Source organism: Ptychodera flava, chromosome 9 (assembly GCF_041260155.1).
Source record: "Ptychodera flava strain L36383 chromosome 9, AS_Pfla_20210202, whole genome shotgun sequence".
NCBI lineage: Eukaryota > Metazoa > Hemichordata > Enteropneusta > Ptychoderidae > Ptychodera > Ptychodera flava.
The window spans coordinates 35998665-36062544 of record NC_091936.1 but is presented as its reverse complement, the minus strand read 5'-3'; the positions used below and the strand labels follow the sequence as shown (position 1 = coordinate 36062544).

Below are 63880 nucleotides of genomic sequence, written 5' to 3'. Positions count from 1 at the left end.
GCTCATCATCATCGAAAAATCGCAGTTTTCGCTTTTAGACACGACCGATTGATGTGGGGCATGAATTCGAAATACACGACTATACTACAAACGTACAATGTTGAGGGCGCCCTTTGTGAACCCTCTCTGTACAGCTAGCAGCTGTGTGTACTGGGAAAGATATCAGTAGCTCTGTGCGTTCGTCATCACCAAGATGAACATGGCTGAATATGGGTGGTTTGCTCGTCGAATTGATGACTTGGATAAGAAGATTCCAATGTGTGCAGAAAACGGACCGTTTTCTGCTTGGGACCAGTATGCAAAGTTTTGGCCTATAAAACTTCTCGAACTACCCTCATGACCGGCTAGTCAAGTCCCGGAGTCAAGTGTCAGACGACAAGCATGACCCAATCAGAATATACGCCCGACATAAATAATGCATGAGTGGTAAGTTTCTGAGCGAAAAGATCAGAATCCAGGTTCAGCTTATATCGCAACATGTTGTGTACGCTGTCAGTGACCTGCCTTTGACAGCATGAAGCAGAAAACCGCCAAAGCTCTGGGAAGATTCAGGAGGGTGATTTACCGGAAGTTGGGCACTAATGTGCAAAATTTGAATAGTTGTTTGTGCATAGACATATTATACACAGTGCAGAACAATTAGTGTTAATTCTCCGCAAAGTGAGTCAAAATGACAGATCGGCACTTCAGAATTTTTAAATACTTTCAATTTGATACATGTAACCCTCGTCACAAAACGGGCTCCGCGACCTTGGCTTGGCATACTGATTTGATTACAATTTTAATACCGTGCACGGAACTCATCGGCCTTCATTTTATAGATTATAATGGTATGCTCATACTATGCAATGTCAATATTTTGAACAGCCTTGTTCATTATCGTGCAAAAGTGGTATTGAATTTTAAGTTTGATGCAATTTACTACCACGGTACTGCCCGAACGAAAAGTTAACTGAACAACTCGAAAAAGATGTATGATCAAAACACTGCATACTGACGATGGACACCTAAACAGCGCCCTCACACTTCACTCATTTCGGAAAGTACCAGTACGTGACTCCCACCATTTCAGTCAGAAGTCATATACCTGGATACAATATTATCAGTGACAGAAAAGCCTTGGCAATGCCAAACTTTTACACATTTTCTGTGTAAATATGGATAAAGGCGTATAGTCTACATCTGTGTGTACTGCAAATGTCTGCAATAAATGTATGCAGTGATTCACACCCTCAGGAAGTGGTTATAGGGATGTACAATATTTGAAGGATTTGTTTACTTTCATTTTATTTTGTTAGCAGCTCTTCTCTAGTTGTCTGTCTTTTTGTCAGGAGAATTGATATGCAATTAGGTAGGTCTGCATGATATGGCTAGAAGACACTTCCCTAGGTGTCAAAGTGATTTATCTGATAAACTATCAATGCATGCACAGAATCAAAGACTACAGTATGTCAAAGGTACAATACCAGTCACATTCTCATATAGAGTGACAACAAAACAATTGCTGACCGAAAACTTTGCCACCTCATTTCTTTGCAATTTTATTGAAAACTATTTTTTGTTTTCCATAACTTCAGAGAAAAATGGTCCAGAGGGGTGTAGGACAACATGTTTATATCATGCTGGAAATTGCCTTGATTTCTCAAGCTGAGAGACACAAGCCATTCACCCCATTTGCTAATGGAATGTTCTGTCTGGTAATATCGATCACATGAGACTTGGTATTTTTTCGGGGTGGGGGTGGGTGGGTGGGTGGGGGGGGGGGGGGTGTCAGTGTTAATGCTGCTGCTCCAGGCAATGCTAGTGTAGCCGTATCTAGGGTCTATGGTGTAGCTCACAACCCCTTTTGTATTTTGATTGAGGAGAATTAAGAGGATTAGAGTGCTGTGAGATCAACAGAAGATTTGCATACAGAACTTCTCTCCCGACACAGCCCAAGGAATTCATGCGATTATTGAAATATGTGAAAATACCACCATGTTATCTGGTGGTAGGCACTGTGCACATTCAATGAAATGCAAATGTAATCTGAAAAAAAACCATGAAAATACTTTGGCCTAAATGGCAGTGCGTCAATGATGCAATACAATGTTACAGGTCAATCCCCAAGAGGTTAAATTCAGTGAATAAGTGTACAAAATCAGGGCCCCTTTCCTAAAGTGTCATAATCGATGATGTTAACTTTAAAAATAATTTTAACATAAAAAAAATTTATAATTCAGCTGCATTTTTTCCCCTTGATTTCTGTTTCCAACTTAGATTTTCCAGGCAGCAGAAATCTGACCAATGCAAATCTGACCAATTGTGTGATCAGTGACCTGGAGAATTAGTGGTTGATGCAATGCCCGGAGGGGGAGAAGTGACCGGCTCTCAAAAGGCAACAGAAACTGATAGTGTTGCCATTATTATAACAGTGTGCATGGATCCGTAGATCAAAGGTACCTGCCTTGGTGAGTTGAATTACAGTCCACACTCACTACCTGGAGCATTGTGTTACACGCTATCAGATCATACAGCCATTGTCACAGTGAAAAAAACAAAACAAATCTGGCCATTGAGGTTTTTATCTTGGCAGAGATTAGAAAGTGCTCATTGAAGAGTAAACGCACACTTGGAGAAACAGCAGAATAATACGGCTGATTAAGCCGTATGAATAGGGGTCTTGAATTTCTTCCAGCCACAAGGAGCGCATTGGTGTCATACCTTGGCCAGGTTTGTGGGCAGTTTCTCTAAATTTTACAGCAGTTTACAGCAGTCAAGGGCCATTAATACACTTCTCACCACGGTCTATAGGCCATCTCTGAAGTAGTAATCAAACTACAGGAAAACAAACACGATCATGGGTTTGCATACAAAAAGGTTTGATTTGCTCCTTTGTGTGTATTGACACAGGAAGGCTACAGAACAATGAAAGTTTTGTGCTGTGTAAAGACTGGGTGAAAGGTGGCTATAGAAGTTACATAATAGGGCTGGTTTGGATTTAATGTATTCGGGGCAGGTGAGAATATCGATTGGTTGTGAGATTCCAGCTGGTCTGACTGGTATGTCTGTGAGCAGGATCCGTGAAGGGAGCCCACATGAGGCGCATGCAAATGAGGCAGGATCACCTTTGAGTTTGAAAGTCATGCATATTCACATGTGTCTTTTACATTCCCTTGCAGAGGCCGAGTGTGGGTATGCAGTTCCTGTACGTCACTGATTGACAGAGAAAAGGATCTATTCAATTTGTCTTTGATTCCTGCCGCTTATTGTCTCGACTTTTCCTGTTGACTTTTTGCCAGTATTTTTCCGCAGGATTGGTGAGTAAGTTCCTCTGATATTGGTGAACTTTTGTACCACTGGAGAAGGATTTTTATGGTTTCACTTAATCTATAATGGAAGCCGTGTGCACACCTTGAAATCTGTGAAGACTTTGGCACACATAAGTAGAAGTCAGCCTCTCAGATCTGGAAGTACCTCAAGATAGCTATTATGCAGTAAATGTTTGTATAATTTTCATGACACTGTTGCTTGCGATCATTTTCGATTGACGTGTTCTGAAAAGTCGAACGATTTAGATGCTAGGATCATGGATGTAAAACTACCTCCGTCTTCAGATTGTTTTGAAAAAATGACAGTTGACAATCCTAGTCAAAACACCGTGGGGATTAGCTCTTTAAAATACCTGACCCAGTACAAGTCAATAGCAAGGAATATTATGAATTCTTAAGACGCTATTATTGGATTGAGTGATCAGATACACTCCGGCCAATCAGAAGGTGCAGCATGGCATTATGATCAGAATGGAATCCATAGAGTATAGAAAAAAAAAACAACGACAAGAAATCCGGTTGGGAGAAATCCATGCAGGTGTACTGACTGATAATTTATCTTTCCTCTGCCGGTGTGCGTGTCTTTTTCATGGTGTGTGTGTCCGTTACGTGGACACCAAGCTTTTGAGTGAAAAAAAAGAAAGCCAACGGAACTTTTGAGAAGGAAATCAGAGATGTTGATTGCACTCTGAGGAAGACTTCTAAGGTTTCTTCACGAAGTGTCCATATCGGCAGCCACACAATCCATCCTTTGTTGATTCTGAATTTTGTTGGCGAGCAAGTGTGTTCCTTCTGGCTTCAGAATGCGACATGGACGTTTAGCGGTTTATTTCCCATTGTGTCGCTAGAAGTGCCCCTCAGGAAAGACATGTCCGTTCTTGCCCAAAATGTCCTGAAATCCATTATTTTGAAATCAGAAAACACACACAAAGGTGATTGCACCAACTGACTGGTAATAATTGCATTGCATGCATGGAGGAAAGTACAGTCTACTGCATGTAATGAGTGATAATTCATTGAATCATGATTAATTTCAATTATTCTGGATTACGTTTCCATAAATGGATGCAGGAAATATCCCAAACAATGTGCCTGCAGTGCATATTAGGTCACAAGTTAGCTTATAGGTTTCCTGTATAATGTAAAATACATTTTGGTGAGGTCCTCCCCCACACCACCACCACCACCATTTGCCAGCATACTGTAATTTCCTTTTTATGACTTAACCAACACAAGTCATACGCACAATGAATAGCTCAGATAGTTTTCATGTATATTTCATCGGCTTGTCATATTTAATTTCACTCTTCAAACATTTAAATCTCGGTGCTCCAAATTTGCATACTGAATTGCGTGCCCAGGAATGTTTGATCAAGTGGTCATGTGATCGTTAGCTTTAAACGGGTATTAAGCACAGATATTTCTACTTTCATACTGATGGAATTTTATCACAAAAAATATTTTGCATCGGTACTCATGTTTTCAGTAACATCTTGCATTGTGTGAATTTGTTGATTCTGGAAGAATATATGTTTCTCTTGAAATAGGATGTGGAATTTTCTCTTTGTTTGAAAAAAAGCAATATTTTCACGGGATGGAAATCGTATATGGTATACCTCCGTCCAAAATTTGGTGGAGGGACTGTGGGTTTACTGTAATTAGATGGAATGCAGAGAAGCAAACTACATTCGAAAAATTATATTTTGCAAGGGTAGTGTGCCTGTATTGTTTGGAAATGCTAAAGTTTATCTTCATTCCAGGAAAAGCCAATACCAGCATGTCAGTGCAATGGTTTTTGTTTCTGTGCTCTTTTCTTTTTCCAGTCCTATCTTTTTTCCTGGTAGTAGTGTAGCTCCTATTTATGCCACTGATGCATAAATAGCCACTGGCGTCGTCAATGAAGCAATGTTGGTGAAGTGTTGAATTTCAAGAAATTGAGTGTAATTTTCAAATTGAGCTGCTCTGTCCATCATTCCTGGGATCTCTACAATATCCAAAGACCTAAACTGTTATGAGAACTGTTGTGACGAAGAAACGAACAGTCTGGTTATCAAATTTGCAATTTAAGACTTCTTTGGAAAATAATTGCACTTGGAAATTATTCATATTTACCCATAAGTTACCTTTACAGTACAATGTCATCCTAATACCGACTGTACTTTCTGTCGGGTAAAATACATGAATGTTTGGTTTCGTGAATGGAAAATTTGAGCTTTACTTCAATTGTTGTAAAAAAAATCAATCAAAACTGTGAAAAAAATGCATTTTTGAGTGTGTGCATCCTTCCACATTGAAATCAAATACACTCTCACTTGCTTCATTTCAGTCAGATTTTGATAAAATCAATCACTTACTGAAAATTCTCAGTGTATAAGTGATATCATGCTTTCACTTTTAATGGTTCAGAGATAAAAGCTAGTCAAATCATAAATAGTGTTTAAGCTTTAGCAAACAATTCAAAAATTGTTGGCAAATATTGATACAAGATTGCAGCAGCAAGGGCAGAATATTTGATTTGATGAAAAATGATTAATTGATGTCATTGCCATAGTAACAGGTTGATCAATATTTTCAAATCATATCATGTGACACTCAAAATCTTTTTATCATTTTGACTTTTTAATTTGAAATTAGCCATTTACAGAGTTTGACTGTTATATGTTTATTACCTATGGTATGTCACTTCATGTTGTTTGTGTGGCATATAGAGGTACAGTTTACACTGAAATACAATAACGGTAAAACAGCAAGCAAACCCTCCTGGCGTGTCGATTTGAAAGAAAACAACACCGAATTTCCACAGCGTCATCTTTGTTGACCATACATGTCCAGTAACCCCAATAAATAAAAGCCTCTTCCACCCATTATCAGAGCTGCCGGTCACGCAATTGACAACGGAGTGACACGTCCTTTCTGTCTACCTTATTTTACAATCAACTTTTATTGGTGACCTCGGTGATAATAAAGCGCGCTTTGAATTGCAAAGCCGTGACCTTGTCATAAAAAAACACATCAATTGCATTCAGATTGTGAAAGTGCTTGTAAGAGTACAGTTATTCCTATGACAGCAATGCTGACAGAATTCCATAACGTGTTTGTTTTGTCAGGTTTCTAATCATGAGTGTGTCAGCCCTTAGACCCTCGAGAAAGGGGTCTATGGTCAGCCCAGCTTTCACTTGTGTTTACAGTCAATATGAAATCCTGACAGTGTCTTTTTAATTAAAGAAAACAGTTGTGCATGACTTGTGTTGTCAGAGCTGAAAAAAGCGTTTTTTATTTATTTATTTACAATGTATATTGTCTGGGAATAGAATCACTTGACTGTGCAGTTGCCATGTTTTCCGCTTTCATGGGCGAGCAGACACACCAAAATGTGGATTGCATTCTGTTCTATGATATGGGAGAGCAGTGCAGTGGGGACTGTGAAACTGTCCGCCTTTTGTTTGCGCTGAAATACATATGCATTGAAGCAAGGGCTGCCGGACTTGCGGGGTCAGTCTTTCCTTTACATGTTAATTCCTCATTGTGTTGATTCTTTTCAGTCTGGTCTCCGTGCATTATTCATCACTACCAACCCTGCATCCTGTGGTGAAAGTGATCCTGCATACCTTGAAACCTGTGAACTCCGTCTCTCTCTCTCTCTCTCTGCGCCGGGGAGAGAAAAATTCACCAAATATGTCATTACTGCTGTAGCACAGGTAAGGAAGCACGTCAGTGTTGTTTTGTTTTTACATGTATTTGACAAGAACCATTATCAGAGTGTCTTTGGTAGATATATAAAAAAAACCGAAAGGACAAAAGTGAGGGTCATTCTGATGTCACATGCAAAGCAGTATATTGAGAGAACAAAAGGCGGCTTTCAACAAAAGCATTAATCACCTCAATAATACTGGCAGGGCTTACTTGAATGCGTCATCTCAGGGCGTCTACCACCATGCAAATCTATTGCTGCTCTTCCTGCTATTAGCATGCAAATACCTGGCTGTGTTCAAAAAAAGCCACGTCTGCGCCATGATTGGCTGCTAAAAATATTCAACTGAGCGAATTTTTAAGGGCTTGGACTGGCTAGTTTTTCCAGGCCACATTCACTTTTAATCAGTACTAGGCTAGTGTCCAGTGTAACCTCATTTATTTTTGAGACTTTTAAGAGTGGTGACATCATTATTTGAGGACAAATTTGGCACCATGTTTGGGTACCACAACAGGTAACTGTTCAGCTGCTGTGTGTGTGTGTGTGTGGACAGAACATAAGCAGTGAAAGCGTTGCACATCAGGTAAGCGACATTGTCAATAACACTGACGGCCATTTTGGATTTACCATTTCTAGTGATAAAGTTGGAGAACCGTGCTAAGCAGACAGTGTTGTGAAGAAACAACTGAACTGAGGTGAACTCTCGGAGAGAAAAAAATCACCTCGGATCCTGTGGAAGATATTTATCTTTGACAAGAACTCATTCAGCGATTTGAAATCATGGCTTTGATTGCCATATTCACACTGACGTTAGTCAGTCTACAGCAACTTTCGACGGACGCCATGCCATTCTCACACTTGAAGATTCCGTGCCATATCATGCCTGGATCGGAAATCACCAGGCTCAATCACAAAGGACAGCAATACAGCTTACATGAGGAAAGCGATCCAGAGGTTGCCAGTTTGTTTGGCGTCACCGAAGACGGTATCATCAGATCCATGGAGGAACTGACGGACTATGCCAACAGAATGTTTTCAGTGGTCGTGGAACAGTTCCTTGATGACGACGCCTGGAAGGATTCCTTCAATATTTACATCACCAAAAGTGGTGACAACAGCGAACATTTGAAGTTTACGCAGGACAGATATGAGGGAAGTGTCTTGGAAAACAGCCCAGCGGGTACTGTAGTGTATGGATTTGAATCAATATCAGCCTGTAGTGAGTGTGATTTAGTCGAGTATTCACTGTTGGGCACGGGAGAAGAGAAATTCAGTTTAGAGAACAGGAATGGAATTGTCACAATACAAACAAATGAAGTTTTGGATCGCGAATCGCGAGCAAACTACAACCTTACACTCGTTGCTGCATCCGCATCTCTGGAGACGGAGACAACAGATTTACTCATCACAGTTGAAGATGTCAATGACAATGCACCTGAGTTTGACCCTGAAACGTACGAGGTCACTGTGCCAGAAATCTCTCCGGCAGACGCCATTATTGCATATGTACATGCTGTGGACCCAGATGCCGGCGAAAATGGCAAGGTCATGTACTATACAGACACAAACGACATGACATTTTCGGTTCACCCAGACACCGGAGGTGTAATCATAGGAGGACCTTTACAAGCAAAAGAATACACCTTGACTGTCTTTGCCCGTGACCGTGGTAAACCTTCGCTAGAGGCATCAACTCCGGGGAGAGTGATTATAACTGTCACCCCAGTGGACCAGAGCTTGAAATTTTCCAGCATCCTCGGGCCAGGTCCAGTCATCCTACAAGACGATGATGAAGAGCTACCAGAGATCAAGGTCAGTCTCATGGAAGATGCCCCAAAAGGATCCGTGGTCACCACTATCAAAGCACCTAGCAACGACAAATCATCACAGTACAGATTTTTGATGAATAATCCCATGAATCCAAGGTTCCATGTCCAATACTACACTGGGGACATAGTGTTGACCGGAAGACTTGACATTGATGCCCATCCAACCGAAGAAATCAATGTAGGCATCACAAAGGATTTCAATGACCCTCTGAGAGGTAGGTAATTTTGAACTGTTGCAACAACCTCAACGCAAATGGTAAAAGAAGTTCAATGCCTAACAAAAGTAACAATATGATGTGTTATAAGAAAATGATAATAAGCTTAAATTTTCTTATACATTTTTTAAAATTTATATATTAACTGAAGGTTATTCTCTTCATCTGTTGTCATGGTAACGCACACAGGTCATGTGTCCAATGTTCTTGAAGACTTTGTCTCCCACCTGTTGATCTTTAAGTGTTCTTATAAGGCAGTTGAAATGCTGCCGTTCATACTCCACTAGAAGACTGCTCAGGAAAATTTTTGTTAGGCATAGTATTCTGTAAAACCAGAGGAGTGAGTTGGTTCACGTTATAGAAGGGAATTTTTTTCTTCTAATAACTGATACTGGAGATTGACAAAAAAAAATATTTTGACATTTACTGTTACAAAAACAAAAACCATACATGTTTACAAATATTATTCCAATTTTACTTTTAGACTTTATCTACCATGAGTTGAAAGAAATAACATTTTGTGTATTAAGATGTACTATTGTTGCAAATGTTGAACTTTTATCTCGGGAAGCAAATTCAGAATAAGTCAGCATTTAAATTGTAGTGTTACTGTAAAATCCATTTAGTACCCCGATTTAAAAAGCAAAAACGTTGATGTGTTGTCTGCAAAACATGTCATGTACAGTGTCCAATTGTCTTTACTTAATCCAGCTATGATGACAAAGTTTAGCTAATCTTCTCCAATGATTGATATAAAAGCAGTGATACTATCACAGTTTTATTGTCAATCCTGTTCCATGTCAACGTTGATAACTTGTACGGCGTAAAAAAAGTGCTATGTCTAAAAATTCACAATTGTCTAAAAGCATGGCAGATCACTTCATGGAAGTGTCTGTTACAAATATGGTCAGGAGGCAAAATCATGATTGGAGATAAAAAAATTTTTGTGGTTGCAATTTGTTATTTGCTGAGATGAGATAAAGATGTAGAATGGAAAAGTGCACGCAAATGGAAATACTGTGAGTGGTTGTCCATGATGAGCATTTTCCCGGAATAGTAGTGATTCATAATTACAAATGTAAGTCTATTTTTGGTGAAGGAATGATGGGAAAAAATGGAGGCACACCTTAATGATGATGAACAATTAACTCAGTGACTCAGTGTGGCTAATTCATGTCATAGAAATGACGCCTAATTGTCTTGAAGACTGAGGTTCAAGGCAAAGTCAAGGGTGAGGAAGACATTCAAATGAAAAAAATTCTTCGTTCTTATCCGGCACCCAGGCAGAGGCATGCTCAATGCCAGTTTTTGAACAATGCTAGCAGTATCCTGTCCTCCATTGCAAATGTTGATGTATTCTCATTTTAAGATCTTAAGAACAATTACTGATACTTCAATTCATTTATTTACATTCTTCAAAGTTTAATTTAGCCACATCCTGTATCCCAGTGGATCACACAATTAAAAGTGTTGCATTATTTAGTTAGGGCATAATACCTAAATTTTACCAAGAAACCGAATGTAGAAGTGAAAATGTGAATACAATTCATCTGTAAAAGAAGTGATGGTAACAAAAAATCACCAGTTTCATACCATTTAAAGACCGACATCTTCTACACTGTGTGTGTGGGTGTAATTTGCATCTTTGCTTTCTTTACTAAAGCGACATTTTACGACATTTCCGCCGTTGTTTTTCTGTGAGCTGCCTCAATGTCCTCACTGCCAAAGTATGCAGCAGAAGGCGGACACTCCGGGGACAAACAACAAGCTGTGCCTAATCCCAATGGCACAAATGCGCAGCCTGTACGTGACGGGCATGGAAAACGAGAGTGTGACAAAAGATCGGTATTTCTGTGTTGACGCACGAAAGTCGGGTCGTTGACACAATTGTTGATGGCAGACTCATCATAATGGCTTTTTAGTGGCACAGAAAAAACCTTTCCTTTGCCAACGCATGGAAAAATTTAGGAGAGAGACCAAGTGTAGGCCAGCTGAAAGTTTGATGTACGTAATCTTGGAATATTTTACCGTCAATCAGATCTTAATCAAAAGATGTTACTGTATTTGACATTACTGACATGAAAACATAACATGAAAACAGCAAAAATTCGAAATTCTCATATGTACTTGTCACAAATATCAAAATCCATTGTACTTAGTTTTACGATGTTCAGTAAACATATCTCCCAACATACCTTTTCATTATCATCAAATTGCTCATGCTAAAAATGTGAAAAACAAACAGAAAAGATAACTTTTTGCTTTATATACATGTAGCATACACAGATAATTTTCATGGGTGCATGTACATCTGCTGCTTTTTAATAGTCGCCGTGTGAGGTAATTGCAACGAAGTGGTCTTTGTAATGCAGTAATTGTGATGGGAAATGTACAATGACAGTGATTAATAGATATTCATCTAGCGATGCATCGTTGTAATTTGATTCTAATGATTGATATGGAACTGATGTACATGGTTCTTGTGTTCGTTTTCTCCATTTCATTAGCGTTCTGACATTTCCCCTTCATGATAAATTCCATAATTAATTTGTCAAAGGGCATTGCAATGTGGCGTGTTTTGTATCATGTAGGTTACCGTGCATTTAAATGAAGATTGTGAGTTGTCTCCTGATTTTGCTGGCCTCTTTCCTGGCGTATTGCTGTATCGCATTTTCCATTTCACCTGGTATCATAGCTGATATCCAGGCCATCCAATTAAAGTAAGTTAGCAGACAAGCTGACTTCATGTTATCTACATAAACTGAACAAACTTGCTATCTTCATCATTGCAAGTTGAACAGTGTTTATTTTGTTGATAACATCAAGATAATGAGCTAATTCACCTTGGTTGGCTTCTGTTCAGAATACTTGATCTCTAAAACATGTCCTTGGGATGTCCGTATTTTTGTGTGTGCCTGTCTCGGACAGAAGAAGGGGAAAATTTACAGTGTGTTTGACTGACTTGAAAAGTATTTCACTTGATATAAATTTTATGTACTGTAGTCCCAGAATTGATTCTTGAGTACTCTATGTTAAAGTTTATAAATCACACACGTGTGAATACTGTGCATAGCAAGCTAGCTGGAAGCACCCTTAGCAACAGATCCTAATCTGTACCCAGCGACCTCCATAGTGCTGAAGTTCAACAAGGTCACTATCTTTGGAGACAGAGAACTTGAGAACATGTTGAGCAATTCGGGTGTACTTGAAGAACAAGTGCTTGAGTTCCTGTTGTCAAGAAACTCGTATTTCTACAGTGTCTGCTCATATCTCAGGGCTGAACTATAGTTTCTCCAGTTGACAACTTTACAACCATTTTGGTAAAAGATACGGTTCATAGATTTTTTTCAACGTACATGTACACTGTACATGTGCTTGAGAATTGAATCAGTAAAGAAATGTATGGTACATATAAATTGAGGAAATTAAAAATTTAATCTTTAATGTTAGGAAAGAGTCCGGATATCCGTTTTCTTTCAGCTCAGACAAGCTTCACTTCAAAATACGATAGTGTTTCTGTAGTTGTAATCATTACTTTAACTGAGGGATGAATGCACGCAGTGGTGAAATCAGTGGTAGATTGATTGCGGAATCTACAATTACTGTGTCTGTATTGCATTGGAGTCCATCTGGAAAGTCTTGTATTACCCTGCTAAAAGCTTTTTCCTTCTCTGTGTTACTGTTAATGCCAATTTTTGCGGTTGCCATTCAGATGAAATGCAGAGACCTGTAGCAAATCTTTGCCACTTGGTAAAAAAAAGAGGAAAATCCATGTTATTTTTTATCACTGATCTTGTGAATGAAATAGAAAAGAAAATCTCAGAAGTGATTTCATGTTTTTTGCCTGTATTCTGTATGTGATACTAAATCAATGTACTATTGGTACTGAATGCTACATACGTTGTATATGTTCATAAAAGCTACATATTTATCTGTCATTGTGAATTTGAAGCATATATGATATCATACAAAAAGCCGTACACCTGTATGTTTTGAAATAAAGCTGAAAAGGGCCAAAACATTAATTGCATTAGTCTTGGTAGGTTAGCATAGCCAAGGTATTTTCTCTGTATTTGTCAAAATATAAATCTAATGGCCTCGCACCTCGCACCGTTTTATGATATTTGCAGGTTTCAGAGATACCCTTATTCTCCATAAAATGAGGCTTTTCATATTACCCATACATAAATTGCAACATGTTCGTATTATTACGATGCCATCCTTATATATTTATGGTGCGGGATAACTAAGAACTACTTTGTTGGGACTATTTTAGACAAAATGTATCACGCAGCTGTGTTACGTAGTTGATAGACCTGCAAGGCATTCCACAGTGCTAAATTGTTTCTCTCTATGCAGACAGTTTTTATGTCATTTTAATGTTTTTGGTGTTTTGCCAAACCACTTCAAAAGTGCACTTGACTTTTGTGTTGACAGGGGGAATGGGGATCGTAAATTTAACAATTGCAGTAAATTTTATGCCTTATTGGAGAGTCTTTGCTCCAAATGCCCTAGTGGCGAGTCTTTGCTGTCCGTTTTTTTTTTTGATCACATGAAATTTTGATGGGCACATTTCTGCTTTGCCAAATTTTGGTCAGTGTTCTAGTATAACATCCTTACAGATGATACGTGTATTTTGTGTTCACCTTTTTCCTATACAATTAATGTCTGTGATCAGAAAACGTTTTCATGCACAGACTATCCCGAAGGGGGTAGATGTTCTACTATGATATATATTTCCATTATTTGCAATCGAAAGCTGAAACGAGAACCTTACCAATGGCAGCATATTTTAGCAATAAGAAAAGAGACAATTATATGTGAAATAATTTATTAAATGTTATTGTTTCATGAAATTGTTCTCCTTACTCGATGCCCAGTATGAGCACACTTGGCCAGTTTTTCTTGTGGGTTTGGATTCATATACCTGTCAGCACTGACTACGCATAAAATCTTACCAACCATTGTTAAAGTTTACCGTTTACAAGTGTATCCAGGCGTTTTTATGCAAAAAATTGAAAAGAGAAACGACCATAATGACTGAAAAAGACAACCAGATTTAACATGTCTACATTTTGAGCATTTTGCATGAATTATAGATAGAGCTGCATATCCTTCACGGAAACTGATCTTTTTGATAAGTTCTCCCAAGTCCATGCTTACTCTGAAGCTCATACTCTTAAAACCAAAAATCTTCTTTGAAACTGAAGTCATATTTATCTGTATTCTCACCGTTTTACTCTGAATTTATTTTTTTGTGGTAAAAACATGTAGAATGCCTCAGTATATTTATATAATTTAATTATACACTACATGTATTAAAAATATGAAAAGGGGGACTTCTGCAAATTTATGAGAATATATTGACATTGATTAATACTTGCCTATAGCTGTATATATATACATGTACCTTCAATATTTCCATTTAATGGTATGGATGAGTAGACGGGTAAATGTTTATGTGCAAATCAAAAAGACAAACTAAAATAGAGTTGTGTGTACTATACATGTATGCTGTATGTATGGCAGCTGTCAAAAATAGGAATGCACATCGTCTACATAACAACTGCCTTGAGGATAAAATGACTGACTCTCCAACTGTTTAAAAATTTTAAAGCATGTTTGGAACAGATTCATATCTCATAAAATTGCAGCTCAAAATTGAGATTCAGATCATTGGAAAACTGTAGAATGTATTCTTTACAAAAATTCGAAACGACAGAGTTCCAACACAAAACCATGTTTGTGTTCAACAGACTCCGCTGTCAGACTTTTTGACAGATGAGATAGTGCTATGCTGATAGCTTAGTTTCAGTCATCACATGATTAAATGTCGTTCATACTCAAAATTTTTCCAACAATTATTTTTTCTTGATTTTATTGAAAACAACAATAATTCAAAATTTCTGAAGGGAAAGTGTGCATGAACTCATTACTTTGAGACTGATGTAAGTTCAGATTTGATGTTTTTTGATCGTTTCAATTTTTTTTATAGATCACCATACTCAATGTGTAACACTAACAAACAGTGTGATTGGACAGAAATGTTAAACTGTCGTAGTTCTGAATTCCTATCATGCTCGCTATGGGAGAAAATGTGCCCTTGTAAATCGAGAGTAATGGGGGGAATTAAATTGAAAGAAAACAATGTAATTTGCTTCGATGGAATGCAGGTGATTTCTTACATGATGGAATTCAACATCCGCCCAGTCATCAGGTGAGATTTACGTGGTACTTGACATGAATAATAAACAAAACCAAGATGTGTGTACGCGTTCAGGATTATGTGAAGTAATGGAAAGCAATGCCCGAAACGTAAACACATTTATGAGGAACCGAGCAAAAAGCTGCACACCTATGTAAAGCAATGTGTGTGGCACATTTTACGGTCTGAACACTTAGTTGCATCATAATTCAAACATCTGGCAGGTGTATTTTAAAAACCACCAACTTTCTCTTTTGTCCTGGCCGACCAAGGTGTGTGCTAAGCTCGCCTCCTCAGATGGAAAAAAAAATTGCGAGGGATGACTGGTAAAAGAGGAAGGGCGTATCATGTGATACCATTTTAAATAAAAGTGTGAAAGCGTCACCAATTTGTCTTTCCCCACGATCAAAAAAATGTGTGTAACAGTTTGTTGCAGTCTAAAAATATGTTCTGTGACCTGGCTGTAGAGTTGTTTCAGTAGAATTAGAGCTTAAATTGGGTGTTTGTGCAAGGGTCAAGGACACTAAATTAATGTGGTATGTTCATTTCGCGGATTGTTCCTCAACTTCTCTGAAGTTAGTCCAAATACACTCTTACAACACGTCCACCTGTATCTGACATCTTGTCAATAGTGTGCATGGTATTCCTGTAATGGGGATTTTTATGGTCCCTCTTATGATGTTGACTTTTTGATAAACACATTACTGTGTTTGATATGTGGGTGCAGGTCAATATGCTGTTTGGTTGGCTTGAGGACAGGCTTGTTGAAGAAATGCCTAAGTTTCTACGAAAATAAGTTAAAAGCTTTCATTTTGTCAAGGAAAGACCTCCTCTTAATGACATGCAGTCTCTGCAAGACTTGTCTCAAATTCTGTGCCAATTGTAACGTGTGCAGTGTCAGAAAATGTGTTCTTGACCACCTTCAATAATGTTCAACCAGTGTCGTAAAGCTAGTACGATGATGTTGATATCTCGTAAATTTTTCAAAATTATATAAACTGAATCCAGTTTCCTTGTATTTCATTTGGCCGGTCAGTATTATTGATTTGTTTTTCTGTTATCATACATGTATAATCCCCTAGCAATCTTCGTAAAAATTGAAATTCGACACCAGTACAGAGTCATTTGTCTGTGAAATGCTAACAAAGAATATTAATGATCATAGCAACAAATGACATATCCACATGACTGTAGAATGCGTTCCTGCGTATCTTTTTGCTGATGGAAAAGATAAAAGCTTGAATCAAATTCTTTTCAAATTGAGATGTTTTTGCGGGGTTAATTGGCGTGCATGGTCGTCTTTGGTTGATGAAATGCAACGATAAGTGTTTAATGCGGCGAGCTCTCACAAACTGTTGAGCTCAGGTGTTGATCTGCACACCACTGGGAACTGGTCAGACATGCTCTGAATAGAACTATGCTTGTAACTAGGTTTTAGTTATCCGAAGTGTTTTTTCCAAAACCTCTCTGAGTACAAGCACAGCATCATTATGTTAGCACTAGAACATCCATCATGGCTCATATGCCCCTCAGGGAAGCAAGCTGCCCATACCCATGCGCAGTTGGTACGTGCCGTCAATTGTTGTTCATGGATGATGTCATTTGTTTGAAGATGAGCCATATTAGGTGTGTGGAAGGCCATATAAGGAAACTGCATCATAGAATGGCACACCTTGTTCAGGAATCCCATTTTTGGACAGGTTGGTCGCATTATTGATTTGTGTAGGTGTTTCGGTGGAATATTTGTCCTGATGGTTGTCTGCTTTGACTAACATATCAACTATTTGTTTTATTCATTTGTACTCTAGGCAATAAATCCATAAAAAATCGAGCGAAAAAAATTAATCTTGTGAATCAATTAATCAAGGATCATTCTCTCAGAAATGCAATACAGTAAAGTAATAGAAAAATAAAAGCAACTTGTTGAAGGTAATGTGTTTGTCAGCCAAATTGCTTGGCCACGTATAGATGTTGCATGAAAAAAGCTTAAAAAATGTCATTATTATGTTCAACCTCTTGACTTCCCGTGATCTTTTTTCTACCTTGTGTGGGGCTGTTTACCCTTGAGTGACCTTGGCCGCTTGGATCTATGAATAGCAGAATTAGAAAGAAAAACAGCCTGTGTTGTTTTGGCATCATCCCTACTAGAGCTACCTGTTTGAATTTTGTCAGTGTGACTTACGAGACTGTTATCCGGATTGAATTATGAAACAGAACTCAAAGACAAACACTTCAGGTTTATTGTTTTCACTATACAGGAAATACTCAGACGTTGACAAACACACAGAGCTGAGCTTAATTGTTCTGATGTGTGGCCTTCATGTACGTGCATTGATTGGCCTTGCGGACATTCCTCCGATTCAAACCCGGTGAAAGAACCGTTTATCTGCTTTCACCTTGTTTACCTTTCGCCAAACCTGAAAATTTGATCCTGGCCCCCACCAGCCATTTTAAAAGGTTTTCATAACAAAAACAAGGCAGAACTCCGGTCTCTAGGGTGTGTGTGTGTGAGCAACGGTGGTTGTCAGTATAAAAAGGGACTGTTTTTGACGAGAGTTTGTGAATGGTGTGCCCAGGCTGTGCCCGGGTGTTTTCTGTACGAAGTCCAATAGAAAGTTGAGTATTCAGGCAAACAAACACTCATCCACATTTTTGTGAGGCCCTTGAAAGGGGTTGCGCAGCAAGCCAGCATGTGCTTGCATACCTTTGCTCTGAATCGTCCAATATTTTCAGTCCATTGTGAAAGAAACAATTGTTTTTTCGAGACGGTCTGCCAGAAGCAGAATTCTTTTCTTGTTGTCTGTCATTGAATTGTTGCAGGAAGTGTCTTTGTCCAAGAGAGGGAGAACAAAGTAGAGGAGTATTTGTGTGGGCAGTTTACTGTCAACCAAGAAATCGAGAAACTCATTATTGCTGTCGTGAAAGTTTAAGTGTCTGTGCCACTCAAGAGGTGACTAATGTGCACCATAGATTTAAATTATTCATTTCAGAATGATCATTTTTTTTTAAATGTTTCTCGCAATATAAACGTGATAAGATTTTGGAAAAGTGGTTGTGTTTGGGTCAAAGCAAAATTTTTTTGAATGGCCACAAGTATACATGCATGCCCCAGGTTGCATGCATGCCCCAGGTTGAACATTCTGGATTATATGGTGTGTTGTCTGCAAATGCAGAATTTAGCCATTGTTTGTGACAATACCTCTTTAAAAGAGTCTGTGTTTATGACATTTTTAAAGAGCACAACACTGTTGCTCATTGTGTGGAGGAACAACAAAGAAAACCAAACACTGGCTGCCATATTACTTCTCCCTCCCTCCCTCCTGTTCCTTCCTCAAATTATTGATTTCATCAAGTCTGTCTTACACAGCTACATGTACGGATATTTACAAATTTCAACTCCTGTTTTGCTCTCTGACGATTCACACTTTGTTTGTAGAGTAACTCACCAAACACAAGAACACATGGGGGAAATACAAATCTTAAAAGCTTGTAAACTGCTATTTTGTTGGCTCTGGCATCCTGGCTCTTACAAAAGTATAAAGCAGGAAAATAATTGTGAGTGTCACACACAGGATGTGAGGGAAGAATTAGCTATGGATAATGATGCTTGTACAGTACTTGTGTATAGATCTACCTGTTAGAAAGATCCCATCACTTCAAAAATAAAGATAGTTCACAACACATGATAATACGTTGAAATTCAAACCACTCCCAGCAAACACTTGTATATTTCATAACATCAGTTTGACATTCAGTGATTGACCACCCATTTTTATACCATTCAAATTAAATTTTTTTTTTTGGTAATGTGAACACTGTTATTAACAAGTTACTGAATTTAGACTTCTTGCGACTGATTACAACAGCAGCCCAACTCTCGCACTCACTTTTGGCTAATATGGTTGTCTTGCAGAGGCTCCGAAAGAGCAAAAGGTCATCATCACGATAATTCCATCTGAAACTGATAAACCGGCGCCACCAAACCAAGTTGTAAAGCCACGTATTCGCCGTGCATCAAAGCCATCATTTGATCAACCCAGCTATGAAGGAACAGTTGAAGAAGTGGACGGCCTTGCATCACCTGTACCAGCCTTTGTTCCTCGGGAAATATTAACAGTAAGTAGCCATGTGTACAATTCGTCATATGTCACACACAGTGTATGGTGTTGTAAAAATATCTCATCCTGATAAGTGTCACTTTGATGTTCATTTCTTGCGTAAATGTAAGTGATGTGAAATACTATCCTTTGGAAATTGTTCTTTTGAGGCAATGATTCAACTTACTGGAAAAATTTGACTTAATTTGAACAGAAAAAAATGGTCATGATTTGAAATTGCCAGACCAACAAATATGCAGTATGCAATAATCATATAGCTGAATCACATAGAGGGTATATTCCAGACTTTATAATAATAGGACAAGTATTAGTGCGTGAATGAATGTAATTTTGCCACTGATAATTGGGAAGGTGTACTGTTGTACATTTTTGAAAGAAAAACAGCAGCACAAAGTTGGCAGAGTTGGACACTGAGGGCGCTAACTACCAAATACATTATTTTGTGAATACTCATACATGAATATTATTGTTTTGATGCAAGTCTGGCTATATCCCACTACAATTCATAAACATTACCTTTGTCGAAGTCTTTTTTTGATTTTGTTTAAACATCCAATTTGTATTAATATATCCATTTAAAAAGTACAATTTCAGACTTTTATATTTTTATTGTATTCCGTTTTTATGACAAGGCAGTTTAGTTGATTTGTAAGTGTTTCATGATTTCTTTGTAGGTTCGTGCCAATGGTGATCCATCGAATATACAGTACAGAATCCAACAAGCTGAGTTCAGAGAGGACTTTGCAATTGGTCTGACAAGTGGCATCATATCCAGTAGAAAGCATTTAGACCGTGAAGACAACAAAGGTCAAGTGCGTGAATTCACTGTAACAGCATCCAACTCTGCCGGCACCACATCGGTGGAGGTGCTTATCAAAATCAAAGACGTCAATGACAATGCCCCTCAGTTTCCATATCCCCCGTACATCGGATCCTTCCCTGAAAATGGCGCACCTGGTAAGTATCATCTTTGCCCGTGTCAGCTAGATTTTGTTTCATATTTTAAGGCACTGCATCCAAAATACAGAAGCAATTGACACCTTATGTGGTGATAAAAACCAAAAAATATGGGCTGCAACAAGCATATGAAATAAGTTTGTACATTTGCAACGCATGGAACTAAATGAGCAATCACTTCAAGCAGAAAGTTTTGCATGGATTTTCATTCATGCCAAGATATGATGGAATATTTTCATATCCTATATTATGATATATGGATGTACAGCCTCAATTTCAAAGATAACAATGTACTTGCATCAAATTTCATATAATTATACTCTGTTACACCTCTGTGATACTGTGTATTTTAAAAAAAGTATTTTTTGCATGCTTCAATCTTTACCTTTTTTCACACTTACAGTTTACATTCTTCTTTGCCGCCTTTCTGTGTATTTTTTAATATCGCTTCGAGCTGGGAATACTTACACTTTTTACACTTTTTTGTAAACTTCCCTACATAGTACCCTTTCATGAAGTTTTTCCATTTTATGGAATGCCGTTCTGTGTTTCACATACATTGTACCAAGCATTCCATAAAATGCCATGGTGAGACAACCCACATAAGAAAATCCTCAACTCCAAAGAACATTAGCATGGTGTCGATGGCCTTTCAGCTTCTTTTGTACGTCAAAAGAAATATTGTATTCTTTGAAAGAGGGTCTGGTATTCTTATGTTGGTTATGACTAAAAATCTGTGGTACGCAGATCACAAATAAAACCATTAGACAGTATCACACCCTGATATAAAATTTATCAAATGTAAAAAGGAAATAAAGTGACTTTTTTTAAAAAAATAAACTTCTTTCCACCCAGACGGTAGAAATACGGCAGGTAATCTCCCATTTTTTTAAAAACGTTACAGCTTTTTTTATTACATTATTATCCCTTTGACCACTTTTTCAACTTTTATAATACCCTCACAGCAGAATGAAGCAATTTTTTTTGAAGACGCCAATTTCATTATTTAAAATTGTGCTTTGCGGACCATTACATCATCTCATCTAGTACCATCTTTGGATTTTTTAAAATATTTTTTCATTCATTGCAAATGTGCTATTTTTGGAAAAAAAGATAGAGCATTGCTGTACTCTTTAATTTTCTGCAATGCTCCCATCTCCCCCCCCTCCACCACCACCCCCAAGAAAATTAATATCATCACATTTCATCTCTAACGCTTTTGGGCCTGACAGTCTGGTAATATATATCTAAATTACTGCCATATATGACTTCAGGCCTGAAAGGGTTAATCCTGCTATGCTTCACCCAGTCATCTAGCCAAAGCATTGCCAAAAACCAACATGAGTGCAATTTTGCAACCACCTGTGTTTCCTCTGATGTCAAGTTAGTCTCAGGGAATGATACTGAATATATCAGAGAAAATTTTTGATATCAAGAGCCCATCCTTTCCATTAATATGCTTTTCGAGATCATTCAAAATTAGTATGTCATCGGACGGTGGTTTCAAAGGTTTTACTTTTTCCGGTTACCCAGAGGAAACACAGTATCCAAAAACTAATACGCATGCCAACCGATGACTCTCCTCTCCATATTGTAGTTACAATTGACTTCTTTCTTCAACAAACACCACAGACTTTTCACTAAACCAACTTCTGGCATGACTGACACGACATAACTCTTTCACCTTCAAATTCCACGTGTATGGCTGGCACCATGCGATTGAAAAGTAAATACGGCAATGTTCGTACCTGAACTTGCAGTTGTGAAAGAGTTACAAGAATGTCTTTCTTGTTCTCACATGCATGCTATGCATAGTAGTTTAGTCAGTAGATACTTCTAGCCATTTTCTACTCTGATTCCTTCAAAGATGTGAACACTTTTTAGACTGTCTCTATCAAGTTACAAATATTCTATGCATCCGTATTCTGTGTTGTCATGGTCCTGTTGCTTGTAATCCCAGTCTTACTGATCCCAGTCACTCCTATAATGAACATGCTGCCCATATACCTGGATGACCCTTTCATTGTGAAATGTGTGTTTCTGGCACTATTCAGGGAATGAGTGGATTACATGTATCTGTTGATTTACTGGTTGTTCAGTTGGTCTTGTGTGTGACAGTATCACTTACAATAGCTTCAACTGATTTTGCTGCTCAAAATGGAAGCTGCAGATGAAAATTTTTCATGCCTTTTCAAGGTTTCAAAGTTTCTTACATTGATTATGACTCCAACCATCCAAAGTAGATCTCCCCATTGAAATCAAGGAACAATTGGATAACCAAAATGATTTTCTTTGATCTTGTGTGAATCAGGAATTGGATACAAGCACATGTATGCTCTACATTTTCAGAAATTGATTTTTGTGGCTGTTGGTTCCCTCCATCTCAAAAAATATCAGAACACTGAAATGATTTTAAATCATTTACTGTTTATAGGTGTCACGGTGATGACCATCCAGGCAGAAGATCTAGACGATCCCAATGAAGGTGGCAATGCCCTCGTTCGCTACTCCATCCTGCGAAACGCGCAGAACAGCGTTGGCCAGGCCATCTTTGCGATTGACTCTGAAAGTGCCGTGATCACAACCCAGGTTGGAAACTTGGATAGAGAAGAGATTCCATCCTACGATATTGTTGTCAAGGCTGTTGATGGGGGTGCACACACCGGTGAGTTTTCACAAAGCCATCAAGCGATTGTAATTCAATTCAACAGCTACATTATGAAGTTCAGGCAGTGTGCACACTAGCAGGTACTCTTGCATCACGCAAGATTTTAGACAAGAATTTACTGATTGCATAAATTGCATGTACCTTATCCAACCTGATGATCATGTTGATAAGTCCATTGGCTGTTGTATTTTTGAATACAGATGTTGGCAAAATTTCTAAAATTTTAAATTTGTCTCCCCTTTGACAGAGCTTCATCACAAGGGCAATTGAAAGTATCTCATCTCAAAGTGTTCATTTCATTACACTCAAAGTGAGTTTTTCCATGTCAACTTTTTCACTAGAGCTCCTCTACATATGCTGTTAACTTTGTTTTCAGCTATGCTTTGTCAACTTCAGGCTGTCAGAATATTTAAAAATGCACTTTGAATGTCTGGTGACGGAACGTCTTTTCTCTGTATCTATAGGAACTGTGACTGCCACTATCTATGTCAGTGACGAAAACGACAACCCTCCAGAGTTTCCGCAGGCCAAGAGTTTTGTGGAGATCTCTGAAAACGTGCCGGTCGACTCTTCTGTGTTTAAAGTGATAGCCATTGACAGGGATGTTGGAATTAACTCCTACAGCATCATCAGTGGTAATGTCGGTGAAAAATTCCGGATCGAAACTGATCCAGACAGCGGCTATGCCATTGTCAAAGTAGCAAAGGTATGCTTGTGCATTTTATGACCTGGTACAATTTGTTGTTATTTGATAATTGCGCTATGCATTTTTTACACATGCACAGTGAAAGACTGAATCAACATGGTTGCAGTCAAGGAAAGCTTTGTTTTTAGTGAACGAGTATTAAATACTCAGTAGATTTGATCATTTCAAATCTCCTTCAGTCTATAATGCCAATGAATACAGACTTAGTTCTGAAAAGAATTAATGATGGCCACCATGTGAAACTCTATCATGTACACATTCTTGGTGAAGCTTTACTCTCCATGGTAGTAAAGCATACCAGAATCGTGTTTCTGTTTTCTTCTCAGGAAAAGTTACCATTGTTCCATCCATGTTACGAGCACAATGGTCCCCTGTGCCGTTGTGTTTCAACCCCACCTTTTGCATCATAAATGTACAGAACTTTTTTCTCACCTGAAGGGTGATTTTTGTCAAGATTTTAAGCATGACATTTTTCTGTCTCTGCCAACCCCAGAAAATTGACTTTGAACTGAATGAAAGTAAGTTTGTCCTGACCATCGAAGTTGACGATTCTAAGAACACTGCCACAACTGAACTTGACATCAGAGTAATGGACGCCAACGATGAAGTTCCCAGCTTTAGTCAGCCGCGGTATTTGGCCGAACATCCCGAGGATTTTGCAAAGTGGACGACAATAGGGACTGTCGCTGCAACTGACCGAGACAAGTCTGAAAAATTTAGTGAAATAGAGTGAGTATGAACCTGAAAAATTTTTTGGAAGATAAATACTATCGATGTATCTTTTCAACTCCAAATCTATTTTTATCCAATGATGATATTTCTTCAGCGTTTGTCAATAACGCTCCTGCAGCATTTCAACTACTGTTTTGTTGCCATTATCTCATACGACTTGACTATGTCAAGAGTTTTTTATGTTTCCCCTGCCAATTATCTAGAGATATTTTACTAGTTATGGGTGGTGATGAAATTTTATTCTGATAATATCTAAAGTTAAATTCTGTATGGATTGCAGGTTCGAAGTCGTACGAGTGCCAGAGTTTCCAGACAGCAGCTTCTTCACTGTGGGCAGTGCCAATGGGTCTGTCATGGCCATCAAAGACCTGGACAGGGAACCATATGAAGACCCGGACCAGATACGTGAAAATTACATATTTACGGTGACTGCCACAGACAATGTACGAGGTATGGGAAGACGTCACCTGGTTTCTTCGCAAACTGTGAAATACATTTGATTTTATACTCTGCACAATTGCATAGGGGCTGTTAGGTTTTTGAACTGGCTCATGATTCTGTGCAAATATTTCTAATTATAATGTGCTGAATCTGCATCTTTCAAAGAATGGATTTCTGACAGCTTTTCTCCTACAGCGCCCTCTATTGAATTTCCTCAATTCTTTGACCTATTCGCTCACAATAAAATTACAATGAACTTTTGCGATTGATTTATTTCATTATATAAACACACACTGTGAATAGAAGCTGCTTTGTGTATTTTTTAAGTTGCTTTGTGTAATACTGTAGAGAACTTGTTGAGTGCCGCCATAGGTAGGGGCTGTTGTTTCCTTTGTTTTTATATCCAAGATGACCTCATTTTAAGCATTTCCTCTCACTTTTCCACCCAAATACATGTTAAGTTTGTTTTCTCTTCCACTCAGTGTGTTATATACCTTCTTTCTCTGTATGTAGGGCAAAGTGGTGAACGTCGTAACACTGCCACCGTGACATTCACTGTCAGCATCACTGATGTCAATGACAATGCTCCCGAGTTCCTGCCTGGCTACACTCTCTTGGTCCCGGAGAACACTCCAGCAGGATACGAAGCCGGAGTGGTTGAAATCATCGATCGGGATGATGATAGCAACGGCCCACCATTCACACACAGAGTCATCGATGATGATGGTATTCTCTCATTTTTTGATGTCAGCAGTCCCATCGGAGTGGAAGACCGTAAGTGACACCTTTGTCAGTTGTGCCTCTGACATACCATTTGATAATCTTGAAATTTTTTTACACTTTTGAGGATCAGGCGGGGTTCTGACAGGTTTCTTACATTTTCCAAGTGATATTATCATGTGATCATAGAAATCTGATTCCAGGGGAATCTTATGAAATCATTAGACTTCTGAATTTGTGAAAAAGTAATGATCCAGTCGGCTGTAAACACCAGGAAAAAAACGCAATCCACAAAAATATAGTTCAAACCACTCCAATGAAAATGATGGGAATTTACAAGCATCACAGTGAAATGGTTGAAGTATTGGGATTGGTCGTTTTTGAGATGAAATATGTCAGATGATATGTCATGTCACATTCTCTACTGCCCTCAGTGTTTCGGTCACGAGTTCAGACGAAACAAGATCAACTTTTAGCCTCATCTGAAATCAAATTGACTAGGATTTTTGCAGTTAACGGCTTCAGAAATATAAGCATTATGTTTCTCATGTGTGTGATCTCTCAACATTGAACTTTGACTTTGAAAACAGCATCTTACTGAATTCCCAAGAAATGTAGATCCATGACATCTGATGCAAATGATTCTTCGCCTCTGCAGTCATTAAGTAAAATCATTGTGATGGATAGATTTCATGAATTCTGATCTTTTCCCCTGCAGAGCTCAGAGTTGTTTCCTTGGAGGAGTTCGACAGAGAGGCCACGCCGTTCTACTATATCCCTGTTGTGCTGTCAGACAAGCACGGCGTCTCGGCCACGCAGACGCTCACAGTCACCATAGGCGATGTGAATGACAACCCTCCGTCTCCAGCCACCAAAACCATACTGGTGTACAGTTACAAAGGTGAGTTGTCGGCCTGTACCCTTGCATTGAATCACACTCCAGTTGTGTCAGTCTACATCCCAATCTATGGGAATTACAGTGTACAACAGTGATGAGGCTGTTTTGATCTGTTTACCCAGTCTATCAGGGCTTGACAATTTTTTTTCCAGTTCACTTGTCCGTCGGACAAGTGGATTTTCAATTTCACTTGTCCTCACAAAAATTTTACTTGTCCTCCATTTGTAATAATCAGAACCAAAATACTTGCGACGAATTGCGTAGCGGCTTTCAGGGCTTTCTTATTTTGGTAATTTTGGCCGATGTTGACGCCGAATTTTCTCAAAAGCTCACATTGAAGTAGCCCTGCGTACGGTCTGTGTGTTCCCGGCGTTATACGGCCTCCACCACAAGACGCCGTATAACGCCGGGAACACACAGGCCAGTACACAGGGCTAACATTGAAGGTATCATACATCGGCTTTCCGTATTTGGCAAGCATAAATGCCGTCGTAAAAAGATTGGTCAGTTTCTGTCGCTAGTCGTTGTCATTCGGTTTACGCATTGCGAATGCATGAGATCGGGGTGTTGGCAAGTGAAACCGTATCGGGTTCAGCAGGACCCACAAAATTTCCACAATTTTTGTCCCCGTCACGATCTCATCTGTGATGCGCCAAACAGTCCGAATGCAGTTGACTAAACTCGTGAGACCTTATTGATTCAACGCGAAACATTTCGCATCCGTCAAAAAAAGCATTCTGCTTGGTTTGGCAATGTCGGGGTATTTGAGACACGTCGTACAGAACATTTTGGAACCGTCATATTTCAACCAAGGCCACTGTGCTTTTCATTTCGGGAGATAACATCTACGGCGTTTTTCCTCATCATAATGCTTATGTTTAGATCTTTTGTCAGAAACATCGTTCTAATCATCACATCGAGTTGTTGATTCTCAGACGATCCTATTCATGCTGGCCCTCGTGGCGCACAACGTCGTTTCTCAGAGTTACACAATGCCCATCGTCGTAAACTACGCACCTCTTTACGGCAAAAGCTTTGCTTGATTTTTGCGTAGCGTAGGTCTGCAGAGCAGTAATTACGCTCTGGCTCCCGAAAATGCACAATGCCTTGTATGTGTTAGTGGAAATATTACCGTAAAATACTCATATTTACAGCGATCACTCCACAAACTATCTGCCAACAATGTTCGTCTACCTCGCGAGGCCGCATAAATGATTTTGAAGTACAGCACGGTCGATCGCCGATAAGCAATATGATTGGGTTTTGCAATTTTTTACCTATTTTGTTGGGGCGGAGCAGTCGGCATACAACAGAGAACTGCTGTTGACGCCAAATTTTAAGCGACTTTTTTAATTGGATGATGAAACAATTTCTTGTCGATCATCGAAAAATTGCAACATTGTGTGAGTCGGCAAGTGAATCTCAGAAGAACGTCACAATTGTATCTAAAAAAAGTCAGTGATTGACATTTATTTTGTGTGAACGACAACGCAAATCGGGCGACACGTGCACAAACCGCAACTTAGGTTTGCGTTGATTGCGCCAGACAACTTGTCCGGCGGGCGACCAGATTTTATTTTTGACTTGCCCGAACGTAAATTTCACTTGTCCCGGGCGTCGGGCGATAGGAATTGTCAAGCCCTGTCTATGAATGCCTTGCCATCAAAGTTTGAACCGGCAGCTTATGAGAAATTCAACTCAATCTTTTCAAGTCATTAAATTCTAAACTTCAACAAGGTATTTTGTATCACCTACATTAGTATCAGTGTAACTGATTTTGTACATTCATCTGTAAATATGATTGTATTGTATTAAAAAGTGCATTGAGATTATTTTAATACAAAGCGCTGTATAAGAAAGAAAGTATATAATTTTTGATCATATGAAAGCTTGATAGTACATCCGAGAATGCTCTCCATAGAAATTACTTTGAAATTTGACAGAGTAACAGAAAGTTCACCACAAAATGAACTTGAAGTCACGATAACCTTTTTTTTGTTTTAGCTATCTTATACTTATCAAATTTAATTGTTATCTGTGTTTGCTTTATAATGTATTATCAGACACTAATATCCCTGTCTTAGGGGATTGCAATTAGATGAATCTAGGGGTGCATACAAATTTACCAATGGCTCTACTATGTTCTCACATCAGTGAAGAACTTCAGGTTCAGTGTTCTCCACAAGGGGTTTTTGACGGGCGGTGCGCCCGGCTTCTTTTTGTCGTGGGCCACCTTTTATCTCGCCCGCCCACCTTTAATCTCGCCCGCCCACCTTTGTTTTCTGTCGCCTAAACTGTTTTCACAGTCAGTTGTCCGAACAATATCTGAAAGCCTATTGAATAAAAATGACAGCAACTGACAACGTCGTGTAATAAAGAGGGGCCGTTCACACATCTGTCGGTTTGTTTTGCGACTGCATGCAATCCTCAATGTTCTCCCCGGGCCGTTTAAGAGGATCGCCCCGATCCTTTATTTTTTTCGCCCGATCCTGTTTCATATCCGTCGATACTCTTTAGTAAATGTAGTTGAAGACCTATTGTTTCTCAGCGGCGATTTTGTCACGCTTTTATTTCAGCGAGCTTTTCAAGTGTGAAACGGCCGTAGTGCCGATGAAAACTGGCTAAGACTTCAATTCAAAAAGCTTGAAATGTGTTAAGCTGCCGACCGTACCGTACAGACACCGTCCATTTCATACTTCATTTCAATGTGCGTTTGATCAAGTTTCAAAATCCGTGACCGTTTTAACGGACAGGGTACACTCAAAGGCCCGGTGTTGCATTTTTGCCAGCGAACACTCTGTCAAAGCATCTATGCTATAGTCAACTGCCATTGCCGCCAATGTCTCGTACTTGTAAGGATCCGAAGGTCAGGAAAAGTGATTTCGATCAGATCTGGCTAAAATCGTAGGATTGGTTGAGACAAATATCAGATGCAAAAAAGTATGGTACTTCGCGTGTTCAGGTCGTTGCGTATCCGAGCCAAGTTAGCCATTTTGAGATCCGTGTACGTCCACATGACATTGAAGCCATGTGTGTCATTTCCTGTCACGCATTCGTAACTTGCATGGATTCATTCGATTGACTTTGAGAAGCAGTTGCGTTTGATCAAGTTTCAAAATCCGTGACCGTTTTAAAATATCAAAGGCACATTGAAATGAAGTAAAAAGAAACTGCACGAGCTAAAATCATCATTCGTGTGATCATTCGAATACAGCAGCTATGTACATACGGTTCTGTACTGTATAGTTCAAAGGTCGCGTGTGATCGAGATCAAGAGCGCCAGCGTGCTCCACACAAACATGCATGGCAGCCTACGCCGCGCAGTTGTCGAAGTTTTGTACGTTTGCCGAACTAAGAGTCGATGAAATTTCAAATCTTTCTCTTGGAAATACTTGGTATCATTTTTTTTCGGGCCTCTCTTGTTATGAATTGAGTTTTAAAGTCAACGTATGTTTATCTGCAGGCATGCTCCGCTGACTCCGCATTTGTAACTTAGTGCATTATTCAGTCCCGTATCAACTTGTCATGGACGTAAAAAAGACGTTCATGGCTTTACCAATCCGGCTACAGATAAACATATAGTAACAGAGGGTCACATGAAAACGTGCCACCATTTGCCACCGATTATTTCGAACACTGATTACTTCTCATGTAGGCCTACTTTTGAATTTTCATGTTGGTATTGTGCAATATATTTACTAAATTGTGTATTGTTTGTATTAGTTCAATGTGTTTTTTTCACTTTTGATGTTTTATTATTTATTTAAAGAAAAATAAACAGGATTTAAATGTAAAAATAAATTGTATAGCTTGCCATTAATCACTGCTGAATGGAGAAAAATATTGAGAATGTCAGAAGTATATCATCACTGGAATGCCTTGTGAATAGCCTTGGTGATATGTAAATTTACGCAAATATTATGCAAATAAATATGCTAATTAGCCGCCCGCCTTTAATTTTCATTTGTGGAGAACACTGGTTAAAATGGCACAAGTGCAGATTAAGTAACTTGCCCTTGTCTCGTTTTTTTTTTTTTAGGACAAATTCCTCGCAGTGCGATAGGTGAGGTGTATGCTGCAGATGAAGACATAGTCAAGGGTGACGATATTTCGTACACCGTAACGACTCCCATTCCTCAATTTTCAGTGAGTTGATAACATTATTCTCACATATCTAATTTGTACAGAGGCAGTGACCCACAGTCAGCTTCGTCTGTCGTGGAAGTCTATCTTCATGACTGTGACTTCTTATAATGTCTGTAGATTAGTTTTTCAAAATCCATAGTGTACCAGACAGATGCTTTACTTTCATGTGAAGTGTAAGTGTTCAGATTTCTGTACTTTTTAGAAGATATAGGAACTCTCCAATCTCCTTGAATCAGCCCCACCTGTAAATGGTTACTGTTTGGTGTTTTTTTATAAATAAATAAATAAATAAATAAATAAATAAATAAATAAATAATATAAAAATATAAATAAGATAAATAACTAAATAAATAACAGTACGTGCAATATGCAAAAGTTTTCAGTGTCAAAGAGAACACTCAACTCAAGTCAGGAAACAAAGATATAAGTAAATGAATAAACAAATAAATAAAAGGATAAATAAATAAACAAATTTAATGGTATTCCCACTAGGTGGACAAAGACACCGGGCAGATCATCATTGAGGAAAACACCAAAGCCGGCACCTATGACTTCAAAGTAGAAGTTGACGAGAAGCCATGGCCACCCGTCATCTGCACTGTCATTGTAGAAGTCAAAGACATACCTGAAGAGGCGGTCTTCAGCTCAGGGTCTGTGCGACTACTTACCTCGGCTGAAAAGTTCATCAGGGGTACGCCGAGCATGAAGGACAGGTTCCACGACATTCTGGTCGACGTCCTTGGTGCAAAGAAAGAGAACATCGACATTTTCAGCGTGATCAATGTACCGGGGGAAGAGAACCAATGCGACGTACGCTGGTCGGCTCATGGGTCTCCGTATTACAGACCTGAGAAGATGAACACCCAGCTACTGCTAGCTAAAGATGTGGTCAGTGTTTCACAAAAGTTGACCTCATTACCTCGTATCATAGATAGGATCAAAAAATTGTCGTATTTACAATTTGTTTCGACTACTTTGTCATTTATTTTATTAAATGGCACTTAGATGAATGCTTGGTCACCAGTTGATTATAAGTTGTGTCTATGACTGCCAGACTGGTTGCCCGTATGCTGAATGTAGCGCTGGACTAAGAAAAAATTGTGTGATCAGACCAAGCTGACTTTAAGTCACATTGAATCTCTAATCACTCTATAATAATGACAGGTACATTGATATACATGTATTTTTTAAACTGAAAGCAATCACTTTCTGTTTGCAATTTCTCAGATTGAAAGCCAGCTGGGCGTCAGCTTCGGCATGGTGCCCATCGACATGTGCCTGGACGAAGGCATCTGTGAGTCGTCCTGCACCAACTACTTCAATGCCATCACCGATCCTACCATCATTGATGATGGCGCCGACACCTTTGTTTCCGTGACAACAATCCAAAGGGCGGAGTGTGTCTGTGGCGCCAAACTTGCTCCCAGAGGTCCGTGCGCATCTAATCCTTGCTTGAACGGTGGACAGTGTATCGATACTCCCTCTGGCTATGTGTAAGTAGTGATCTGTAGCAATATATTCTTTGTAATCAACATTGTTAGAAGTTTAAATTCTATCTATCACTTTATTTTTTGCCAAAGATATCCTTTTATTGACAAGAAATCACTGTGATGCCCGAACTTCCCCACCAAATGAAATGTCACTGCAGTATTCTCTAATACAAAAAATGCAAAGAACTGAGGAGATGTCGATGCAAATGTTGCAGCACTTAATCCTCCATAGACAAACCACAGAAATAAATACAACTCGGGAGGAAAAAGATTAAGTTGTTCAATTTGATTTTCTTAAGGATATTGCCATTAACTATTGCAAACCAAGTATTGTCTCACATGTAGTTCATTTGTTTAGTCAGATATGTCAAATTTAACGAACATGTGGTAGTAGCCATACAAGTCATCTAACCCTTTCACCACCATGGTTTTGTCCAAATCTATTGTTTTCAGTGAGAAATGTGGACCTCTTTAGAGGGAAATGGGGATAGACAGGTTTAATGATGTCCATGTGTTTGTTGTTGTTATGGTGCAGTCCTTTTTCCAGTTGCCGCAAGCAAAGTGTTTAAAATTACTTTCTCTCCGTTAGGTGTCAGTGCGATGAAAAATATGGTGGACCCAACTGCGAGGATATCTCCCGCGGTTTCCAGTCCAACTCCTTTGCCTGGTATCCCCCTCTCTCGCAGTGCGAAGAGACCAAGACCAGCATTGAGTTTTTGACCAAGAGTCGGGACGGCATCATCCTCTACAATGGACCCATCGTCCCCATTGATCTCGGCCAGCCCCAGGACTTCATGGCCATCGAACTGGTGGGAGGAAAGCCCAAGCTCTACATGGACTTGGGCTCGGGAATGTTGCCCCTGACCATAGATTCACCCCCGCTGAATGATGAAAAGTGGCACACCCTGGAAATAATTCGCAAAAGCAAAGTAAGTCTGTCAGTCCCAAGTTTTAATGTGTAGTGGTTTCTAAGTGTGGAATTAGGAAAAACTCCGTACAGTGCAGTCACATGTGTGCCAATTTGCCTGTGAACATAATCTGTATGATTATGTGTGAGAATAAATATAAAACTCTGCTTATAAATTTTTAAATATTAGTCAACATTGATGTCTTATATTTGACTTGCCAGAGGCTAATGGTCGTGGTAGGAATTAGAAATAATCGTTTTCAGAGAATTGCATTTAATATTTCAGTTTCTTAAGTTACTTGCTAAAGGAGTCAAGATTCTCTCTCGGGGTATTGACTCTTACAAGTTAAAATTTGTTCCATGTGCATTGCTTTCCAGTATGTACTATTGTTATATTTTAAAGTATATAATATTTCAAGTGCTGTTCTGTGAGAAAAACTTTCTGTGAAATGTGAGAGAATAGCCAGAATGCATTAGAATTTATACTGTTTGAATTTTACCAATTCCCCGTATTGACTTCAATCTTCATCTTAAGAAGCATATGATTCATAAATTGCATATTGTCCACAAACCCTGATTTCTATATTTTACTTTCTTCATCTGATTTGCAGCATGTTGAGTTTGTCCTTGATCACTGCGAGAACGCGGTCATCACCGAGACGGAAAGGACGTCGGTTAGTGATGAAAGCAACTGTAAAGCCACCGATACCACGCCAGGTACCAACAGGTGAGCCACAGAGAAGAAAAAATGCCGATGACATTTTCCCTCGCAGAGCAAAAGGCTTGTCTGAGACAGGTTTTACTGATTGTTAGGGTCCATGAAATCAGCACACATCAATGCTGAGTAGTAGCTGTGTACCTTGTGGCTCTTATGATTGTGAATGCTGGACCACAGTGCCACCATAGTTCACATTATACTTTGGAAGTCCCTGTCTTAGTACAATCCATGTCAGTCTGTTTGAAGTGTGTATAATTTTACAGGCAATTTGAACTTTGCCCTGCAGTCTGTATGAAATTGAAACTTACCTCACATGCATATGTCAACAAGGTCTTCTCAACATCTTGGAGAAAAAAAAGAGGGATGGCCAATTTATATAACAATATATAATTTGCATATTGGACTGTCAGAAAAATGTATTCTTTTGTATGGTTATCAACGTACAAATAGATTGCTTGAAACCAGAGGGGTGGCCCACCAGAATTTTTGCAACTATTTCCATGATTCGTCTCGATGATATGACAACATTTTCTGGTTCAACAGGTTTTTGAATGTCAACACACCGCTTCAACTCGGAGGCATTGACATGGATTCAACATACACCTACCCAAATACTTTCAACTTTGCGCCCGGCGGCGACTTTGTCGGATGCATCCGGAACGTCATCCAAGACGGCAAAGTGTACGACCTGGGAACCCCTGGCAGAGAGAAGAACAGCGAGCAGGGCTGCCCTCAGACAGATCTCCTGTGCTATGTTGATGGTGTATATGTCTGTAAAAATGGCTTGTGTGTGACAGAAAGTGCCAGCGTCTATACATGTGTCTGTGACCCTGGTTGGGGCGGTGAGGCATGTGATGAAGGTAAATAGGGCGTTTAATTCATTATATTATCTTAATAGATGGCATACACATGGAGTTCTCTTTAGTTCTATGAATGTATAAGGCAATGGGCTCCTTATATGGAAACACTGATACTGGTTATTTTCAATTTTGTGGATGTATTGAAACACTGATGCCGGTCATTGAATGTGTAAATTTTTTGCTTTTAAGGTAGTACACACGTCAAAATTGAAAGACTCAAGTTTTTGCTCACACTGCCATGAGGAAACTTTCTATAATTTCTTTTTGAACATCAAGAATAAAAAGCAGGAGGATCACCATTCATAATTTGGTACCACAGAAACAAATTAACTAATATACAGTGAAACCTGTCTAAACCGAACCCTGTCTAAACTGGAAACCTGCCTAAAGTGAATCCTTTTCCCAGTCCCATTCCAATAGAACTCTATGTTAAAGGGACCTCTATAAACCAAACACCTCTCCAAACCAAACAATTCTCAGTCCCTGAAGGGTTCGGCTTAGACAGGTTTTACTGTATATTTACAGGTCCTTGAAATTCAAAATGGCCGCCATCCCTATGATTAATAACTCTATAGGGAAAAATTAGATTTTCGATTGTCACAAAAATAAGCCATTGATAGCTGTTTTTACTGCATGAGCTTCAAAATGAACCTGCACAAGAGGTTGATCAGAAAAGTATACAGTAAAAGTTTGAGAGTTTAAATATATGTCCTCGAGGTGTTGCACCTTGATGATTATGTCATCAGTGCTGGTTTCGGAGTATATGCAGCAAATAGTGATTTCATATTCACAAAGAAGAAAATAAACCAGAATGGTCATGTGTATAAAAGTGTATTTGGTGTCTGCCAATTGGATTTTTGGTAACTTGTTTAAGATACGTCGGTGCCTTATTTGGTCATTTTATGTTCATACATTTTTATTCCCAAAAATATAACATTGAACTTTTCAAAAAAATCCTATATTACAACATTGAACTTTTCAAAGAAACTTATTGCAGTGCAATGTGTAAGAATCTGGATGTGTCTGCAGTTGTGGATATAATCTGACTTTTCTGTTCTGATTTTTGCAGAATTGCCTTCATATGACTTCCTTAGCGACAGTTACGTCATATATGATTTGGAAGCCAGTCTGGTGAGTGACAAGTACATGTCCGACTATCAAATCATGGTGGGAAACACACAGGAGGAGGACGCCCTCTTGATGCATCTACAGAATGTGGATGGTGAAGAATACATCACCATGAAGGTACAGCCTCCTTTTGAATTATTCTTATTTTCGACTGCCAAATTTCATGTCACTCAGACAAAAATTTTAGTTGGCACAGGATTGTATTCCTCTCTTGTGATATTTATGCGTTTTCACTGGGATTTTAATTAACTGATTTGCCAGCAAACCATAAAATCTGTTGTTATTTTAACATTCTCACCTTGATTTCATTTACGAGATTTCATCAGCAAAAACAGTCACTACAGAATGACAAAACTCATTCCCGTTGCGATGATTGTTTTTGAATGTGAAGTGGGAATTTTTATCATAGACACAAAACAAAATAGGGCAATGACACTGTTTGTGTATGTGTGTAGTTTTTCATGTTGTAAAATACTTACAGTATCAGATCAGCTGATTTTATGGTTAACATGAAAATGGGAGAAAATAAATTCATTACCCAGTTTGAGCCCAATTGTAGTTTAGTTAGGATATACAGCATGTGAAAAGACCAGCGTCATGTTTAAAATAAGTCTTACTAATTTGTCTAGTCAGCCAGTATAAATGTGACAAACAATTGTTACCCTTTCCAGTTCAGAATTGTGTGTTGTCTTCCTTATATGATTACTCTGAAAGAGAGCCCTGTATTTCATTTCGTCTGTGCTTTCTTACATTTGAAAATTTTCTTTATCTCGCCGATCTTTTCTCTTCAATGTTTTGCCAATCTTCTTTATCCCCTGCAGATGAAAGAAGGCAATGCGTTCATCGAGTACAACCTGGGAGATCCCGGCATGAAGTACTCGCTCAGGGTCCACAACTACACCATCAATGATGGCAACTACCACACGGTCCGGCTCCTGCGCTACGGCAATATCTTCCGCTTTGAGGTAGACGGAGGTGGCGGGGTCAGGACTGTGGAAAAGGCCCAGGGTATCTTCAAGGAATTCATCCCCGATCCTAAGTCTGTGATTGTCGGTGCCAACGTGTCACTCAGTGAAATGAGGGTATTGGGAGATGACTATTCAGGTATGATATATTCATGATTATTCATAGGCATCATTTCATTTTCCTTGAATGAGCTTTTCTTGTCTCCCTTCCTTATCAAATGAACACTTGAATCAACATTTGTTTCAGATTTTCCCTGTAAACTTGCAAAATTAAAATATTAGGATGTTATAAAATTGTATAATGGAATATAGGAAAAGTATCTGTTCTGTTCAGAAAAAAAAAAATGTTGCTGCTTTATGGTAGCGGTGCTGTGCTCAGGTTTTTCAGTAGATTTTGACAAATATATTGTAATAAAAACAATTTTTTCTTTGATATTTTCAGGGTGTGCCAAGGATGCGCGTATCAGTAACAGCTACATTGGCTTTGATGGAGAGATTGACGGGACCATAGCTGTTCCCAATCGTGTGGAGAAAGACTGTAATATCTGTCTACTGAGTCCCTGTATCGCACCGTTGGTTTGTGTACCAACTCCAAGCTTCTACTACTGCAGGTATGTGACGAACATACTCTATGTGTGACTGACATTTAGGGTTTGAGTTCCACTGTGGTTTTTATTCACATTTCAGACTCTCCAGAGGTTTGGATTTTCCATTTCTGTAACTTTGGTCCTCTGTCCTGTATTATCCCTTCAAATGTACATTTAAAAAAATGAATAAAAATGAAAACAATAGTGAGATCAACAGACTGAAAAAACCTGCTTCATGACTGTTAGATATGCTTCAACCCAGGTCCAACAGTTTTGGTTTCCAAAAATTGACATAAGTATAGCAGCATGTTTTCCCCTTTACTTTAACAGAATGTGCATTTTGTCTTGCACGGCATGAAGTTCCCATGATAATCACATGTGAAAGCCTTGTCGACGTCTCTGTTGTTAGGATATATTATATAAGTTGCTGTTCAAGTCACCTACGTACAATTATGCTGTCAAACAAGATTGGACTTCTAATAAACTAACTGTAACCTCCTGGTTTATCGACCTGCCTGTCTACATATATACTTACATCACCTTCTGCCCATCTGTCTGCCTTGACTACCCATGCATCTTTCTGTCAGACTGCCTTGCCTTTCACAAGTCTATCTCTTGCCTGTTTGTTTGCCTGTTGCCTTGCCTTTAACCTCTCTTCTGTGTCTATACTGATCTGTACGGGTCTCTGTTTCTGTTAAAACATGATAGAATGGTATGCTCCTTTGAAAAAGAAATTTACAGAGTCATCATGTCAGGCACTGATATTGTCTAGGAATCATAAACATGTCAACCCTTTTCACTGTTTGAGTTGTTATGCTAATGTACTGTACTGCCATTTTCCGTGAAAGAGTTCAATATCGACATTATCTGTCCAAAGGTTGGCTTCACTTTTCTTCCATTTCTTGACTGAACACAAAGTAGATGACAATCAACATGAATACATTTTAGGAGAAGTTTAACTTACAACATCGAACAAATTACTGTTGACCTTTAAATAGGCAAATTGGTGAACAGGGTTGACATGTTGCCTTTCCCTTGAGCCTCTTGCCATATTGTAACCATAGTGACACTAGTAACCACAGTTACTCTTGTAGCCATGGTTACTGCTGTAAACATGGTTACACCTGTAACTATTGTAATACTTGCTAGCAAAGATACTCTTGTAACCATAGTTACTCCTGTAAATATTGTTAAACTGACGAAGCTAGTCTTGTAACCCTAGTTACTCATTCTTTCTTCTCACCGTTTTGCAATCTCTTCCTTTCTGTCACACTCTCTCTCTTTTGACCGTCTTCTCTTGTGGTAAAAGCTGTCCCATGGGACTTGATGGTGTGGTTACTGAGTGCATCAACCCTCAGCCTAGTCCTAGTCCTTCTCCAGGAGGGTATGTTTGCAAAATACCACCAGGAAATCAAGAAACTTATTCCTGTCTTGCCCCCACTATCACTGCATCTTCTCTATCTGTAGTTCACCGTCTTTTTCTCCAAGTGTCTTATACCTTGCCTCTCTGAGTAAACTTTTCACTGGTCAACAATTTAATAAGCTTTCTCTCTGTAAAACAAAGTCAATACTGAAATTTTTGTGATGTCTTTTTTGTACATTTTGAAATGTGTATGTACTCATTCTATCGTGTTCATGAATGGAACACAGGTACTTGAAATAATCCACTTAGACAAACTGACATGTAGAAGTTGTGGGATATTTTTGGTGTGCAACAAGAAGACAGCATTTCTAAGTGATCATTTTTCAGTCAAGCTTCAGTTATGGTACTAAAAATTAATATGACATGAAACACTCCCACTATGAAAGACATTTTTCATACATGTATGTAGCAATATAGCGTTGCTGTAAGTTAGTCACTTTTCTGATAAACATTGACTGACAGACTGTCATTTGTTTTCTGTTTCCCATAGCTGTCCAGGTGACTTGGTTTTCCGAGGTGGTGCCTGTGTCAAGGAAGGAGGTCCAGCTCCACAGACAGGTGCAGCAGGCCTCAGTTTAGCCGCCCTCATCGCCATCCTCCTCTGTATATTTATCCTCTTGGGTAAGTTATTAAACACGATGCTATTGCGAAGATTTTGAGATCGCATTGCAGCGTGCATTGCTCTTCTGCGTGTGTGTGTGTACGTGCATACTTACTACATTTCACCAGGCGCATAGAATTTAAGTCAATCTATCAATCACACCGATATCTTTCTCTCTTTCCGATATTCCAGTCTTGATCCTTGCATTCATCGTATACAAGCGTCACGCTCAGAAGGACAAGGGCGCCCTCGTGCTGGACGTTGATGAGGACGACCTCCATGAGAATGTTGTGGTCTACGATGATGAAGGTGGCGGAGAGGAAGATTACGATGCTTATGATATCAACACGTTGCGCAAGCCGGTGGACCCTGCTCTGGAGAGCCCCGTCATTCCGAAGAAGAAACAACCAGTTTCGGAGACACCACGTACACGACCCAATCTACCCCCTGGCGCAGGTGAGCATATCTTAGATCTTAGTGTTTCATTTGTTAGTTTTCAATGTTCAACTTTCATCCCACTGTCTTCAAAGTAAACAAGAAAAAAACGGTGCTTGTAAAAAACAGAATGCTGCATCAACACTTGCCCTTTATTGCCTGTTTACCAGATGATAGTACCTGCCTACCCCGTTCAGAAATTTTCATGTTGAAAAAAGTTTCCCAACCATCAAGAAACTGCTTTATTAAGAGTATGGTGGATTTACTTGTATTTAATTTCATATGTCAGAATGTTTGTGCTATTTTTGTCCAAGGAAGTTGTAAAGATGTGCTGTTTACAATACTCTACAACCTAGCTCTCTCTTGTTCAAGTATCATTTTGCATTAATTTTTTCCAAATCTTGTTTCTATCAAAAGAACTTCCAGACATCGGCGACTTCTTGGACAAGCGACAGAATGATGCAGACGATGACCCCGAAGCGCCACCGTACGACACCTTGCGCGTGTACAACTTCGAAGGCGAGGGCTCCACCGCTGGCAGTCTCAGCTCTCTCAACACCAGCAGCTCCGGAGAATCCGAGCAGAACTTTGACTACTTGAAGGACTTGGGTCCGCCCTTCAAGAAGCTCGCTGACATGTATGGCGGGGAGGAAGACTAAAGGGAAATGACAGAGTGACGTAACAAAATGCTGATGACAAAACATAAAAACCAAGCACACTTTAAGACAGTTTTATATATGGGCAATAAGTCAGTTTTCTGATCAAAAATCAAATTTTTCGACGCAAGTTTTTTAAAAAGAAACCGGTGAAATCTATGAAAATAGTGAACTGTCAGAAATTTTGAAAAACATGTATTAGAATCAGCAGAAGTAGAAATATCAACCATAATATCTTTTTAATTAAATCATGAAAGGTTTACAATTGAATGAGAAAAACAAATATTATATCAATGAGCAAATTTTAAATCAAAAGGTGTTAAAAGACTTGAAGAAATTCCCGTGGCAGTGTGTAAAATTCAAAACATATAAAAAACCTGAGCAACATTTTTATGGCAAAATATAAAATGAATTTAAGAGATTCATAGGAAGAAAGAGAAAGATTAACCAGGCTTTGGGCCTTGTTGACTATGCCTTGTGGCAAATTGAAGAATGATCTTTGTATATTTTAGCAACTTCAAAATTTCAAGGGACTGTAAGTGAATTGAGACACTATTTTTGTAATTTCCCTTTATGCTAGCTGCAAGCCAGCGTAGTAAGTACTATATATATATAAAAAAACATATTGAGTCACTTTTAAAAATTATAATGAATTTTTTGATAGAATGTGTACACTTTATCATCAAAAATGGCAAATGCTGTCAATTTGGATAAAAATAAACTGAATGTCTGCAGGCGTTTAATGAATTCAAGCATTTCCATTTTGAATACTGCCGTTTCACCATTTGATCGTTGTGTCAAATGTTTACTTTGCATGATTTTGCTTTTTTGGTGATGTCGATCTTTGAAAGTCGAGCACAAAAGAGTACAAGTTGACCGACTTGCACACCTCTCCTCCACAGAAAATGATGTCAGGATCTTGTTCCATGGAACTCATCCAGTTTTCGTGGAAGAAAGGCGTGCACGAGCCACTGAACTCATCCTTTTATGTAGAATGGCTACATTGAAAAGATTTTCTGAAATTCAGCAATAATTGTTGCATGTAGTGTGATAGTAGAGTTTTCAATAATTAGCAATTTGCATTAATGAAGTATTTCAAATAAATTTTTTCAGCAGTTTTAGCACAAAATTACAAGCCATAAAAATGAATTTTTACACGTGATCTATTAGACGTCATATTTCAAGGCGCGTAGCTATTTCACTTTGAAATTTACACATATTTTACAGTTTGTTGATTAAAGTAATAATAAGATGGAATATTTGCATGCGTTTTGCTTAGCAAATGCTATGTTTTTATACAACTACATTGATATACTGATACACAATAACCCTCCCCCTATCCCAATCCCCTCTTTTACCTTGCCTTGTAGTACAACACAGGTCGGAGGTCACGAACCCTGACATGGCTTATTCTTTCAGTTAACATGTGCAACTGCAGTCAACCTCTCAGTTTCAAGATCATGGGTTGTGACCCCCCCTGCACCCTCAGCACTTAGGCAGGGCTAATTACCCTGTGTGTGATATTAAACACAGAAAGGCGAAAATTATAGTTTTGAGACAGACTTTTCAATCAAAAGTGTCAAAATAATGCAAAGGTTTAGTCAAATATTTTTTAGCAGGATTGACCCAGAGTATAGGTTACATACTCATTATTTGACTGGTAATATAGCATTCTATTTATTTTGTAGCTCTTTCATCGAAAACAGTTTTTTTAGCACCGCCAGATTTTGATGGTATGACATCTTGAAGAATAAAAACTTAAAAGTTTTGTGCTGCTAAACATTAACGTATTATTTGTTTAACATATTTTATTTTTTGTTTTGTAAATTTTGATGTGTAATGTAATTTTCCTTTTTGATTATAGAAGACAAAGAAGTTATGATAGTTTATCTGTATTGATGTTGTCTTTTGGGGGGAGTTGGAATTCGGTTCACCATCACAAACTTTAACATTGTCTGAATTAATTTTGATCAATCTCTCATTAGTTGCAGTACAGCTTCAATGCCTCTTCCATGCTTTGTGTCAGTTGTCCATTTTCCCAGTTACATTTGGGAACATCTGTGTAGAATAAATTTCCTGCAAAAGTTTAATAAAATGCTTTACAAAAAAAATAGTGGTTTTATTTAGCAAGTTACTGGGTACCATTTGCCATTTGTGCATAGCATAGGAGGTTCTGTTTCATCTATCTTTTTCAATCATTGTTTGTATGTATGTATGTGTGTGTACGTATGTGTGTACGTACATGTGTATGGATGTATGTATGTAAATATGTACGTACGTATGTATGTATGTAACAATAACGTGCACATTTGTGTTTAACATCTATTTGTCATCACTGGCCTTCTTGGCAAACCAGTTGCAACTGATTTAGTTTTCTTTCAAACTTTTTTTAATGATTGTCCACAAAATTGTCTTGAAGATCTCACGTAATTGCTTTTCCCTTTCAAAACAATGGTCAGTATGCATCTCGAAAATATTTAGGTAGCGCTATTATAGAGGAGTAAACAGGCATTCTCAAACTTGTCCATGAATTTTTGCTAACTTATTGAAGCAATAAATGGCCAGCAATTGAAGCCTCCTCAGTGATATCATTTTAATCTCCAAGCTAGAGATTAGCATGATCTTATTTGTCCAAGTTATGAAAAATAGGAAACCCTTGTCTCATACATTCAGCTCTTCTGTAAATCCACCTTATTATAGCTTGAAAAGCTCCACATTAAGTATCCTTGGGTGTCTGCATTTAATTTATACCTCCGACACATGTTGATGACATTTTGCAGTTTTTGATCAAAAATTTCAATTACCACTTTTGCCTTTGAAGGTTTCTTTGGACGTTACTGTCACACTGCAGTTTTCAGTTTGAGTGAACATGATGAATTTAGTGATATTTTGTCTGGAAGGAGGTTAATTTGCAATGTCAAAAACGTTCAAATAATTTCTTGTCAGAAACGTATTATTTTGTTGCCAGCGTCATCGCAGCTAGCGCCCTCTAGTGACAACATTTTCACCGTCTGGCAGGCCTATTGAACACGCTTACTTTATACCACGCCCACTGTTTATACCATGGGAAGGGACTGTAGTTACACTAAAGAAAAACCTGCTTGGTTTCTCTCATGATTTTTCTGGCCGTCTTAGCGAAACTTCATGCATGTGATCGGTGAAAACTTTTAGACCTTGGGAAAATCTTGCCACAGATTGCTCATGAACGGTATTGTTTGCCACTTTTTGTATTCAACTTGGTTTATTAAAAAAGAAATATGTGTGTTTCCGTTAACATGCCTCTACAGTGGGTAGGTTTCAGGAAATTGTTTTATATTATTATCGTTGTTGGCGGAGACCCAATAAATACTGTAAAATTTAGAGAATTTAGTTGAATGTTTTGAAAGTGTGAAAAAACCGTCTAAAGCTTGGCGTGGTTTTCTTGGGTAGTGATGCTTTGTAATAACGTACACAGGCATGCATCAACAACGTTCCATTCGGTGGAGAATATATGATAGTTTATATTGTCTAGGTTTGCTTAAGATGTTTGATAACGTAACCACAGACAAAGAATTGAAGGACAAGTAAATGCGCGGGGAGATACTTGTCATGTCTAATCTTGGAAAACAAAGTGAAAAACATCCCTTTCCTGCCATGTATGGATTACTGCAAATTAATTGTATTACTTCATTAAGGGATGTATGTGCAGAGAACCGCGCCCTCCGGCGAAGAGGAAGTGGGCAGCCGTTATGGATAGAACTGTAGCATTTTCTGAAAACGCATTTATATCTGTATTTCTAGCTTTAGGGCCCGCACAAAATTGGGGGGGGGGGGGCTTTCAAGAACTGGATGCATGAAAACTACTGACCCACCCTATTCTGCTCCCACGCAAAATAATCTGGCCCTCCCCTTCTCCTCCCTGAAAAACAAGTAACGCTCCCCTTTGCCAAATAATTTGTATTTCAACCGAACTGTTCGAACATCAGAACAAAAATATCTGTCACTCACGAGGCCTCAAGGTTCGGGTATTTGATGGTCTACTGTATGCGTAGTCAGTCAGCAATTTACATCACAGCAGTTCGAGTGTCAACAATAATTATCCAAGTAATAGGTAGTGCAACATTGTGTATGGGGTGGGACAATGAATTTTAAATAAATGACATGTAGGCCTAACATGTACTTTATATAAAATCACTGACAAGAAAAGGATAAAACACAGTTGGAGCACTTTTCACGTGGACACTTGATTTGTTTTAATAACACACTATGATGATGATGATGATGATGATGATGATATGATGATGATGATTATGATGATGATGGTGATGATGATGATGGTGGTGGTGGTGGTGGTAGTGGTCATGGTGATGATGATGATGATGATGATGATGATGATGATGATGATGATGATGATGATGATGATGATGATGATGATGATGATGATGATGATGATGATGATGATGATGATGATGATGATGATGATGATGATGATGATGATGATGATGATGATGATGATGATGGTGATGCTGGTGATGGTGGTGATGGTGGTGGTAGTGTTTGGAATGGTGACGACGATTATAAAGATTGGGGACCGGAGGAAGTGCAGGAGATGCAAGAAGAGGGGGAGAAAGAGGAGCATTGTGATTAAGAATAGAACGTTTGTGACAGTGATGACTGTAGCAGCAGTGGTGATGATGACCACTGAAAGTAATGGCGGTGGTGATGTTTATGTTACGTAACAGCCTGAGACTGAGTGATAGAGACTTATTCATATTTTTCGTCGTTTTTCATATGGTATTTCGAAATCAAAAGATGTGTTCAGTGCAATATGAGACAAGGACTTTACAAAAAGTTGCCTTTTTATATGTTTTATGTTTGACGATTAATTCTATTTATGTTTGAGAATAGTTGTGAGAAAAAAAGTATTAAAGTTTTATACTTCGAAAAGTAATGTACATGACTACGTGTTTTTCAACTGTTATACGGGGATGTATCTCAGGGCACAATAAAAAATACAGTGCTTTATCAACATTTTTGTGGATATTTCACAATTTCACTTCCAAGTCCCTGCTTTTGTGCATTCACATTTCGGCGCAGTGTTTTAAAGTGCATTGACTGATCTTACTTCTCTTCCATATCGCTGCGCAGAAATTGGTGACCCCCCCCTATTCATCCACGAAACGATTGCCTGAAAATGGCGACCGTCTCCAAAATTGCCCAAGCCCTCTCCTCTTTTGACTATGTCCATGCCCTTAGATATTGACTGGACGATGATGGTAATATTGAGTGATTCTTGCTACCTTCAGGTTCACTGTCGTTTAGATTGTCTTTTCTAAATGTGAAGAGTTAAATTCTCTTAAATTTCAGCGAGGCCACAGTCAGTAAATTCACTGGTTCACGTCCCTGGGTTAGTTTTTTATAGTAAAACACCGGTTACTGGGTACCGTACGTTGTGAGTTCGAACCCGATTGAAATCACCGTACACAAATTGTTCTTGTAGAAATTGTTTGTTTTTATTTCTGGCAACGTTCTGTCGCAAAACACTAAACTGTGACTTTAATCTTGCCATGTAGTAATTGTCTATTGTATTCATATTCCAACCAAAGAACCATTATAATTATTGTGACATAGATCAAAACGCTCCAGAAGAGACTACTAAACACACACATATCGGTAACGTTGTATTTTACTTTGTTTCATTTTTGCTGACCGCTTACGAGCTCAACTTTATAAATGCTGACTCGCGAAACAGAGAATTTATTCACTTTGGTCTGATTCATACATATTTGATGTTACGCGATGACTTTGCTTGCGGCGGTTATTCTAGATTCAAATGTAATTACATCGAAAACGTTGCGTTCTGGAAATAAACCCATGGCTAAGTGAATGCTTGGAGTGCAAACTACTCGCATTACGAAATTGTGACGCAGGCAAAGAAAGGGCAGCGACCAGGAACGTCAGTTCGCATCCAACGTGGGTAAACAGCCGCTGAATTTTTAAAGCATGAAGTTGATACAGCCGTCCTAACAACATCGAAGAGAGCGGAGGAGGAGATTCTACAAAGGACATCTGTAAGTATATTAAACAACCTTCCCTGGTTGGTTATCTAGCTCCAATTATGCCTGCATTGATGTAGAAAGCGATACACCGTCCATGTTTTCGAAATCGTGGGTGCACCGAGGGAGAGAAGACTTCCTTTCCTCCGCAATTTCCTTACATATAACATTCTACCCGGTAAAACTACTTGTCAGCGACATCGAAGATATGCGTACGCATCGAAATAATTTGGTCTACTAGGGATCATGCAGTATGATTGTAATTTCAAATCATCCATGGTCGCTGCCCTGTGCGTATCAGCCAGTCTAAATCAGCAGACGCCAAAGCGTTATTGTGTATCACGTGTGATGACTCTAATCTTTTGTGTTTTAGTTCATGTTGAAAATCGATCATGTTTTAAAGGGATACAGTCGTCTGAACTGCTCTCAAAGGTCGTATGGGATCCATACGACACTGTAAACACTGTATCCAAGGTACGATGGTGATTGATGAAAGTTAAAACATGTCTGTCATAATCTACATCGTATAATTTAAATGCTGCAGCTATGATGATGAGATGCATCTAGATACCGTGCACGAAATACATTGTTTGTAAACAAGAAACTCGCACAGGCGCAGTTCCAACGACTGTTTCCCTTTAAGATGGAGCTATTTGAATTTGCCGAAATCTCGCTAACGCTTTCGATTCAATCCGCCTGCTATAGTTCAATGATACAATGCACTATTCCGTACATTGAAAGCGCCAGCTAGCACACTCATCGCGGGTAGAAATGAGGTATTATCAAGAAATACTAATCCAGTGTGTACTGATACTTTTGCTGAGTTGAAAACATAAGCACTTGAAACTACAAGAGGTCTGGAACAAAACGTCTCGACAATGACGTCCTTGAAATATCTCTTCGCCACTGTGCAGGGGAAAAAGACTTGAAAATATGAAGATTCCCTCTATGCCAATAAAATGGGCGGTTTTTTGTTTCGGGATAACAGAAGAATGCTAATGATCGTATCACGTGTCTACACGGTATCAAAACCATCGTCAACGGTGAAGAATTTAATTTTACATGTTTTTCGAGCGATTGGCGCATGCGTGACATTCCTGCATTGCCCAACTCATGCATGGTTCTTTCATTGGCGAAAAAATAAAACAAACGAACAAACAAACAAACAAATAAACAAACAGACAAACAAGATTAATACGTAATGAAAGGTAATTCAAGTAAGGGACAGACCATTAGATCTTGGGAGGGGGTGGTCAAAAACAGAAAAAAAAAATTTCAGAGCAGAAAGTTAGGGGAAAAAAATCTTCACACTAGTTTGCAAAAAAAAAAATAAAATAAAATAAGAAGACAAATGCGTAAAAAAAAAATCTGCAAAAGTCTTTAAAATCTTGAATTTTTTTTAGATTTTACCAATAGGAAGCAACTTTCTGTATTTTTTTGTACATCCTCCAGGCACATTTTTAATTTTAATTTATACATTTAGAGTGACTGTATCCCTTATACTGGAAGTTGTGATTATCTTATCTTTTCAGGACTTTTGTATTCTGATCACTTGGATTATAAATTATAGAGCCTGTTTTCTACTTGTTTCCTGCGTACAAACCAAGCAGGTACACTAAGTAAAACATTGAAACTATGGTATGGTTGTCAAGACAGAAAGTTGTATTTGCCTTTTAAGATCAAGGTAAACAGATGCAGGCCACATCAGTTTCATTTTTTTTCACAGCATTTTATTGCAATGATGAATACAAGAATGGGTGAACAAGTAGAAACACGTCCATAATGATAAAACAACGTATCAAGTCATTATATATTATTTTGCTTTTAATAGGCATTTTCAATTCTTTTTTCTCAAAAAACAGCCTCAAAAAACAACAGCAACACATTTTTCAACATTCAACAATACACTACATAGAATGCCATCTATCCAACAAATCCCAACACAAAAACACACAAAAGGGTTGAACTTTGAAAGGTTCTCGATAGCAAATACTGAATAAATCTGCATGAATAATCGTTTGTGTGTAGCAAATGCTGAATGACAATTATCTGAAGAATTTTTCCACCACAAAAAAGAGCATGATTTAAACAAATCTTAAGGGACTTATGTTGAAAATTTCTAAGAAATTGGACAAGGCCTTTCAGAGAATACAGATTTTTTTGACCATGAATGGCATAAATTGCCCTATAAAGACAAATATTGAAATTTCACCACATCTATACACATCCAATCAATTTGAACATGCTGCTACAGAGAAATAGATGTTTGATCAAAAAAGGGCAACAATTGCTCTAAAAACACAAATATGCAAATTGCAAACAGCTTCTCAGCTTGTCAAAATCAATTGTAAATCATGAGATATGCATGATGTTTGGTGGGGTGAATGTAGGCATTTCACCACGCAGTAGAAAGGGAAGCCAGGAAACCACAATTAGTCAATTTTCAAAACTATAGGAAGCTACTGAGGAGCAAGAAGACCATGTTTCAGAGGAAGATGTGTAATCTGAAAAAATGCTCCCCAAGTGCCACCAAATAACACCATTTTAATCTCTATTTTTCAAAAGCTCCAACGGCAGGGGGGGACACCCCCCTCCTGACCCCCCGACCGCTTGTGGTGCTTTGCACCACATCTTTGCCCTCTTTATCTTCAGACAGCAACGAACTAAAAAAAAATTATAAATCTGAAAATTTACTCTGAAAAGAAAATTGAACAGCTAATCTCAATTGGAAATAAAAATAGAAATTTACAATAGTAAAAAAAAAAAATTTCACAATTGCATTGTGACCAACCCCCCTCCCAAGGTCTAATAGTCCCTCCCTAAACAGATTTCATGATAATGTTGGTCAGAATAGCGGTCACTTCGGGGTCATTATGACCTTATAATCTTAAAGTCTCAATATTTCAGGTCCGTATCTTCTGTTCAATACCTCAAGTATAGGGCCATATGAATGTATATCAAAAGCTTTCTACGTGTTGGCTACAAACCCTGATATCCTATAATTTACCTAAACTAAGACGACAGACAAACAATCTAATTAAAAGTCATTGTACTATCTATCTGTCGATAGTACCTTTTATAGTATATCTATTTATCTTTCGGTCTGTCCTTGTCTTTGTCTCTCTGTCTGTCTCTATGTCTGTCTGTCTCTGTCTGTCTTCTGTCTCTATACCTGTCCGTCTGTCTGTCTGTCTGCCTGTCTGTCTGTCTGTGTCTCTCTCTGCCCCTCCCCCCTCTCTCTCTCACACACACACCTTTTTGTTTTGTTAAGCGGTTACACAAATTAAAATATAAACGAATTTGTATGTAATATTCGAATTGAATGATGTGTGAATTGACTGATTGTGGTTTTTTTTCTTTCTAATTAGCGAAGTTAGTGAAAAAAGGGCGGATGGTGTCCCTCGTCAAAGTAACTCAAAATAAAATGCACGGCATACGTGGAGCGATTTCACACTGGCGGTGACGTAAATTGTCTTTGGACTTTCACTTTTTCTAATCTCTATACACCTCGTTATCTCCCGACATATCTCCTGCAGTGCACTGTATGAGAAAACAAAGATGTCACATTTTCAAATGTGTGTTATCAGTCAAATGCAACCGTATTGCTCGATATTTTACCAACCCCACACACGACGCAGCTCCTTCACATGCGCTTGCACGTGTTCAGTCACGAGTTTAAATTTAAAATAGCCCTGTTATGTGGACGATACGCGGAAGGTCTAGACATACACCTTCCAGCTCGGTTAGGTTGGCGTAGAAGAGTATAGCATGTCATTCTGAGTTCTGTGAAATTGTCGACATGTAAGATAGGAATTTCAAATTTTCAATTTAAAGTTTGAATACAGTATTTTGAATGAGCTGTGAATGTTTTTCACACTTTCTACACACAACCAGATGTCCATAAATGTTGTAGATAAACTGATGTCAATCAATAATATCGAAAAGAGAACAGCAGTAAATCAAAAACTTCAGTTGGTAGTTAGACTGTTGCCAGTCATCCAATTTATACATCTCCTGAGAAGCCGTAGAGAACTATTTTTATGAGTTGTAGCCAAATCTGATGTGCTCAGTGTCTGAGAGGACCTTTTCTGTAAACGTTGAAACCATTAAAGCACAGCTGATAATGACATAACTGCCTGTTGTTAACTATATCATTTCACTTATGAAAAAGCACCTTTTACTCAAAAACCTGTGATATAAAGGAAACTATTTGCATCAATGAGAATGAGAAATATCTTTCAAGTTTTCTATTTCTAAAGTATTTCACTGTATCAAATTTATTGAGAAATATTAGTGTATGCTGCCTTCTTATACTGAATTCTCATTGAGAAAATAAATCAGGAATTTGTCATGAAGTGCAGATTTCATAATGATTAATACTTTGCAAAACAGACTTTCAATTTGCAAACATCCAGATATCTCTGATATATATCACTGATATATTAAAGTTATGTACCCGAAGGGCACTTCGAAAAAGACGCAATTTGTGGCTGGTATGATGCTTTGCAAACATCCAGATATCTCTAATTAATTGAGGAGCAACAATCTTGCATCTGTTATCGCTAACACTAAAAGCGCTACTTTTCAAATGTCGACAGAGTACAAAGACCATTGTTTTAATAACACTTATTGTCTTTTTATCAATCTATCTAATATCTATCTATCTATCTATCTATCTATCTATCTATCTATCTTTCTATCTCTCTATCTATCTATAGTATATATCTAGCGATGGTACATTTTATAATATATCTATTTATCCGTCGGTCTATCTTTGTATATGTCTCTTTGCCAGTCTGTCTTTGTCTGTCTGTCTCTGTCACTATGTCTGTCTGCCTCTGTCTGTCTTTCTATCTGTCTGTCTTCTGTCTTTTTCCCTGTCTGTCTGTCTCTCTTTCCTCTCCCTCCCTCCCTTCTCTCTCTCTCTCTCTCTCTCTCTCTCTCTCTCTCTCTCTCTCTCTCTCTCTCTCTCTCTCTCTCTCTCTCTCTCTCTCTCTCTCTCTCTCTCTCTCTCTCTCTCTCTCTCTCTCTCTCTCTCTTGTGTTTTAAGTAGTTACACAAATTAAAATATATTGATGAACGAATTTGTATGTAATATTCGATTTGAATGATGTACAAATTGACTGATTGTTTTTTTTTCTTTCTAATTTGTTAAGTTTGTGAAAAAATGGCAAATGTTGCCGCTCGTCAAAGTAACTCCAAATAAAATGCACGGCATGCGCCAAACGAATTGACGCTTACAGTGACACCTATGACGAAAATTATCTTTGGACTCTCACTTTTTCTAATCACTATACACCTTGTTATCGCCCGATATATCTCCTGCAGTGCACTGTATGAGAAAACAAAGATGTCACATTTTCAAATGTGTGCTATCAGTCAACTGCTACCGTATTGCACGATATTTTACCAACCGCATACACGACTCAGCTTCTTCACGTGCGTTTGCACGTGTTAAGTCACGAGTTTAAATGTAAAATAGCCCTGTGGACGAAACGCTGACGGTCTAGACGGGCATCTTCCAGCTCGGTTAGGTCGGCGTAGAAGAGTATAGCAAACATTCTGCATTTTTGTGAAATTGACATGTCGACATGTCTATCTATCTATCTATCTATCTATCTATCTATCTATCTATCTATCTATCTATCTATCTATCTATCTATCTATCTATCTATCTATCTATCTATAGTATCTATCTATAGTATCTATCTATAGTATCTATCTATAGTATCTATCTATAGTATCTATCTATCTATCTATCTATCTATCTATCTATCTATCTATCTATCTATCTATAATATATATTTATCGATGGTACCTTTTACAGTATATCTATTTATAATCAGTCTATCTTTGTGTATGTCTCTCTGCCAGTCTGTCTTTGTCTGTCTGTCTTCTGTCTCTTTCTCTATATAGCCATTCAGGAAATTAAATCGTGGATGAATCAAAACAAACTTCGACTAAATGATGGTAAAACAGAAGTCCTATTAATTCGATCCCAATTTGCCCGAACACTTCATCCTCTCGACTCTATCAACATTGGATCATCTGTTGTTCAGCTTGTAAGTTCAGCCCGTAATATCGGAGTGACTTTTGATGATCGACTCACCTTCAGGAAGCATATTGCCACAACATGCAAAGCCATCTACTATCATCTCAGGAAAGTTGGTCACATCCGTCAGTATCTCACAAAAGAAACCTGTCAGACAGTTATGCATGCCTTAATCTCATCCAAATTAGACTACTGTAACGTTCTCCTGTTTGGACTACCTTCAAAGGACATCAAGCCACTCCAACATGCCCAAAACACTGCAGCGAGGATTGTGTCAAGGATAAGGAAATCTGACCACGTCACCTCTACACTTAAGGAACTTCATTGGTTACCAGTACAATATAGAATCCATTACAAAATTCTTCTGATTACATACAAGGCATTAAATGGCACTGCTCCTGTGTATTTATCAGATCTGCTCCACATCAAACCTTCACCTCGCTTACTTCGATCAAATGACAAAAGTCTTCTTCATGTGCCACGGTGTAACCTGCAAACGTATGGGAAACGCTCCTTCTCAAGATGTGCTCCCGATTTGTGGAACAGTCTTCCGTTGGAACTTCGCCAGTCGCCTACGTTGATCACCTTTAAAAAGGGCTTGAAATCGCATCTCTTTGAGAGAGCTTTTTGATTTTTGTGTTCTTGCTCAGCGCCTTAGAACATTACCTCGTAATGGATTTTGGCGCTATATAAATGCTTTTGATTGATTGATTGATCTGTCTGTCTCTCTTTCCACTCCCTCCCTCCCTCCTCCCCCTCTCTCTCTCTTGTTTTTTAAGGAGTTACACAAATTAAATATAATTCAAGAACGAATTTGTATGTAATATTAGAATTGAATGATGTACGAATTGACTGATTTTTTTTTCTTTCTAATTTGCTACGTTTGTGAAAAAATGGCGAATGCTGCCACTCGTCAAAGTAACTCCAAATAAAATGCACGGCATGCGCCAAACGAATTGACACTTACAGTGACACCTATGACGTAAATTGTCTTTGGACTTTCACTTTTTCTAATCTCTATACACCTCGTTATCGCCCGACATATCTCCTGCAGTGCACTGTATGAGCAATTAAAGAAGTCACATTTTCAAATGTGTGTTATCAGTCAAATGCTACCGTATTGCTCGATATTTTACCAACCGCATACACGACTCAGCTTCTTCACGTGCGTTTGCACGTGTCCAGTCACGAGTTTAAATGTAAAATAGCCCTGTGGACGAAACGCTGAAGGTCTAGACAGGCATCTTCCAGCTCGGTTAGGTCGGCGTAGAAGAGTATAGCATGTCATTCTGTATTTTTGGGAAATTGACATGTCGACATGTCAGTTGTACGATAGGAATTTCAAAGTTTCAAATTAAAGTTTGAATACAGTATTTTGAATGAGCTGTGAATGTATTTCACACTTTTTATACATATCCAGATGTCCAGAAGTTTCGTACATAAACTGATGTCAATCACTAATATAAAAAAGAGAAGAGCAGTAAATCAAAAACTTCAGTTGGTAGTTAGACTGTTGCCAGTCATCCAATTACATCTCCTGAGAAGCCATAGAGAGCTCTTTTATAAGTTGTAGCCAAATCTGATGTGCGCAGTGTCTGAGAGGACCTTTTCTTTAAACGTTGAAACCATAAAAGCACAGCTAATAATGACAAAACTGCTTCTTGTTAACTATCATTTTACTCATGATAAAAAAAACCTACTTGAAAACATGTTTGTTACATCAATGAGAACGAAAAATATCTTAATTTTTCTCTTTCTAAAGTATTTCACTGTATCAAATTTATTGAGTCTCAATATTAGTGTATGCTGCCTTCTTATACTGAATTCTCATTCAAAATAGATCAGGAATTTGTCATGAAGTGCAGATTTCATAATGATTAATACTTTGCAAAACAGACTTTCAATTTGCAAACATCCAGATGTCTCTGATATATATCACTGATATGTTAAAGTTATGTAAACCGATCGAAAAAAGATGCAATTTGTGGCTGGTATGATGCTTTGCAAATATCTTGATATCTCTGATGTATATGTCTGATATATTTAAGTTACGAGCCCGAAAGGCGCGCCGAAAACTGAAACTGAATGATGCAATTCTAGGGAAGTATGAGCCCACGTTGCAACTCAAAAACACACTGACTCCGCTATTGAGCATTTAAAAAACATTATGATCCCCGTCATCACCAGATATCTCTGAGATATCTCTCTAGGGATCACCCTGGTTTTTACTTTATTGACGGGGGAAGCTTTAATATATATAATATATATATATATATATATATATATAATATAATATATAATATATATATATATATATATATATATATATATTAGATATATATATATATATATATATAATATTATATATATATTATATAATATATATATAGATATAACCGTACTCTCTGTGCCCAAGTTCAGAGGTTGCCATAAAGCCATTATGGTGATAACCGGGAGGGCACATTGTATACATTTTGTGTGTATATATATATATATATATATATATATATATATATATATATATATATATTATATATATATATATATATAATATATATATGTGTGTGTGTGTGTGTGTGTGTGTGTGTGTGTGTGTGTGTGTGTGTGTGTGTGTGTATAAAAGAGATATCTAGATGCATATTGAAGTTTCTTATGCAAATTATCATACCAGTCACAAATTGCATCATTCAGTTACACTTTTCGATGGGCGAATAACTTCAATATATCAGAGATATATATATATATATATATATATATATATATATATATATATATATATATATATATATATATATATATATATATATATATATATATATATATATATATATATATCAGAGATATCTGGATGTTTGCAAATTGAAAGTTTATTTTGCAAAGAGTGCTAATCATTATGAAAACTGCAGTTCATATGAAAAACATGACGAATTCCTGACTCTTTTATGTTTCTCTGTGAGAATTTAGTATAAGAAAGCACTATGCACTATAATATTTACATTTAATACAGTAACATATTTTTAGAAAGAGAAAAATGACAATATATTTTTCGTTCTCATTCATGCAACAATTTTCCTTTGCGTCAGTGTTTCAGTAAGAAGGTGGGTTTTCATGACTAAAATGATAAGTCAACATAAGGCAGGTTTTGTCATAATTAGCTGTGCTTCTATGATTTCAAAATTAATCGAAAAGGTCCTCTCAGACACTGAGTATGCATATTAGATTTGGCTATAACTTATAAAAACAGCTCTCTATGGCTTTTCAGGAGATGTAATTTGATAGCTGCAAGTCTAAGCATCCTTTAAAGTGTTTGATTTACTGCTGTTCTCTTTGATATTTATGATTGGCATCCATCTATGTACAACAGTTCTGGACATCTGGTTATGCATAGAAAGTGTGGAATACATTCAGAGTCATTCAAAATACTGTATTCAAACTTTGAAATTGAAACTTTGAAATTTCTACCTATAACTGACATGTCAACAATTTCATTAAAACACAGAATGACTGAACGTAGGAAGCACTGTAATTTCCCATGAGGACATCGGTATATTTCGATATTATGGGATCTTAATTTTATTGATTGAGCACTCTTGTCTATCTGGGATCTACATCAAGTATGGAGAGAATTAGCTTCAACTACTCTATGAATAGCATACCAATGCCATCGATTCAACTACTCTCTCTCTCTCTCTCTCTCTCTCTCTCTCTCTCTCTCTCTCTCTCTCTCTCTCTCTCTCTCTCTCTCATTTATATTTCACCTTTTGTTTTACTTTTGCCGCTGTCGGGTCGCCCTGTTTTTGAAAGCTGAAATAGGGGGGTCAGTCACGTTTTTACGTCGGCAACAAATAATCCTACCCCGCCAAAGAAACTGACCAGTCCCTAAGTTGCAAGACAGGTTGACCTGCCACGGTTAATGTGCGGCGAAACAAACTTGTGAAGAAACAATCTTGTATCTGTTATCTCTGACACTAAAAGCGCTACTTGTCATATTTCGACATTTTGGACAGTCTTAGGGAGCTTTCAGTAATTACAGGGGGTGGGCCGGGGGAATTTTGCGCACACCTATACCGTAAAATGTGACCCTCCCCTATCCTCCTGTCTAAAATGTGACCCTCCCCCTTGGTCCGACATTCTAAAACTTGACCCTCCTCCAACCTCTGCGGTATTCTCCCAAGGAATAACTGAAACAGTATCAGCTAATTTACATAACAATTGGTTCAATTGTTATGTTAAGGACAAATTACAGAGGTGTTTTTGGAGGGACACTCGCAATTTATCACGCAAGAATTTTTGGAGAGATATGGTATTTCATACACATTTGAGGGAGGGTCACAATATTTTGTGCAACTACAAGAAGGCAAAATGTGGCTGATTTAGTGCTTCATCCAAAAATATCAAATAATACATGGAGTCTATCAGGCAAATTATTGACAATTTTCCCCCACAAAACATGCTATATCTGTATATTATATATGTTTGATAATGTATTTAAATGTACCTTGCTTGAATTGGGAAGTAAAATGTGCATTCGTGTAGAAGAAATTGATTTCTGAATTTCATCTAAAAAGTTGGTTCACTATGCATGGTGTCTATGATGAAACTATGATATAATTGATAAACACTTTTCCACCTGTTGCATATGTTTTTGTCGCTTGTCTTTTATCAGTTTTAACTGTTCAAGGTGTTTAATGTAGGATACCACTGCATCTTCTTTGCTTGTGAAACTTGTGGATAGTGTGTACGTATTTTGCGGGTGATTTCCTATTCAGGAAATATCACACGGACAATCAAAGTTTTGGCCATAAAATCAGCTTCTGTCAAAAGTGACCCTCCCCCCAAGATAGGTTTATAAAAAAGTGACCCTCCCCCATGAGCTGTTTTCTAAAAAGTGACCCTCCCCCAATTCCCCCGGGCCACTCCCCTGTAATTACTGAAAGCTCCCTTATTTCCCTATGGCTATTCACTAGTTCCGTTATCAATGAACGAGGAGTTCTCATCATTTACAAACTTAGCAACTTGACAACGACATTTTCTCATCAAAAACAAGCTAGTACTGACAATAACCAACGCGTGACAGAGTGCAGAGTGGATTGTATATACGCGGTTATTACCTGTTATTGATCAGATTGAGAATAAACTAACAATCAAACAAATACATGTACAACTTTTGTATGATAAGTTTCATCTTGAAGGCACTGCCGAGTAGAGACTCGCCGAGACTTCATAGTCCCTCCAAACCTGTCAAATCTGATAATTCTTCATACATGCCAGGGATGCTGCGCAGTTGAAATAAGAAGATTACTCGATCGTTGCGGATCTATAGAGACTTCCAAGAATCGATCTCATCGGCAATAAAGAAAAGTCTCCTCGCGTCATACTGAGTACGCTGGAACTTCTACACATCCCCGGGGTTAACGAAGATAATCAAACCGTGTCTCCCAGTGACGCACAGGGTATTGACAAGAGGTCACCAGGCTCATCGTACGCCGGATTGGTTCTGAGAAATGCCGATTGATGTTTTGGCACGGGATCAAACAAACGAGCACGACAAACCGAAAACATATTAGCATCCCTGTCACTGTACCCCATGTCAGATTTCGCATGATTGTCGGGGTTAACCTGTCCGTCATATGCACAGGTACCGGCTAGTAACACCGGGTAGACGTGTCTGTTTCTGTCAGTGAGCCAAGGCTTTGAGATTCTCCGCCGCAATGACGCTTCCCACGTTCAATAGCTATCACAGACTACGAATCACCATTCGAGCGTTGCATGACATGACTAGATTAAAGACATCAATGCGTTTTGTTCACACTTTAGCAGATTCACCATCCTCCAGCGACATAACCTATTGGAAATGCTATGCTATTGAACCTAACACGATAATACAACGCACTTTACGATGTACGCTGTTCACAGAACATGTAGGTTAAACCGGCCGAAGTGCGTATAAGCTCTGTATAGATTCAACCATAACGGTTCACAGCAATTCCCAGTCAAATTACAACCCTTTTCAGAATTAGAGCGCGAAGCCACTGCAGTGAACTGCAATAAAACTGCTTACACTAATTAGTTTCAGCTGTAGCCGTGGCCACTTTGGTGTTGAACAAGGCTACTTGATAAAGACCAAAAAGTCTGCTAGTACAAAGGCAAAACTAGCTCTTTCTGAGGCTCGAGTTGTAAATGAGAGTTTACGATTGGCACCCTGTGTTCAAGATTAAGATACAATGTAACATTACCATGCACTGGTCCATGTACAAATCCTTTTTAATTCAACTTCCCCAGACAAACTGTCTGCATGGGACATACAATGTTGTCGACTTTGCCAGCTGGCTACAGCTGAAACTAATTAGTGTGAGCAGTTTTATCGCAGTTCACCGCAGTGGCTTCGCGCTCTAATTCTGAAAAGGGTTGTAACAACCCATTGAAGTTGAACCTCTACAGGGAAATCTACGACACGCGAATGATGAGTCAATATATAGCAAAAGGGTGCACGTTAAATCTTGAGAGTGATCAAAACGGGGGAAAAACTGAAAATTGATCATTTTGTTGCCCACTCTATTAAACGTATTCACACCACCGCTAAAACTTTGGAGATAAAACTTTGGAATTCTTCGGTATTTCTGTGTGACAAGCTTATGCACAGTGTATTCAAGCATAGACCCTAGAGAAAAACTTTTACCTGTAGGGTCTATGATTAAAGGGCGCCAACGAGTTTCCATATCTCACGTGTTCAGATTACCCTCTCCAAATATATGCCTAATTACAGATCCAGTGGACTATACCTGAAGGTCACACGACACGCTCAGCATAATAGAGAAATTACGCGATTGCAATACAATACCGTCACGGTTACGAAAGGCCCACCAATAATGAGCTCAAAAAATCCCAGACGTTTGGTCATTAAAGAGTAGCACATGTTATTATGAAAGCATTTGTAGAGAACCAGACAGACATGACGTTTTAGTGTGGATTTGCATTTTTTGAAAAATCTAAGTTCCGCCACCATCGGCCTTGAAACGCTCGTGATGTAGGGTATGAATTATCCAAACTGCACGGACGTGGCTTGATATGGACTATGGTCTCGGAATTTGACATCCCATTTCTCATCACCGAGAATCCAACATTTTTCTAAACTTGAATAAAGTGGTGATGCATAGTTTTAAAGATGTCATTAAGTATTATTTGATTAAGTGTCGAGGTAGAATGCACGTCGGGACAGATATCGGACTCTCAAATTTTTACAATTCTTTTTTGATCTACCACTTTAAAGGACTTGGTGTAAGAAAAATTTTCACCGTCTTAGTTTTTCGAAAATCGAAAATTTTATTTTTCTTTATGGGTCAACACAGTGATGGCGGCCATTTTGAATTTCAAATATCGGCAAATCTTTGGTAATTTGTCTCTCTACTACCAAACTTTGCATGCTGACCCCGATTTTGATTATTGGTTTTGAAAGAGAATGGTTTGAAAGATTCCGTGAGTAAAGTTTGAGCAAACGTGTCAATCTTTCATTTTTGAGGCGTAAAAAAAAATATCAACTTCAAAACGGAGAAACTCTCTGAACACTATCACTTCATGTTTTTGATTTCACACCGTTTGCAGGGTGATTACAATGCAGAAATTTTGTCATGTCCCATTTACTTGTTAAAAGTAAGTGCAGTATGAGCGAAACTTGAAGAATTCTGAAGCCTCTTGTGTTACGATATTTCACACCAATAGCATGGAAAACGTGAAAATGTTGTTACTCAACGGTAAAAATGTCATCACAATATTCTCACCTATTTCAAGCACCGTCACAAAGAAACCAGCCTCGTTTTCAGACCGGTGATGATGGGACAGTTAACCCTGTAACTCCTGTATATGGCTACAAGTCAATGTCCTGTACACTGATTTGATAAAATAGAGCAATAAACTTATATATCTACCTAAAGTTTGCACGTTGAGTGATGAATACAGCACCTGTCCGAAACTACTGCGTAATCGGAAGCGTCATCCGTGAGGGAATTACATGATACCGACACAAGACTAAACGTTTTTACGAGCGGACAAGATAAAACACCGTGTATACGATATTCTTTGCTGCCATTAAGTCTTTAAGGTGTTTCTTTTATAGCAGTAGAAGTGTCATGTTACGACCAGATATAAATGTATACGAAATTATAATTCATTTCTGTCAGACGAAAGTCGTCTAAATGGAAACGAAAGAAAACAAAATGAGAGAAAACTTAGGTTACAATCATCAACTCTTTCTTTTTCTAAAGAACCGTGGGTTATAATTACTCCTAATATGGTCACTTATTTACACACACCCCTTGTAACTATTCAAAGGGGGGAGGTCGTCGGAACCGCGCATGAGCGACTTTCCTATTACAAACAATGTATTTCATGCACTATATATAAATACATCATGTCAACATAACTGCAACATTTAAAGTTTACGATGTACATTATGACAGACATATTTTATCTAACATCAATCGCCAACGTACCTTGGATGCAGTATTTACATCGGCCGTAGGGGTCCCTATCGACCTTGAGCGCAGTTCCGACGACCGCCTCCCTTAAACTCTCCCTGTGCGAGAGGTAACTTCATGCTCTGAGTCTACAGTTTACAACAACGGGTAGAAATTGCTGATGGTGATCCTTTACTTATTAAAGTTATACAGTCACCTGTAATGTAAAAATGCCCATATATGGTCAAAGGGGCGGTCTTTGGTATTTAAAATGCCCATATGAGGGCGCTATTTTTAAAAAGCGGCCACCCGCTTAAAATATGTGATTGGTTAGATTTTCTTCCCGTGGTAACTGTGGCAAAATTGGAACAGGTGACAGTATACCTTTAATACATCGAGCGGTATAACCATTTGGGAAATGTAGAGAGTAGACACTGTAATTCCTGTTTAAGTTTTGAAGTTGACGAGACAAAAGTGAAAAGGGCCAGCCGTTTAAGAGAAGGTGAAAGAGGAAAGCGGGGATAATATTTGTGTTTTGCATGGAAACCGTAGTGAACACGATTATCAATGTTTAATTCATGGGGCATTGGGTCGGAAAGGTTACGGGAGGGAGGATAAGTGAATTATTCAAGAGATTTTACAGTGAATTGCAAACGCCGAACCGTGTGATGGTTTCTGTGGGTCTTCCCTTAATTGCTTTATCTCGCTCCAGTTGAAGCCCGACGTGTTCGTTCAAGATACTCGTATGCGGGGGACTGTAAATTACTTTGCACCACAGTACTCTCTTCGGTTGTGTAATCATACCCCTGCGGTCAACGGCCGCCGTGAGCGACAGTGAGCCTTGAATTATGAACTCGCCGTGCGTCACAGCAGTGTTTGTACAGAAATAAAACTGTTTTCGACTAGATTCCCGCCAGACCTATTAGCTGTTCTATACATTCATTCTGTAGTCCAGGCTTACCGTTTCGTTCCCGTCTGATGTATCTATGGCAATGCGGATTGTGTGAGCAGAAATCTAGCGAGTGTCATTAAGAAAAAAAAAGAAAGACTGCTTTTTTTTCTAGACTTGCGGTACTCCTAGGCGGCCGAGCACGAAGTTTAACAATGAGTGTCTATGTGTAACCAAGACAACGACGCAAAAAAAATGTTCGTTGCAAGGAACCATCCAAAGAGCATAAAATTTTCTTTTCCGTGCACCAGTAGTAAATATTTACGTTGCTATCTGTAAACTACACTTTCACGTATTGCTAAAAAGGGGTTATAATGTATGGATATCAGAAAGGATAAAAGCGAGAGTGAGCATTTTAGCTGACGGTAACAAGGGTGAAACTGATAAATAAGGAAGTAATGAACACTGATGAATTTTGTTTATTTTTTCCCCGAGGATTTCAAGTGCAATGTCATGTCCGAGTCGCATTTGCTTAAACCTGCCGATATGCAAAGCGCTTGTTCATCATAAGGTGGGAATAACAATAGGGAAAAGTGGGAAGGCAGCACAGTTGCTGCTACGGCTGCAAATTTAGTTACATTTCCTGCAGCAAAGCGTCATGCCGTCGGCAGTTCTGAATCTAAACGTGGGTTTCAAGTTCTGCGAGCAATTTACGAATTCGTTACGAGCCTGAAACTGATACTCAAGTTAGACATAGATTTGACCTTCAAACAGCGAATAATTGTACCTGTCACGTTGTGACTCGATCAATTCATCGGTACTTGCCCACATTCACAGACAACCAGGTTTCTCATTGCATGGTGTATTTTCAATATCGTAAGAAATTATGGGTAGCGATAGCAATTACTCATTTTACGCCTCAGGTTGACTGCCAGTCTCGGCTTGACCTCACCTGTCTCAAAAGGCCGCTTCATACTGAGGCTCGCAAAAACTCGGAACACTGTTCTCAATGATTCCGTTTTCAATGAACGAAACCCCCTAGCTGTATTTCAAGGTAGTTCTTAGTATCTGTACGCATGTAGTTTTGTCCAGAAACCGTGAGCGCGCAGCTTTCATCTACAAAATACAGGAAAACTGCCAATCAAATTTCAAACCTAGCGCTTGGTACTGTAATTGATGACAATAAAAACGTGAAAAATGTGCCTTCAAATTATCTCCACTCATGCAATTACTTCCCTTGGAGACGACTGATACGCTTGTTGTATCCGTGGCAAGGTGTGATTATAATGTTGACCCGTTTTTCAGATGTCATACTAGGGAAGAAAGGTCACAGTGACATGATGACATGTCTGTTTGGATTATTCTCTAAACTTCGAAGGTCAACGTGCTCAATTGATATAAATGTGGTACCAGCAATGGAGTACCAAGCCGGATTCGAATAACCACCAGCAAACCTTGATTACGATGGCGAGTGACTGGGAACATACCCGTAGGCAATCACCTTACATACATGTATATCATGTGAAATTTAACCAACATCTGAAACATGACCCTCAAACGCACGCTAATTGGGTCGATCGCCCTTACGACCTCTTTGGCGAAGATGTCGGCTTGTCTCAGAGTATATCGTCTGACTGATATAGTTTTAACTATGCTGTCTTTGCTAGGTGCACGAAGTACCTATACGTTACGTTATGAGTTCGAATCCGATCGAGAATAGGCCTATACTGACTTTGAGTGCGTCTGTTATCCATGAGGGAATTTACAACCATAAAACGTTTTGATATTTTTTGTATTATAGCTTTTGAATTTCAAAGGCAATCGTAGTATGCAGTATTTAACTATTTTTTGTACCTTTACGTTGCTAAAGAAAGCTTTGTACTTTTTGTACTAATTTGATAGCAAATTTCCTTTTTATTTACTTGTAATTATTCTTAAGGTAACTCCTCACAGAGTGGAGAGAGATCCTGAAACGTTGCAAACACAATACAGCACACTGTTATTCCTCAAACCTATCTTTACTGCGTAAGACACCGTTTTGCTC

The 63880-nt window shown here is 38.5% G+C and overlaps 1 protein-coding gene across 1 annotated transcript; it reads left to right on the top strand.

The window, feature by feature from the left end:
• Nucleotides 1-3157: 3157 nt before the first annotated feature.
• On the top strand, nt 3158-41664 carry LOC139140845 (neural-cadherin-like). The gene is made up of 23 exons (XM_070710295.1): nt 3158-3299; nt 6854-7009; nt 7639-9046; nt 19165-19367; nt 20044-20326; nt 22761-22991; nt 23459-23700; nt 24194-24429; nt 24713-24882; nt 25387-25647; nt 26312-26494; nt 30531-30637; nt 31130-31525; nt 31865-32130; nt 32717-33056; nt 33646-33761; nt 34296-34612; nt 35682-35857; nt 36562-36844; nt 37148-37316; nt 39206-39336; nt 39509-39772; nt 40169-41664. The coding sequence occupies exons 3-23, from the start codon at nt 7783-7785 to the stop codon at nt 40408-40410; spliced, it is 5880 nt and encodes a 1959-aa protein (XP_070566396.1). The 5' UTR covers nt 3158-3299; nt 6854-7009; nt 7639-7782; the 3' UTR covers nt 40411-41664.
• Nucleotides 41665-63880: the final 22216 nt, after the last annotated feature.

What these genes read in the sequence shown, in the direction of transcription:
- LOC139140845 (XM_070710295.1), top strand. Translation starts at nt 7,783, where the DNA reads ATGGCTTTGATTGCCATATTCACACTGACGTTAGTCAGTCTACAGCAA. An exon ending in TACTGCTAGCTAAAGATGTG is followed by an intron (nt 31,526 to 31,864) that starts GTCAGTGTTTCA and finishes GCAATTTCTCAG; the next exon opens with ATTGAAAGCCAGCTGGGCGT. An exon ending in CCAAGCTTCTACTACTGCAG is followed by an intron (nt 37,317 to 39,205) that starts GTATGTGACGAA and finishes TGTTTCCCATAG; the next exon opens with CTGTCCAGGTGACTTGGTTT.